We start from the raw sequence: 72,089 nt of genomic DNA on the forward strand, positions 1-72,089 counted from the left end.
TGTCAGTGACAGCCAGCTAGCACATTTCTCTCAGTGCGAGGATAACGATTGTTGCTTGCTACCATTGACTACTACCAAAATGGCATCTCATGCTCCTGTTTTTTTGTAGGGGGTATTACAAACTATTTACATGGATGCCATACAACTGTGTCATGGTGGCACCAGTTGTCACATAACAGTGACAAAAGGAAATCTTCAAGTGGAGAAAGAAAGTAGTGGAGAATTTTGTGTTTGCGGTAACGCTTCCATCTATATGTTCTCACGTTGTTATGATAGAATGTTAGAGAAACAGTTAATATTTTCAGAGGCAGATTTATTAATAAAAGTGTAACACACAAACCAGTCAGTTGATATAATGCTGTATCTTTATAATGGGGGTCGCTATCTTGGAACACACATATTGCTGCAGCCTGTGATTGAAGCACTTTCACAGATCAGTGATGTTACTGGCTTTTTGGCAGCTGTACACTGCACTTTAGGATTAGTTTGCACAACAGAAAAGAGGAGTTACATTTTTGCAGGCTTTTTTGTTTTTTAAAGGGACATTATACACTAATTTTTTCTTTGCATAAATGTTTTGTAGATGATCTATTTATAAAGCCCATACAGGTTTTTTTTTTTTAAAAATGTATAGTTTTGCTTATTTTTAAGTAACATTGCTCTGATTTTCAGACTCCTAACCAAGCCCCAAAGTTTTACGTGAATACCGTCAGCTACCTTCTCCAGCTTGCTCCTGTTTGTGTAAAGGGTCTTTTCATATGCAAAAGAAGGGGGAGGGGGGGGGAGTATCTTATTTGCCACTTGCAGTGGGCTTTCCAGCTACCTTTTCAACAGAGCTAAACATAGAACTTCTAAGTAAGTTTTTAAACAGTTTTATACTGGATTTTTATATCAGTATCTGTGCATCTTATTCTTTATAGTAGTGTCTATTACATGCAGTTATATGAAAATGAGTGTATACTGTCCCTTTAACCACAGTTCAAAAAAAGTTACATAAATTTAAAAATGCCCTCAGAAATAATAATGTAAAAATGTACACCTCTCGCTCTGTATTGTGCATGATATAGCTAGTCAAGAAGACAATATCACTAATCTATGAACTCTTCCTTCACAGGATAACAAAATACTTAAATTCCAATATGGTGGCATACATTGAATTTAACCCCTTAATGACCACAGCACTTTTCCATTTTCTGTCCGTTTGGGACCAAGGCTATTTTTACATTTTTGAGGTGTTTGTGTTTAGCTGTAATTGTTCTCTTACTCATTTACTGTACCCACACATATTATATACCGTTTTTCTCGCCATTAAATGGACTTTCTAAAGATACCATTATTTTCATCATATCTTATAATTTACTATAAAAAAAATATAAAATATGAGGAAAAAATGGAAAAAAACACACTTTTTCTAACTTTGACCCCCAAAATCTGTTACACATCTACAACCACCAAAAAACACCCATGCTAAATAGTTTCTAAATTTTGTCCTGAGTTTAGAAATACCCAATGTTTACATGTTCTTTGCTTTTTTTGTAAACTATAGGGCCATAAATACAAGTAGCACTTTGCTATTTCCAAACCATTTCTTTTCAAAATTAGCGATAGTTACATTAGAGCACTGATATCTTTCAGGAATCTCTGAATATCCATTGACATGTATATATTTTTTTTTAGTAGACAACCCAAAGTATTGATCTAGGCCCATTTTGGTATATTTCATGCCACCATTTCACCGCCAAATGCAATCAAATAGAAAAAATCGTTCACTTTTCACAAATTTTTTCACAAACTTTTGGTTTCTAACTTAAATTATTTACAAACAGCTTGTGCAATTATGGCATAAATGGTTGTAAATTCTTCTCTGGGATCCCCTTTGTTCAGAAATAGCAGACATATATGACTTTGGTGTTGCTTTTTGGTAATTAGAAGGCCGCTAAATGCCACTGCGCACCACACGTGTATTATGCCCAGCAGTGAAGGGGTTAATTAGGGAGCATGTAGGGAGCTTTTTGGGGTAGTTTTAGCTTTAGTGTAGTGTAGTAGACAACCCAAAGTATTGATCTAGGCCCATTTTGGTATATTTCATGCCACCATTTCACCGCCAAATGCAATCAAATAGAAAAAATCGTTCACTTTTCACAAATTTTTTCTCAATTTTAGGTTTCTCACTGAAATTATTTACAAACAGCTTCTGCAATTATGGCACAAATGGTTGTAAATGCTTCTCTGGGATCCCCTTTGTTCAGAAATAGCAGACATATATGGCTTTGGCATTGCTTTTTGGTAATTAGAAGGCCTCTAAATGCCGCTGCGCATCACACGTGTATTATGGCTAGCAGTGAAGGGCTTAATTATGTAGCTTGTAGGGAGCTTGCAGGGTTAATTTTAGCTTTAGTGTAGAGCTCAGCCTCCCACCTGAAACATCAGACCCCCTGATCCCTCCCAAACAGCTCTCTTCCCTCCCCCACCCCACAATTGTCCCCGCCATCTTAAGTACTGGCAGAAACTCTGCCAGTACTAAAATAAAAGGTATTTGGCCCTTTTTAAAAAAAAAAAAAAAAAAAAAAGCATATTTACATATGCTGATGTGTAGGATCCCCCCTTAGACCCCAACCTCACTGATCGCCCACCAAACTGCTCTCTAACCCTTCCCCTCTGCAATAATGGGCGCCATCTTGGGTACTGGCAGCTGTCTGCCAGTACCCAGTTTTGTAACAAAATGTGCCTTTTTTTTTTTAAATTCCCTTTTCTGTAGTGTAGCTTCCCCCCCCCCCCACCGAGACCAACCCCCAACCCCTTCCAGGACCCTTAGATTGCATTTTAGTGTTTCTTTTTTCAACTTTTCAACTTTTTTTTTCTGTAGTGTAGCGGTTCCCACCCGCTCCCGCCCCGTGCACGCGCCCGCCCACCCCCCCCCAGTGCACGCGCCCGCCCACCCCCCCCCAGTGCACGTGCGCGCCCCCGGAGCTCCCGCCCCCGATCCCGCCCCCCTCCACTCCACATAGAGCACCGATGGCCGCCCACCCGCCTCCCACGTAAACTCCCACCCACCAACGATACCGGCCATCGATGTCCGGTGCAGAGAGGGCCACATAGTGGCTCTCTCTGCATCGGATGGCCAAGGGGGGTTATTGCAGGATGCCTCCATATCGAGGCATCACTGCAATAACCGGAAAGCAGCTGGAAGCGAGCAGGATCGCTTCCAGCTGCTTTCCAGACCAAGGACGTACGCCACACGTCCTCGGTCATTAACTGCATTTTTTTTGAGGACGTGTGGCGTACGTCCTTGGTCGTTAAGGGGTTAAAGGGACACTGAACCCAATTTTTTTTCTTTCGTGATTCAGATAGAACATGAAATTTTAAGCAACTTTCTAATTTACTCCTATTATCAATTTTTTTTCATTCTCTTGGTATCTTTATTTGAAATGCAAGAATGTAAGTTTAGATGCCGGCCTATTTTTTTGGTGAACAACCTGGGTTGTTCTTGCTGATTGGTGGATAAATTCATCCAAAAATAAAAAAAAGTGCTGTCCAGAGTACTGAACCAAAAAAAAAAGCTTAGATGCCTTCTTTTTCAAATAAAGATAGCAAGAGAACGAAGAAAAATTGATAATAGGAGTAAATTATAAAGTTGCTTAACCCCTTAATGACCGGACCATTTTTCAATTTTCTTACCCTTAATGACAATGGCTATTTTTACATTTCTGCAGTGTTTGTGTTTAGCTGTAATTTTCCTCTTACTCATTTACTGTACCAACACATATTATATACCGTTTTTCTCGCCATTAAATGGACTTTCTAAAGATCCCATTATTTTCATCATATCTTTTAATTTACTATAAAAAAAATACAAAACATGAGGAAAAAATGGAAAAAAAACACTTTTCCTAACTTTGACCCCCAAAATCTGTTACACATCTACAACCACCAAAAAACACCCATTCTAAATAGTTTCTAAATTTTGTCCTGAGTTTAGAAATGCCAAATGTTTACATGTTCTTTGCTTTTTTTGCAAGTTATAGGGCAAAAAATACAAGTAGCACTTTGCTATTTCCAAACCACTTTTTTTTCAAAATTAGCGCTAGTTACATTGGAACACTGATATCTTTCAGGAATCCCTGAATATCCCTTGACATGTATATATTTTTATTTAGAAGACATCCCAAAGTATTGATCTAGGCCCATTTTTGTATATTTCATGCCACCATTTCACCGCCAAATGCGATCAAATAAAAAAAAAATGTTGACTTTTTCACAAATTTTTTCACAAACTTTAGGTTTCTCGCTGAATTTATTTACAAACAACTTGTGCAATTATGGCATAAATGGTTGTAAATGCTTCTCTGGGATCCCCTTTGTTCAGAAATAGCAGACATATATGGCTTTGGTGTTGCTTTTTGGTAATTAGAAGGCCGCTAAATGCAGCTGAACACCACACGTGTATTATGCCCAGCAGTGATGGGGTTAACTAGGGAGCTTGTAGGTTTAATTTTAGCTTTAGTGTACTGTAGTAGACAACCCAAATTATTGATCTAGGCCCATTTTGGTATATTTCATGCCACCATTTCACCGCCAAATAAAAAAAAAAAACTTAAATTTTTCACAATTTTAGGTTTCTCACTGAAATTATTTACAAACATCTTGTACAATTATGGCACAAATGGTTGTAAATGCTTCTCTGGGATCCCCTTTGTTCAGAAATAGACATATATGGCTTTGGGGTTGCTTTTTGGTAATAATAAGGCCGTTAAATGCTGCTGCGCACCACACTTGTAATATGCCCAGCAGTTAAGGGGTTAATTAGGTAGCTTGTAGGGTTAATTTTTAGCTTTAGTGTAGAGATCAGCCTCCCACCTGACACATCCCACCCCCTGACCTCCCTCAAACAGCTCTCTTCCCTCCCCCACCTCACAATTGTCACTGCCATCTTAAGTACTGGCAGAAAGTCTGCCATTACTGAAATAAAAATCATTTATTATTTTTTTTTTCATACAGTCTGCATCCCCCCTTACCCCACAACCTCCCTGATCCCCCCCCCCATACATCTCTCTAACCCTCCCCCTCTACCTATTTGCCGCCATCTTGGGTACTGGCAGCTGTCTGCCAGTACCCAATTTGCCCCCAAAAAGTTTTTTTTTTTACTTTTTTATATGAAAATTTTGTTTTCTGTAGTGTAGCTGGCCCCCCTAAATAATCTACATACCTCCCCCTCCCAGATCCCTTACTAAACAAAGTAGATCCCCCTGCATGATCGCTTCCAGCGCTTCTAACAACAGAGGACGTACCAGGTACGTCAATTGTCATTAAGGGGAGTTTTTTCAATGCCTTACCAGGTACGTCCTCTGTCATTAAGGGATTAAAATTGCATGCTCTATCTGAATCACAAAGAAAAAAAATTGGGTTCAGTGTCCCTTTAAAGCAATAGCATTGTGAGCTGTATCCATACTACTGTAGCTGTGCCCAGCAGTTTCATGTCCCTTTAAACACTAACTACACTTCATGTACCTCCCTCTAATTATGGGTGCCATCATTAAGGAACCTAGGTTTCACTGCAGGTATCTGAAAGAGTTGCTACACATGTGCAAACACACCAGCACTGGAACACAGAGAAAACAAAATGTATGCTTACCTGATAAATGTATTTTTTTTCCGGATATGGTGAGTCCACAACGTCCTCAATTACTAGTGGGAATATCACTCCTGGCCTGCAGGAGGAGGTAAAGAGCACCACATCCAAGCTAAGTGTCACTCCCCTACCCATAACCCCCAGTCATTCGACTGAAAGGAAATGGAACAAGGAATAACACAAAGGTGTAGAGGTGCCTGAGTTTTAGACAAAATAACTGTCGTAAAACAAAAAGGGTGAGGTTTGTGGACTCACCATATCCGGAAATAAATAAATGTATCAGGTAAGCATACATTTTGTTTTCTTTCCTAAGATATAGTGAGTCCACGACATCCTCAATTACTAGTGGGAACCAATACCCAAGCTAGAGGACACGGATGACAAGGGAGGGATAACAAGACAGGCAGGCCTAAACCGAGGGCACCACCATTTGAAGAACCTTTCTCCCAAAGGAAGCCTCAGCCGAGGCAAAAGTATAAATTTTGTCAAATTTAGAAAAAGTGTGCAGAGAGGACCAAGTTGCAGCCTTGCAAATCTGTTCCACAGAAGCTTCATTTTTAAAAAGCCCACGAAGAGGAGATAGCCCTGGTGGAATGAGCTGTAATTCTCTCAGAAGGCTGCTGACCAGCAGTCTCATAAGCCAAACGAATTATACTTCTCAACCAGAAAGAAAGAGAAGTAGCAGTAGCTTTCTGACCTTTGCCCTGTTTGTTTCCCTGGAAAACTGGCAAAAATCCTTAGTCGCTTGCAGATAGAATTTAAGAGCACGCACAACATCCAAGTTGTGCAACAAACGTTCCATATGAGAAGAAGGATTAGGACATAGAGAAGAAACAACAATTTCTGAATTAATATTTTTATCCAAAACAACTTTAGGAAGGAAACCTAACTTCGTACGAAGAACCGCCTTATCGGCATGAAAGATAAGATAAGGCAAATAAAACTGCAAAGCTGAGAATTCTGAGACTCTCCGAGTAGAAGATATAGCAAGAAGAAACAAAACCTTCCAAGATAACAACTTAATGTCTATGGAATGCATAGGCTCAAACAGAGCCTGCTGTAGAACTTTAAGAACAAGGTTAAGGCTCCAAGGAGGAGCAACAGACTTAAACACTGGCCAGATTCAAACCAGGGCCTGACCAAAAAACAAACCTCTGGCACATCTGCCAAGCACTTATGCAACAAAATAGATAGTGCAGAAATCTGACCATTCAGAGTACTGACTGACAAACCCTTCTCCAGACCTTCCTGGAGAAAAGCCAAAATTCTAGGAATCCTGATCCTACTCCAAGAGTATCCCTTGGATTCACATCAATAAAGGTATTTACGATAAACAAGTTCAGGGTTGAAACTCCTTAATGAGGTGCGCTCAGGGAAGAAAACAAAAATCCAAAATATCCGATGTGAAGGCAGCTCTTCCGAAATGTAGAAGGACGATGGAAAGATCTATAGCGGGAGACAAGAAGGCGCCAATAGGGTGATTATCGCCACAAACAATTGTATGTGCTGAGGTGAGAGCAATACTCACAAGCGGGGCGGCACTATGGCGTGCCTGGAAAAGCAGACCGGGACCTTAAAGTCGCCCGGAAGACCACAATGGCAGCAGCGAATCCCAGCCAAGAACGTACTTGGTGTGCCCAATCCAAATCTCCTAGTTGATTACACACCTTCCTCTCTGTACTCCAAAATTCTGAATACTTGCAAAAGGAAGTAAAGTGACAGTAGGCAAGGAAACACACCGCAGTCACTCAAATATGGCATAAATCAGTGTTTGAAAGAGGGGAGATCAAACTCCAGCAGAATAAACATAACACAAATTTATAAAAATGTTTTAAAATCGAGCAACGCGTTTCTCGGCTACACAGAGCCGTTTCATCAGGCTGCACATACAATTGTTTGTGGCGATATCACCCTATTGGCGCCTTCTTGTCTCCCGCTATAAATCTTTCCAAAGGTATTTACGCCATACCTTATGGTAAATCCTTCTAGTAACAGGCTTACGAGCCTGAATCAAGGTCTCAATCACAGACTCAGAAAAAACACGCTTAGACAAGACTAAGCGTTCAATCTCCAAGCAGTCAGATTCAAAGAAACAAGATTTGGATGAAGGAATGGACCCTGAGTTAGAAGATGCTTCCTCAGAGGCAACCTCCAAGGTGAAAGAGATGACATCTCCACTAGGTCTGCAAACCAGATTCTGTGAGGCCACCCAGGAGCTATAAGAATCACTGATGCTCTCTCCTGCTTGATACGAGCAATTACTTGTGGAAGGAGTGCAAACGGATGAAACAGGTATACAAGATTGAAATCTCAAGGAACCACCAGAGCATCTATCAGGGCGGCCTGTGGATCCCTCAACCTCGAAGCTTGGCATTTGAGGGTTAACCTGGAGAACACCTCCGGATGGAGAGCCCACTCCCCTGGATGAAACGTCTGTCTGTTCAGGAAGTCTGCTTCCCAGTTGTCCACTCCTGGAATGTGGATGGCAGATAAGACAGCAATTGTGAACTTCTGCCCACTGAACAATCCGAGTCACCTCCTTCATGGCTAAGGAACTCCGAGTTCCTTCTTGAAGGTTGACGTAAGCTACTGAGGTGATATTGTCCGACTGGAACCTGATAAACCGGGCTAAGGACAACTGAGGACAAGCCATCAGAGCATTGTAAATCGCTCTCAACTCCAAGATGATTATGGGGAGCGCCGACTCCTCCCGAGTCCATAGTCCTTGCGCCTTTAACAAATGCCTGACTGCTCCCCAGCCTAGCAGGCTGGCGTCCATGGTCACAATCACCCAGGAAGGTCTCCGGAAGCATGTACCCTAAGACAGATGTTCCTGAGAAAGCCACCACGGGAGTCTTTTTGACTGATCTAGATCTATCCTCAGAGAGATCCGAATGGTCTCCGTTCCATTGCCTGAGCATGCATAACTGCAGAGCTCTCAAATGGAATTGAGCAAAGGGAATGATGTCCATGGAAGTGACCATCAGACCAATTACCTCCATACATTGAGTCACAGATGGCCGAACAGACTGCAGAGACAGGCAAGAATCTTCGATTTTCTGACCACCGTCAGAAAAATCTTCATAGCTAGGGAATCTATTACGGTCCCTAAGAAAACCACCCTTGTAGCTGGAACAAGGGAACTCTTTTCCAGATTCACTTTCCAACTGTGGGAACGTAGAAAAGATGGCGCCTGAACCAATATATCATCCAGGTATGGCGCCACAGCAATTCCCCGAGAACCGATTACTGCCAAAAGAGCCCCCAGAACCTTTGAGAAAATTATGGGAGCTGTGGCAAGGCCAAAGGGAAGAGCCACAACCTGAAAATGTTTGTCTAGAAAAGCGAATCTCAGGAATTGTGATGATCCCTGTGAATGGGAACCTGAGAAATTTGTTTAGACACTTCAAGTCCAGAATAGGTCGGAAAGTTCCCTCTTTTTTGGGAACTACGAATAAATTGGAATAGAAACCTAGGCCCTGTTCCTGCACAGGAACTGGAACCATCACTCCCAGGGAAGAAAGATCCTGAACACATTTCAAGAACGCTTCTCTTTTTATCTGGTCTGCCGATAATCTTGAGAGGTGAAACCTGCCCCTGGGAGGAAAGTCTTTAACTCCAATTTGTAACCCTGAGAAACTATGTCCAAAGCCCAAGGATCTTGGACATCTCAAATCCAAGTCCGAGAAAACCAAGAAAGTCTGCCCCCACATGATCCGATCCCGGATTGGGGGTAAACCCTTCATGTTGATTTAGATTCAACTGCAGGTTTCCTCTATTGCTTCCCCTTGCTCCAAGACTGATTGGGCCTCCAAGAGGGCTTGGACTGTTCCTGCTTGGAAGATGACTAGGAGAATTTTCCTTTGAAATTACGAAAGTAACGAAAATTACTCTGATGACCCTTAGGTCTATTCTTCTTGTCTTGTGGTAGAAAAGACCATTTTCCACCCGTTATAGCAGAAATAATATCTGCCAGACCAGGACCAAACAAGGTCTTACCGTTGTAAGGAATCGCCAGAAGCTTGGACTTAGAAGAAACATCTGCTGACTAAGATTTCAGCCACAACGCCCTGCGGGCTAGAACAGCGAAGCCAGATATCGTGGCTCCCAGTCTAATAACCTGCATGGAAGCATCGGTAATAAAGGAATTGGCTAGCTTCAGAGCCTTAATCATGTCTTGTGTCTCTTCTAAAGGAGTCTCTACCTGAAGAGAATCAGACAAGGTCTCGAACCAGTAGGATGCCACACTTGTCACAGTGCCAATACACACTGCAGGTTGCCATTGGAGGCCATGATTAACATACATCTTCTTTAAATAAGCCTCCAATTTTTGTCCATTGGATCCTTAAAAGAGCAGCTATCCTCAATAGGAATAGTAGTTCTCTTAACCAGAGTAGAAATGGCCCCTTCTACCTAAGGCACCGATTGCCATGACTCTTTAATGAAGTCAGCGACCGGAAACATTCTCTTAATGATAGGAGACAGGGGAAAAGGTACCCCTGGTTTCTCCCATTTCTGTGCTATAATCTCGGTAGCACAGTCTGGACCACAGGAAACACCTCCACAGAGGAAGGAAAATAAAAAAATATTTACTAGATTTTTTAGTATTGACAACAACAGGAGTGCCCGAGTCCTCCAACGTAGCCAAAACCTCCTTTAACGTTATATGGAGGTCTTCCAGCTTAAATCTGAAGGTTGCAACTTCAGCGTCAGATGAAGGAATTATACTATCCGAAACCGAGTTTCCACCCTCAGAGGCTACCTTAGTATCGTCTTCATCAGACTTATGAGGAAGAGCAACTCCGGTGATAGCAGCAGGAGCAGAAACTTTACTATCTGAATCTCTAATTTTCCTCTTGCGGTTTCCCTTTAGCATAGGAAAAGCAGCTAATGCCGCAGATACCGCTCTAGATACCTGGGCAGCAATTTCTGCTTGCAAATAAACCCCTCCAGGAGTTTGAGAGGAACTGCAAGGCACTGTATGTGACGCCATAGAGGCTAGGGACGTTTGAGGAGAAAGCTGTAGCATCAACCTGAGAGACATTAGGCTCAGTAGAAAATTTATCTTTGCATTTTAATGTCCTCAACACATGAGGAACAAAATTGCATAGGGGAGACAATCTGGACCTCTGTGCACAAAATACACATTCATGAAAGCAGCCTCCTGCTCTGTGTCAGACATTTTCCAGAAATCCAATACAACTGAAAACAGTAATCCTGTCTTGGCACTTTAAGAAAAAAAACATGTCCCAACAAAAAGACAGAGTGGCTCTCTAGCTAAAACGTACCTCACCTGATAACCTCTACACCTCAGCTAAACTGAGGTGCTTAACTACCCCCTCCGCTTCCAAGGAGTTTAAGCTGACATGTGAATGCTGCCGCACAAAAGTCGACACACTAGAGCCGAAACTGCTCCGATCATTAGGAGCGAAAGGAAGACGATCATTTGACCCACAGGAAAAACTAATTGCGTAACACACAGATCTGAAAGCGTGCGGAAAAAAACAGCCCACTCAGATTAAGCCTGCCCTCCGGCTGCTGGAGGATCTCCAAGTAAAAATACTCACAGTGCAATCATACTCCTTACTAACTGCCCGGCAGGCAAACTATACTAACGGAGTCTGTATACAGAAACTGACACACAGTTCCTGAATAAAAAATAATTTAACCCCTTACATAACGATTCTCCACAGAAAAAAAGTGAGCCAACTAAAAAGAGGATAATACCTTCATAACTATAAGAAGGTTTAACTCATACAGTCTCATCACATACAATAACAGTGCCTGCATTCTACCACAATCAATCCTACTCAGGATCCGTTTGTCCCCTTAAAACTGCAGGGAATCTTAAAAGTGCTAGTCTCCTACTCAGAAGACAGAAAAGCACTTACCTACATCTAGCTGTCCGTCAGGAGGACAGCTCACCCGGTACGAGAGGACACATACTCCTCACAGAGACCTGTGGAAAAAAGAAAGGACAAAGTAAACCTACTCTGGCTTTCTATACCATGGGCAGCAAATATGTTAGGGAAAACACAGCAAGGCCCACCTTACAAGTTCCTAACTGCTTTATAGCCACCACTGCACTACTGAAGAGACTAACGTGGAGTACGGCTAGACCCAAAATTCTAGCTTGCAGTTAAAATATTCCAGTTTTCTTCAGACACCAATACTTCACCTCCTCCATTGACAGAGGCAAAGAGAATGACTGGGGTTTATGGGTAGGGGAGTGACACTTAGCAGCTTGGCTGTGATGCTCTTTGCCGCCTCCTGCTGGCCAGGAGCGATATTCCCACTAGTAATTGAGTAATAAAGGGATTGGCTTCAAATTACTTGACTAAGACCTAACAATTGTTTTAATCTTGAGAGAAAATAAGGCATAATTTTTGTGCCCTCCCCAAAAACATGTGGTGAATCTAAAAATTAAGAATATCTAATCATCTTTAGGTATAAAGATTTCCTATCAAGCTATAAAACTACTGTAACCAAGTCAAGACATGGTAAAAGTAATAATGAAAACCATTATAATTCTAAAAACGTGCTCTACACTATTTGCATTCATTTATTATTTTCTATAGCACCTACTAATTCCAGAATGTTAGGGCATTCTTACCTCAAAGTCTAAGCTCTGGTATATTTATTTTGAAACCAAGACTAAAACCAATAGAAGGCATGAGGCTGGAATACTAAATAGGGTAAATCAATGAATTTCTTTATGGTTTCTGAATTATTTATTATTTTTCAATATGATTCCAGTTTTGCTTGCTTACAAAAATGGTAACATTTATACACATTAGTGAATGTCTGTCAAGAAATAGATATATACACAGATAATTTTATTCTTCCTTTTATTGAATTTGGAGGAAAAAAATATATTAAAAAAAAAAAAAAGTTTCCACAAATATCAGTCTCTATAAAAGCAGCATTGTAATCTATGTTACAAAATTGTTTCTTCCCACCAAACTCTGGCTTTTTCTTCAATTTCAGCCCCACTGCAGGTCTTTAAAATCATTCCATTCTGAAGCAGTAGGTGGGTGAAGTGATGGCGGCAGCTCACTAAGAGGAGGCCAACCAGGAGGGAGCTGGTAGATAGGAGGTTCGGCCATGTTAGAACTGGAGAAGACAAGATGGGGCTAGTTAAAATAGTCGGTATCTTAGGCAATGAACATACACACAAGATGGGCAAGACTAAAATAGCTCTCTACAAAGTAAAAAAAAAAAAAAACATGTGCCTATCTTCAATAATGCCCCCCCCCCCCCCATATGTATCAGAAATGATCCACTGCATTGAAAGATCTGAAAACATAATACATTTTCTATTAAACATTTTAAATGTTTAGAAGTTCTGGGACACAACCCTTGAAAAGCCTTGAGTTTATTTCTAGTGCAAGTGGAAAACTACAATTTTTATATTTAAAAGGGACGCACAAACAACTGTATGAAACAGCATCTAAACATTGAAATGTTTTGCCTGAAAAAGTGGATTGCTTTAATGCCAATGACAAGAAGCATATGTGCAGCCACCAATCACCAGTTAGCTCCAAGTAATGCATTGCTGCTCGAACATACCTAGGTATAATTTTCAACAAAAGGATACCAAGAAAATAAAAGTATATTTAAAAGTGAATTGAAAAGTATCTTAGAACATGAAATTGTATCATTACAATGAAACTATATTGTGTTTTATGACCCTTTATCAGCAATACCCCAATGTAAGTAAAGCAATAATGCAAAAAATAGGAATTAATCTATTTGTAACATAAATCCCTGCTAGGAATTTAACCCCCAGCAGCCTAGACCATTTGCATGTTTGGGGTCTCTCTCTTTATTCGGGTGTACAAAGAAAAAAAGAAAAAATTAAAAAAAAAATTGCTAATGCAGGGTATTTTTTTTTGCAAATGCATATAAAATGTACAAGCAAAGGGAAAAAATTAAAGGAGTGGACTTTGGTAGTTCAGCTTGCAGAGTAATATATAGCATAGCAGAACCAGTACATAACGTGATTAAAGGGATAGAAAGGCCAAAAATTAAATGTGCATGAGTGGATTTCAATTTGAAATAAGCATTTTTGCAATATACTTTCATCAGCACAAATGCTTCTAGTAAGAGTTATTACGTTTTTTTTCTGCGGCATACGCACATATCCTGTGAGGGCCCATGCACCAGTATTCAAACACCACATCTTTTTAGAAAGCTGGCAGAGGAGTGTATTGCATCTAAAGACATAATGTGTGTCACAGAAGTCACAGCTGACTCTCTGAGAAGGTCTGGTGTTTGACTACTGGTTACAGGATGTGTGTGTATGCAGTAATAACCTTTACTAGAAGCGTTCAAATTGAAGTGCACCCATGCACATTTCACGTTTTACCTTTGTATCCCTTTAAGAGCTTGGTGTTCCTCAATGCATCACTTTAAATAAAAAAAAAACACTTTAAGCATACACAAGCCGCTTTTCATGGGGAGAGTGCTAAATATAAATTACAAAACATAAGGAAATTGTGCTTGTTCCACTTTTCCTCCGTATTGAATCTGGAGCTCAGAATCTATACACTGTGCAAGCACTGCTGCCATCTAGTGTTCAAATGCATTCCTGCAAAAAACATTTACAGTAGTTCACCAGACACATGCATGCTACTTATAATTCTATTATCAGATTTACTTCATTCTCCTAGTATTATTTGTTGAAAGAAATATTATATAAGTAAATGCTCCTTATTATGGTATGCTCTATTTGAATCACAAAAGGAACATTAAACACTAAGTAAATTTTATAAGCATTGTTTTGAGGATATGTCCCACCACCCTCTTCTCATGGGTGCCACCAGGTTGAAATTTGCACTTAATAGCATCCCAATGCTGACGTGTTTGCACTTCAGTTACCTTCAGTATAACCAAAGTTCCAAAATAACAGCACCCAAGATTAGAGGGAGTTGCATTAGTATTTAATGTAATTTGAAAGAACAAAAATTGGATTTCATGTCCCTTTCAGTATGCTGCAAACTGCCTGAGTCATCTAAATATTCTACACAATGACTGCTTAAAGCAGTGGACACACTCTTTAACAGTTCTAATTTTCTGCAACCAAGGGAGGTAAGAGACAAAGCTGGTTCAGGTTATTTGCAGCAAAACTAGGCAGCAGGTTAAAGTCTTTTTTTTTTTTAAAAAGTGGGACTTTAAAGAGCATATAGATATAAGTTGTACTTATTACTGGTGCTTAACTTTTGGTACAAATTAACATAAACTATGGATAATCTTGAAAAAGGATTTGAAGCTGGAATTGGATATTAAATCATTTCTCATCTACAAACATAATAAACTTATCCATAGGGGTCTGAGAATCCAGCAGTTTACATCATTTAGAGTTACAGAAGTGGACTTTATTAATAAATGGAATGCCATATTGGATACTGCTAATTTGCACTCATTGATTTATTAATTGAATTCAAACAAAAACATGATCCTCTACAAGAGATCAAGGAGATCCAAAAAAAAAACTAAGAACAGCACAGAAAGATCCTGAATTTAAGAAATAGGACAAGCAATTTGAACAGAACATGATCACCTTTAGACAAGAGCTTTGGGAATTCAAGTCCAAGAAAATCTCACGTGATAAATATGATTATGATCACAACTCAGTCTATAGATGGGACAACCAAGAAAACCCTAACTGTGGAGGATACAAAAATAAAAGATGGCAGAAGAACAAAGTGAAACAATCAAATAATGTTACTTTCTCCGACACGGAATATAAGATTGAATCTTCAGATTACGAAGCTGAAATAGAAGAACCAATACCAGCTGTCTTACAGACCAATCCTCAAAAACACAGTAAAAAAAACGGACATGTAGAGACTCTACCAAGTGCAAGAAAAAAAAACATGTAGAGGAAAAAGGGGAAGAGGATTATCCACACCATCAGAACAAAGCTCAAGGTTACCAACAACAGAAGGAAAAGAAAATGATCCAGAAGAGAACATACGTGACGAGATCAAGGGGACATCAGAAGAAATATGCTTAAATGAAAACAGAAATGTTCTGAATTTATCATGTGTGGAATTGTCAGATGTAGAGATCTCTGTCCTTTCTAGGGGACTTTGTTTTGTTCCATCTCAGCATTTTAACACTATTTTAGACGTTAATAGATTTGTAAGAAAATTGGTGTTGCGCAAACACTTTATTCATGCTGAGATGGAGCAAGACCTTGTGAAACTGGATAATGACAAAAAATGGATAATGACAAAAGTGGCATAAAGGAACCACTGCCATTTACTGATGTATGTTCCATTATTGACTTGCAGGATTTGCAAATAGAGAGTAATGATACAAGGGATGATTTAATTAATGAGTCTCACATTGATTTCAGTAATTGCAGGAAAAAGAGTAATTTCTATCCTGTACATTCCAGATCTAAAGCTTTACAAATTTTTCAAAAGGTAGTGGAAGAAAAGTTAAAGGGACAGTATACTGTAAAATTGTTTTTCCCTTAATGTGTTTACAATTGCTTTTTTTTTACCAACTGCAGAGTAAAAAATGTATGAAAATTAGCTTTTTAAGGCTTATTTGTGCATATTGAAGCTCTGATTTTGTGTTTTGAAGCCACAACCTAATAAAATTGGTTGAGCTTGTAGGTATAATCAGATCTCATTACTGTATCACATTGTGCAATTATACCTGCTTCTTTATCTTATATCTTTCCTTTAAACAATCACCAGTACTTTGAGAGAACAATGGAAAATCAACATTTTATTACCTTATATCTCTGCTATATCGCACTGGGAGTGTAATTTCTTCTGCTGGCTGTGTTTACAAAGCTTATCTATAGCTGGTACGCGCGGCCACAAACTTTCAGAATAGGTGGGGATACCACATGCTAAATCAACAATTTTAAATGCCAATATAAGGGTAAAGGAGCTACTTGTAAACAATTTAATACACTCCAGCAGGTAAAGTGGATCATTGGGAACAAATTAAAGGGGAGAAAATGTTTGAGTAAACTGTCCCTTTAAGGAAACTCAATTGCATAATTAATAACGCCACTAATTTTAAAAAAACAAACATGACAAGAAAAGGAAGCACTGACAAAGCTTAAACAGGATAGGAGAATAGTGACTAGACCATCGGATAAGAGTGGGAACGTAGTGGTACTGGACAGAGTAGCATATATGCATATATTAGCGAAGCACAAAGATAACTCAATGACAAGGAAGTATACTCAAGACTGAGGGAGAACCCCACTGATCAATATAGAAATATACTTAAAAATAGTCAAAGCTGCAAGATATAACAACATCATTACACAAGCGGTAGAAGATAATCCTATTCCTGAATATCCAATAACACCGATATACCACTACTTTCCAAAAGTCCACAAAGACCTTATGAAACCCCCAGGTCGTCCAATAATTGCAGGAATTGAATCATTGAATGAACCATTATCAGAACTTATGGATAATTTCCTTCAACCTTTGGTAAAAAAAACTTCCCAGTTATATACAGGACACAACATCTTTGCTATTAGAACTTAAACAAAATTAAATGGAAACAAACCTATATGTTTTTTGTAGCTGATGTTTCGTCACTCTACACTTCCATTCAACATGCCAAAGGGCTGGAAGCTATTGAGTACTTTCTAGAAAGATATAGTAGTTATGAAAACAACACAAAACAATTCATATTAAGATCTATTGATTATCTTTTAAACACACAACTTCTTTATATTTGATTGGGGCTTCTATCTCCAGAGGTGTGGGACTGCTATGGGGGCAAAATTCGCCCCCTGTTATGCCAACCTTTTTATGGGTTGGTGAGAGCAGTCTCACGTCTATGGAGATGGGAATCCCTATCGTGAGTACATTATCCTATATACACATTATATAGATGATTTGTTTTTTTGTTTTGGACTGTAGTGAAACAAAAACGGAAGAATTCTGCACCTAGGAGAACAAAATCAGGTAAATTTTTTAGATATTGTAATATCAGCCAACATAGAACATATCATTGAGACCAATCTTTTTCGAAAACCCACAGCAGGGAATACCATCTTAGAATTCAGTTCTAGTCACCCTCGACATACACTCCAGGGTATTCACAATGGACAATTTATACGTGCAAAACGAAATTGTTCCAATCAAGCCAATTATGTAAAACAGGTTAACAGTATGACAACGTTTAAAGGAAAGAGGATATAGTGATAATATTCTCAATCAAGCTAAAATGGAAGCTGATCAAATCCCCAGAGAACAACTTTTAAGTCACAAGACAAGAAATAATAGGGGAACTAAACAAAAAACAAAATTCATTACGGCATATAGCACACAATTTGGGGAGATATGTAATATAATCAGAGAGAGCGTATCCCCATTCTAGGTGCAGATCCTATAATAAAGAAAATATTACAGGATGGTTGTGAGTTTATCTCAAGAAAGGGTAAAACAATAGGCAATCTTGTATCTCCCTCGGATCTTCCGAGGGAGATCAAGACTTGCTGGTTAAGACAACAAAAAGGTTTTTTCAAGTGTAGAAAAAATATTTGTAAAACGTGTGATCATGTAGTGGAAGGCAAAAGATGTAGTTCTATTATTCTATTACTACAAAACGCACACAAGATAAAATTTGATATAAACTGTAACACAACTCATGTAATATACCTCCTCACATGTGGAGAGTGCACAAAACAATATGTAGGGAGAACCAAGAGGTCCTTAAAAGGACAGGGTGCTACAGCACCTTATATCTATTGAGGAAAAAGACTCAACCACACCGATAGCCAAACATTTCAGGGAATTTCAGAACTCCAACTCTAATCTCTTGAAAGTTCAGGGAATAGATCATGTCCCCTGTTGGAGAAGAGGGGGTGATAGGGATAATAAATTGAACTTCAGAGAGGTGTTCTGGAAATTTACTCTCAATACATCCATCCCAGATGGACTAAACTTTAGGAGGGACATCGACCTATATGTATAAGGGTATATGAACTCACACAAGTTGTGAGCTAGTTTCTGAGGTGGCTTTAAATCATTTGAGGGTAACATTAATATACTTAGCATTTGAGCTAGATCTTAATTTATATCTTTAAACTAAGGGTGAAAACATTATCTTACAGGAACAATAAATTTACTTAAATCATCTTGCTAGATTAACCTCTTTATATAGTTTCCATTGAATTTTAACATTGCAGCCTTGATCATATATGGTAACACAGAGGGTATATAGAATTAACATGTACTGTATCTTTAAGAATTCTAGTGTATAAAAGGCCGGAAAGATCCAGTGCTCCTCTATGCAGTGAACAAGTGCAGTGTGCACGAAACATGTCTGCTGAGGAGCACGGCTATACACTGTATACCCTATACAACGCTATATGTTTTTAACATTGTTTGAAAAAAGGATTTTCTACACTTTTACCACTTGTGCCTGAAGATTAGTGCTTTGGATCTTATTGTGTGTATATATATATATATATATATATATATATATATATATATATATATATATATATATATATATATATATATATATATATATATATATATATATATATATATATATATATATATACACACACACACACATACATATACACACACACACAGTATACATACTTTATTTCGTCCTGTTTTCCTAATTTCATTTTAAAATTGTGAGCTTTTCAGTTACTGTTAGAAATGAAAGTGCAGAGCATATTTAAACAGCTAATGAAACTTTAAGAAGAAAAAAAATATATATCTACATGTTCTTCTCAGACTAATCTTTTCTTTGAATGCACCATTCTATCAAGCATTTATTTATTTAGTGTTTAATGTCCCTTTAAATCAGGAAATAATTACATCTATTAATATGTTAGCTGAGCATATGCAAAAACATTAGCATTGGGGGAAAAAACAAAACATGCAAGAGTTGTTGTGCAATAGAAGTCAAAATGGGCTCATGGATTCCGAAACTGAAGTACAAAAGTCCTTTGAAAAGTATCTCAAAAAGTATTTTCTGCTGGATTGAAATATACCACTGTCAAACTGGAAGAGTTATGTCACAAATGGCATTGAAAACACTAGTGATAAAAGGAGTTAACTTGTTTTTGTTTCTATAATTAACAAATGTACAAGTACCCCTTATAAAATTAAAATAACTTTTTATTGTCCACATATTGCAGGTAACTGTGTAGGTCTGCGTTACTAAAGAGACAACACATTGATGATCAAAGACTCTCCTGCTTGGAAAGAAATTGAAGTGCAGACTTCACAGGAGCAGAACTCACTGAATGCTTAAAGTGAAGGTCAATTTTGATGAATTAGTGCCCAGTTTTTAAAGGGCACTTTAATTCATCAAAATTGACATTTCACTCGTTTTCTTCAAAAACTTACCTTTTAATCCTGACAGCCGCTGCAGCGCTTCCTCCGTTGCCTCAGGCCATGATTGGAGGAAGCCAGATTAGTCATTTCTGACATAAGAAGAGGCTTCCAAAGGCTGGGGGAAATCGCCGGACCAAATGTCAGGATTAAGGTAAGTTTGAGAAGAAAACGAGTGAAATGTCAATTTTGATGAATTAAAGTGCCCTTGTTTTTAATAGGATTATTAAAAACCGTGCACTAATTCATCAAAATTTACCTTCACTTTAAAGAAAAAGTGCAGAACTCTTCAGCACAGAGATCTCTCATTTCTTGATCTGAAGTAGAGACAAGCCCAGTGCAATATAGCACTGCATGATGAGAGTTTTGTTACACTTTCTGCATTGTATTTTATTATATTACTTTATATTTCAAATTGGGTCCTTTCAGTATTATTATATTTAAGCTTTGAACTATTTTACATTTTAATACATTTAGATCCAGAAGTGATTTTACAAATCTGATTATGTTTTGAAAGTGTGAGTTACTTTAACAAATTAGGATCATGCTTTGTTATATTTCTGTGTATCTTTTACAACTTACATTGCACTTTGTATTTTCTATGTTGTAAAATAAAATAGGGGAGTTCCCAGGATATGTCTGAAGCTCTCACAATTCTTGTGAAATGCCGTAAGCATTTTAAAGAAGCTGGTCTCACCGATTTTTCGCCAGCTGTATGCAGGTGAAGTTTGCTCAAAATTCACAATACACTTAACAGAAAAGTAATATATACTAAAATGTAGACAAAAGCAAGTTAAATTATAGTGAAAACATTTCGGTTTTATTTGTAAATGATGCAAACTAAGCCTTTATATCAGCCCCAGCTGTTCTCCAGTTACCTTCTCTTTCCCCTTTGAAATACTACATCCGAGAGAGCTTCATAACTTTCTATGGAAGGCATCTCATCTCTCTGGGACTTCCAGGTTTCACCCCATTTCTTACAAAATTCAGTGAGCTCAACACCTGTGAAATCTGCACTATAATTTATCTCCAGGCTAGAGGATCTTTGTTTATCAGGCCCACAGAAAGTAATGAAGCTGTATGGGAAACTGAAGCGGTTATTTGTTCAGTTTTATTTTAAATACAAGATATACAAAGTGCAATGTAATTTGTAAAAGGTACACATAAATATAACAAAGCATGTTCCTTATTTGTTAAATGTTACATAGAAACTGTAAACGTATTAATCACAATTTGTAAAATCACAATACTAAAACTTCTGTATAAAAAACAAAATAGAAAGTGCAAAGTTTAAATGTAATAAAAAAAACGTAATTTGAAGTGTAAAGGGATATCAAATACAAAGCACAAAATGTAAATGCAGCAGAACTGTCATGTCATGCAATGCTATATTGCACTGGGCTTGTCTCTCCTTCACATACAGAAATGCAGGGAGTGCACCTTAGAGAAGTATAGCAAACAGATCTCGCAGTGCTGGAGGATTATTTTAAATAATCTCATCTGAGTGGAGAGCTTTAGATCATCAGGCCCATAGTCTTAGCTCAATGTGACCGTTACACACACCCAGCACATAGATTTATTGGAGTGAGATATGGTCTCTAGCGGAGGTTCCCTGTACATCCATTATTTTATGGGGGGGGGGGATTTCAAAACAGATATAAACCACTTTAGAGGAACCCAGAGAAAAGCATCTGAATTAAAATTCTGATGGACTGGGATGGGGACAATTGGAAACCGTGAAACCAATAAATTGACAAATTAGTATATTCACTTCTGGTTGCAGTGTGTCCTCAGTGTAACTGACGTCAATCATGATCACTATCTATTGAGATTTTTCAGAGTTGACAGGGATTTTACATCTGCTTACAGGACACAAATGCATGTCCTTGGTTTGGAAAATAAAAGGATAAATGATTGGATGGAAAAGAGAAGAAAAAGGCTGTAAGTGGGTATTCCTTTCATGTAAAAAAGATAGGATACTGAATCATCGCTCATGTTCACTGAGGGTCCAGGGAAACCGTAAAACAATATGAATACTGGAATAATAATAAGGCAGAACATCACTGGATGCCAATATATTATAACTCATGACCCAGATTTTTCTACCAACACTTCTCTTACCTTTTTACCTGCTATGCAGCTTGAAAACTTTAAAATCCATCACATGAATTAACATGAACTAAAGCAAAAGGCTATATAAGACTGTGTTCACATTTTATTTTTCATATAAGGACTATTGATCTAGAAATGTCTGAATAAATATTGTCTGAAAACTGATTTATTAGCACTTACTGCAATGTAACATAGAAACATAGATATTGACGGCAGATAAGAGCCATAGGCCCAGCAAGTCTGCCCGACCTTACCTAACAGTATAAACTTATCTAGTTCGTAGGATAGCCCTATGCTTGTCCCATGCATTTTTAAAGTCCCCCACAGTGTTTGTTGCTACTACCTCTTGAGGAAGTTTATTCCATAAATCAATCACTCTTTCTGTAAAGAAATGCTTCCTCAAATTACTCCTGAATCTACTACCCTTTAGCTTGAGCTCATGACCCCTTGTTCTTGAATTTTCCATTTTATGTAAAATACCCACAGCCTCAGTTTTACTAAACCCTTTAATGTACTTGAAAGTTGCTATCATATCACCTCTTTCCCTTCTCTCCTCTAAGCTATACATATTTAGGTCATTGAGCCTATCCTGGCAAGTTTTATTTTTTAGACCATGTACCATTTTGGTAGCCCTCCTTTGCACAGATTCAAGTTTGTTAATATCCTTCTGAAGATATGGTCTCCATAACTGCACACAATACTCAAGATGAGGCCTAACTAATGATCTATAAAGTGGCATAAGAACCTTACTATTTCTGCTGCAAATACCTCTACCAATACATCCAAGCATTCTGCTAGCCTTACTCGCTGCATTACTACATTGTTTACTAAGTTTTAAATCATCTGAAATAATAATTCCCAAGTCCTGTTCCTCGTCTGTAACAGTCAGTAAAGTGTCATTGAGTCTGTAATCAACATTTGGATTTTTCTTCCCTAAATGCATTATTTTACACTTTGCTGTGTTAAACTTTAGATCCCAGTAGTTTGTCCAATCCTCCAATTGTTGTATATCACTTCTCATTTTGTCTACCCCCCCTGGAACATCCACTCTGTTGCAAATTTTTGTATCATCTGCAAAGAGACATACTTTCCCCTGTAGCCCTTTGCTGATATCGCAGATAAATATGTTAAACAAAACAGGCCCCAGAACTGACCCCTGAGGAACACCACTAGTAACAGCCCCCTCTGCTGAATGAACTCCATTTACTAAGACACTTTGTTTTCTGTCCTTAAGCCAGCATTCCACCCATTTCACAATTTTTGAATCTAGACCAAGGAGATATAGTTTGTGAATAAGTTTATTGTGTGGGACGGAGTCAAATGCTTTGCTGAAATCTAGATATGCTACATCAACTGCTCCTCCCTTGTCTAATACTTTTGTTACATAATCAAAGAAGTCAATTAGATTAGTCTGACATGATCTCCCTGAAGTAAAACCATGCTGATTTTGGTCCTCTAAATTGTTTGTCTTTATGTAAGTCATAATTCTTTCTTTTAAGAGGCTTTCCATTAATTTCCCTACTACTGAAGTTAAACTAACTGGCCTGTAGTTGCCAGATTCTTCTCTACTGCCCTTTTTATGAAGGGGTATTACATTTGCTATTCTCCAATCATCTGGGACAGCTCCTGTTAATAGTGACTGATTAAACAGATCAGTTAATGGGACAGTTAGCACTGATCGAAGTTCTTTTAAAACCCTTGGATGAATATTATCAGGACCCACTGCCTTTGTAACATTTATTTTTGATAATGCTAACAAAACCTCATCCTCTGTAAAAAGATTACTGTTAAGCTTGTTTCTATTTTGCGTAGCATCCCTTAATGTAGACATTGTATCTTCACAATCTTTAGTGAAAACAGAACAGAAGTAATCATTGAGACAGTCTGCAATCTGCTTATCTCCTTCTATTATTCTACCATCAACTGATTTCAATTTTACTATTCCTACCTTATTTTTTCTTCTTTCACTGATATATCTAAAGAATGTTTTGTCCCCATGTTTTACTAACCTCTTCACACAAAGAGCTCCATGTGCAATGCTCTAAATTCAATTAATTTAAATATCATCTGAACATCTCTATGTAAAAAAGAAAGCTATTTTACCTCAAAAGTTTCTCAGTAGAGACATCCCATTGTAAAGGACTTCTAAGCAACAAATCAGTATGTCTGTTCCGGGACAGCGGAAGGAGCGAGCTTTGTGCACTCATCTTCTTATTTCCCTATTCAGTGTAAGGAAGTTTACAATAAAATCTCCTGAGAGTTAAGTGAAATCTCATGAGATCACAGTAAAAGAGTTCATGACCTCAGCACTGTTGATGCTGATTGGCTGCAGTTCATTTTTTTTTACCTGCAGCTGGGCAGCAGCCGAGTATAATTTTTTACACAGAACTTACTCTGCAGAGCGGAGGAAATTGTGAGGTAAAATATCTTCCTTTTTTACATAGAGATGCTCAGGTGATATTTTCCGGTCAGCTTTTTAAAGTTATACTGCATCAGTTTCAAGTGATTTAGCATACGAGTATTATGTCCTTTTAAGATCTAAGAGCCAACTTTCAAGCTACATCTGTCTCACTAGCTCCTCCTGCAGTATCAACCTCTCACTACATCTGTCTCACTAACTCCTCCTGCAGTATCAACCTCTCACTACATCTCACTAGCTCCTCCTGCAGTACCAACCTCTCACTACATCTGTCTCACTAGCTCCTTGTGCAGTACCAACCTCTCACTACATCTGTCTCACTAGCTCCTCGTGCAGTACCAACCTCTCACTACATCTGTCTCACTAGCTCCTCCTGCAGTACTAACCTCTCACTACATCTGTCTCACTAGCTCCTCCTGAAGTACCAACCTCTCACTACATCTGTCTCACTAGCTCCTCGTGCAGTACCAACCTCTCACTACATCTGTCTCACTAGCTCCTCCTGCAGTACCAACCTCTCACTACATCTGTCTCACTAGCTCCTCCTGCAGTACCAACCTCTCACTACATCTGTCTCACTAGCTCCTCCTGCAGTACCAACCTCTCACTACATCTGTCTCACTAGTGCCTCGTGCAGTACTAACCTCTCACTACATCTGTCTCACTAGCTCCTCCTGCAGTACCAACCTCTCACTACATCTGTCTCACTAGTGCCTCGTGCAGTACCAACCTCTCACTACATCTGTCTCACTAGTGCCTCCTGCAATACCAACCTCTCACTACATCTGTCTCACTAGTGCCTAGTGCAGTACTAACCTCTCACTACATCCGTCTCACTAGTGCCTCCTGCAATACCAACCTCTCACTACATCTGTCTCACTAGTGCCTCCTGCAGTACTAACCTCTCACTACGAGCATTTTTCTTCTTTGTTATCTCCTCCAGCCACCTTTCTATTCTGCAGGGGGGAACCTGCCGGCTCTGCTCATCTCTTATTCTTCTCTCTGCTGTAAGAGGAGTTACAAAATTTTATGAAAACAATAAACAGGAGCTCTGCATTTTAGAATTATAAAACATATCCAAAATGTACCTTAACTAATAATAGGCCTGCATAACAAATGGATTTAAGATCCACCCTATTTAAACTAAAGAGTAGCAGTATATGTGACACTTATTATAAGAGAGTATTGAACAAATTGTCTCACCTTCTACTTGAGTCTTCAGAGCTTCCAGATCCTCTAATGACATGTGTGAAAAGCGACAGCTAGGGCCAAAGTCACATTCACCTGGAAGAAATCGATTAGGTCACAATAAAGATGGCAAAAATCATAAGCGTAGAGTGGAGGGGTGACTACTTATTGATACAAGTGTTCCGTTACTGGGTGCGGTTATTTCTTCATCTTCCCCCCTCTCTACTTCTAGTTAGTATCATTGTATTGTATAGTTCTAAACCCTTTCTTCCTTTCTCTTTCTGCCTTAGCCTGTTACTCCACTGCATACTTGCGCACAACCTTACAAGTTCTAGATGGGTTCTCAGGGATCCCAGGGACCTTGTGACAATCTTTTAATTGTATAGCAATGCACTAGATACTGTACTTATGCCCTTTGGTATTTTACTCTATGTTAACCTTACAAAAATTCAATACAATTTAAAATAAAAAAATAACATTCTCTTGTAAAATGATCAAGCTACATAAAAAGACTCATAAATACATAATATATATTGATATAAAGTCTTTTGAGGAGACTTGGACAAACAAGTACAGGTGTACCTCTGAGATATTGCAGGTTTGGTACATGGCCACCTCAAAGCAAATAAAGCAATAAAGACACACTCATTTTTTTGTTTCCCAGTGCATATAAAAGTTATATTAACACTATAATATATTATATTTACATGCTACAATCTTTTACAGTTTATCTGACCCTACAGTATGTTACACAGTGATTAGATCAATGCAACAATTAATTTTCAATGGCCCCAAATTGGTCACAGCAAAGGAAATGTCATAGCATCACTGGTAGTAAAACCCTGCAACAGTTACTAACAAAAAGGATCATTTTAAAAGGACAGTAAATTCAAAATTAAACTTATGTGATTCAGATGCAGTGTATAATTTTAAACAACTTTCCAGTTTACTTCTATTATCAAATTTGAGTTGTTTTTGTTGAGTCCTTTGTTGAAAAGCATACCTATTTAGACTCAGAAACTGGGAGATAACTGAAGATTGGTGACTGCAATGTCATTGAATGAAGCAAATTTTGTAATAGAAATATCAAAATGTATGCTTACCAGATACATACCTTTCTTTCCTGGCAGGGTGAGTCCACGACTTCATTCCTTACTATTGGGAAATACAACACCTGGCCACCAGGAGGAGGCAAAGACACCTCAGCCAAAGGGTTAAATATCCCTCCCACTTCCCTTGGCCGAATGACTGGGTGGATGGGGGGGGGGGAGGAAAAGTAGGACAAACATCAGGGTATGCCAGGAAAAAACAAAAAGGGAGCCGCCCAAAAATTCTTACAGGCGGGGTTGTGGACTCTCCCTGCCAGGAAAGAAAGGTATTGATCTGGTAAGCATACATTGCATTTTCTTTCCAAAGGCAGTGTTGGGAAACAATAACAAAGCTCCAGAGGTCACTGAATAAATAACGGGAGGGAACGAAATAAAAAGGGCTGACGCTAATCTTAGGACACCACAGCCTGCCTGGAGAGGTTCTCCCAAAAGCTGCTTCAGCCTAATCAAACACATTTTAATTTGTAAAATGTTTTAAAAAGTCCAGGTCGCCGCCTTACAAATCTGATCCATAGAGGCTTCGTTCTTAAAAGCCCAGGAAGAAGCAGCTGCTCTAGTTGAATGAGCTGTTATCCTCTCAGAGGGCTGCTGTCCTGCTTTCTCATAGGCCAAGCAGATGACACTCCTCAACCAGAAAGACAAGGAAGACGCAGTGGCCTTCTGGCCCTTACGTCTAAACGACAAACAAACATGAAGATTGTCTGAACTCCTTAGTAGCTTGAAGGTAAAACTTCAAAGCACAACCCACATCCAGATTGTGAAGCAAACGTTCCTTAGCTGAAGAAGGATTGGGACACAAGGGAGAAACAACAATATCTTAATTAATGTTACGATCTTATACCACCTTAGGAAGGAAACCTAACCTAGTACATAAAACTGCCTTATCGGCATGAAAAACAAGGCGGGGTCACACTGTAAAGCCAAAATCTCAGACTCTGAGAGCAGAGGCAATGGCTAATAGAAACAAAAAACTTTCCAAGATACCAGTTTAAAGGGACATAAAACAAGTTGGGATAGAGACAAAATAATATAATATGTACTTTAATTACTTTGCCTGCAAATGTATACTGCAGTGCCTCGCCATTAACCCTTTCTTTTTAGTTTCTGAATTGTAAAGCTCTAACTCCCCCTACACAATTCCTTTTATGGCTGTATCTATGTTTATTGTTCTTTTGATAAAATGCAAAAGTGCATAGGGATTATCTGCTGGAGCATGCCTAGAAGCTGTGAACTCAGTTGAAATACTTTGCCTGTTTCTAAACACTGATAAGAGAGGTGAAGTTAGCTGATCCAGGCAGTTTAGCTATGTAATTCATTTTGCTTATTTTTGAAAATTATTTTAAAATATTTGCCAGCAATTTTTAAACAATTTTTTGTTGCAAACTATTTTAAATTAATTAGCCCCTTTAATGATATGCACAGATCTGAACCTGTTTTATGGCACTTTAATGTCAACAACATGTATGGGCTCAAATGGAGCCTGCTGCAGAACACAGCGGAGCCACAGGTCTAAACACAGGTCTGATCCTAGTCAGAGCCTTAAAGGACTGCACATCCGGAAGCTCAGCCAATCTCCTGTGCAGTAAAACCGATAGGGCCGATATCTGTCCCTTCAGAGAGCTGGCAGATAGACCCTTCTCCAATCCATCTTGGAGAAAAGATAACATTCTGGCAACATGTACCTTATGAAAAAGCATGCTTCTCACACCAGTGCAGGTAAGTCCGTCACACCTTATGGTAGATGCGCAGAGTAACCGGCTTACAAGCTTGAATCAAAGTGTCTGTTACACTATCAGAGAATCCTCTCTTGGCTAAGACAAAAAGTTCAATCTGCACAAAGTCAGCCTCAGAGAATCAAGATTTTGATGTAGGAAGGGACCCTATATCAGCAGGTCCCTGCAATAAGGTAACCTCCACCAAGGAGATGAGGACATTCTCACCAGATCTGCAAATCATGTCCTTCAAGGCCAGAATCACTGATGCCTGCTCCTGCTTGATGCGGGCCACTACACAAGGAAGAAGAGGCAATGCAGGAAAGAGATATAAGAGTCTAAGCCTCCATGGAACCGCTAGAGCGTCTATTAACTCTGCTTGAGGATCCCTTGATCTTGACCCGTATCTGGGTAGTGTGGTATTGAGACGAGAGGCCATGAGATCAATCTCCGGCATCAACCACATGCTGCAAATCTCTGAAAACACCTCGGAGTGGAGGAACCATTCCCCTGGGTGAAAGGATTGTCTGCGGAGGAAGTCTGCTTCCCAGTTCTCCACATCCAGGATGTGGATCGCTGACAGAATGCAGTTGTAGGCTTCCGCCCATTCTACGATTTAAGACACCTCCCTCATCCCTAAGGAGCTTCTCATTCCTCCCTGATGATTGATGTAGGCAACCAAAGTTATATTGTCTGATTGGAATCTGATATACTGTGTCTAACTCAGATGGGGCCAAGCCATCAGCTCATTGAAGATTGGCCAGAGTTCCAAGATATTGATCGGAAGGGTGGACTCCTCCAGAGTACACAACCCCTGTGCCTTCCTGGTACCCCAAACGGCTCCACATCAAGAAAGACTGGCGTCCATAGTCACAATCTCCCAGGACAGTCTCAAGAAGCATGTGCCTAGAGAAAGGTGATCTTGACAGAGCCACCAAGAAAGCGAGTCTCTCGACAGGCTGTCCATAACGATCCATTGGGACAGGTCTGAATGGTCACCGTTCCATTGTCTCAGCATGCATAGTTGTAAAGATCTGAGATGGAATCTGGCAAAAGGAATAATGTCCATACAAGACACCATGAGTCCAATTACCTCCATGCACTGGGTCACCGAAGGTCTTAAGGAGGCCTGGAGGGCAAGACCCACTGTAGCCAACTCTTTTCCAAGTTTATCTTCCATCTATGTGACTGAAGAAGACTCAGAAGAAATTCAGTGTTCCCTTGCCAGACAAAAAGATGGTGCCTGTACCAAGATATCGTCAAGGAAGGTGCTGCTGCAATACCCTGAGTTCCGGCCACAGCTAGAAGAGCACCCAGAATCTTTGTAAATATCCTGGGTGCAGTAGCTAAGCCAAACAGAAGTGTTATGAACTGGAAGTGCTGATCTAGAAAGGCAAACCCCAGGAACTGAAAATGATCCTTGTGGATCTGAACATGAAGGTATGCATCCTTCAGATCGATGGTAGTCATGAATTGTCCTTCCTGAACCAGGGGAAGGATCGATCTGATAGTCACCATCTTGAAGGAAGAGACACTTAGAAATTTGTTTAGGCACTTCAAGTCCAGAATTGGACGAAAAGTTCCTTCCTTTTTAGGAACCACAAAGAGGTTTCAATAGAACCCTAGACCTCTTTCTGATGCAGGTACCGGGATGATTACTCCTAATGAGACTAGGTTCCGTACGCAATCTAAAAAAGCTGTCCTCTTCTCTGGTCTTGAAGACAGTCTGGAGAGGAGGAATCTGCCCCTGGGTGGATGAGATTTGAATCCTATCCTGTATCCTTGAGATACAACCTCTAGCGCCCAAGGATCCTGAACATCCTGAAACCAGGAGTCTGAGAAAAACGATCCCCTACTCAATCCGATCCCGGATCAGGGGCCACCTCTTCATGCAGATTTTTTTTTATCTGAGGGCTTCTTATGCTGTTTGGACTTGTTCCAGGAACTCTTGGGCTGCTCGGGCTTGGAGGATGATTGGGTTCTCTGGGACTTGCCCGAACGAAAGAAATGAAAATTAGGTCTGTTGTTCTTATCCAGTGGAAGGAAAAGCACCTTGCCCCCAGTAACAGTAGAAATTATAGAGTTCAGACCTGGACCAAATAGAACCTTCCACTTGAATGGTTATGAAAGGAGTCTGGATTTAGAAACCATATTCGCGGACCAAGATTTCAACAAGAGCCCTGCGAGCCAGGACCGCAAAGCCTTTGCGTACAGACGGACAATCTGCATATTTGCATCACAGATAAAGGAGTTAGTTATCCTCAAAGCCTTAATCCTTTCCTGAATATCCTCGAGGGGAGATTCCACCTCGATAAGTTATGACCGAGTATGACACCAGTAGGTGGCTGCCGCTGCAGCCGGCTGGAATAAAAACCCTGTGTGTTGGAACATTCTTCTCGGGTAACTTTCCAACTTCTTGTCCATAGGTTCCCTAAAGGAAGAGCTATCCTCCAAAGGGATAGTGGTACGCTTAGCTAGCGTTGAAATAGCTCTATCCACCTTAGGGATGGAACCCCACAGCTCTAGCTGAGAGTCAGGAACCAGGAATAACGTCTTAAAAGTTGAAGGGGAAAAGGGAGTTCCAATCCTTTTCCAAATCGCTACCGTTAATGTTCGCCATGCAAACTGGAACAGGGAAAGTCTGCGGGGCCTTCTCGTCTTTGTAGACCATGTCTAACTTAGGAAATTTAGGTTCCTCAGGAAGTTTTGATTCGGAACCTCTAGCGCAGACAAAACCTCCTTTAGTAAAAAATGCAGGTGTTCAATCTTAAATCTGAAGGAGGGCTCCTCAGAAGGAGGCGGTTTAGTAATTGAAGTCTCCAACTCCGAAAGTTCACCCTCTGACGCTACAGAGGTTAACTCATCCTTTGACAGTTGAGATATAGTGGCTAAATCTGATTGGAAATTAGATGTATCCAGCTCAGTAGAACTATGTTTAACCTTTCTCTTGCGTTTCCCAGAGATCGGTAAGGCACTCAGGGCCATGGACACAGCAGATTGTAACTGTGTGGTAAAGTCTGCAGAAAAAAAAGCCCCCTCCAGCCGGAGCAATAGTCGTGCCGCAGGGGAACTGCATGTGAAGCGGTTTGAGGGGATAGGGTAGGCATCTCCCGGACCAAGGAGTCCTGAGAGGTTGACGGCTCAAAGGAATAATTATGCTAGAGGGGTTAACAGATTTAGCTCCCTTCTTAGACTTTAGAACGGTACCCAGGCAAGTGGAACAAAATTGAATAGGTGGACCAACCACAGCCTCCTCACAATATAAACATGTATTATCAATTAATATAGAAGGTACAGCACCCTCTAAAGAGTTAATCACAGAGTCCTCCATTGCTGGAGATGCAATCCCACAGTAAATAAACAGTCAAACAAAAACGGTTTTAATAATAAAGAGGCACCTTTATAACCCCAGTGGCTGGGGCACTCACCACCTCCTAGACCCAGACAAACTAAGAAAACGCTCTTCGTAGAACTGCCAGAGTTCCTTCAGCAGGATCGTAATGGAAACTAAGTTAGCCACACCCGATCACATGGTGCGCAAGTAAGGACCTCCCCTGCTATGAGGAAAGCGTGCAAAGCTATTAGAAGCTGCACAACGTCACAAAAATTAAAGTGAAACCTGTGTGAGAAAGTTCCATTGCCGAAAGTACCCCGTCTAATTGAGCCCAAACCTTCACAAGTGTTCCTTAGGGAACAAAGCAGTACATAAATTCCCCAAACTGTTCCAAAATAATCTAACTAATGAGATATTACCCCTGATCCTATAGAGGTTATGAGGAGTCACACTGTGACCCTTAATAATAGACGTCCCTGCTAAATCAAAATAAAGCGGACTTACCCTCCAGGATTTATGCTGTGGAACAGATACAGCCTCTCAAGTGTGAAAGCCTTGCCGCGGTGTTCCGATAGGGACCTGAGTGTAAAAGGCAAGCAGTGTAACTCGTTAACACTTATTACCCAGGAGCTGTTAGATAGTCTGGATCGATTCGCAGAAAAACCTTCGCTGCATCTCCAGACTCTAAGGTTCATCAATACTCTTACTGGGGTGTCTTTGCCTCCTCCTGGTGGCCAGGTGTTGTATTTCCAAACAGTAAAGAATGAAGTTGTGGACTCTCCCTGACTTTGGAAAGAAAAATGATCTAACATTGCATGCGCAATCTCAATCATGAATGCTTACACAAAAACAATCTTTATGGAGATCTTTTGCTATGCGGTGCTTAAAAGGGATATTAAAGTCCAAATTAAACTTTTATGATTCAGATAGGGCATGTCATTTTAAACAACTTTCTAATTTACTTTTATCAACATGTTCTTTGTTCTCTTGGTATTCTTAGTTGAAAACGAAATCTAGGTTGGCTCATATGCTAATTTTAAGACATTGAAGGCTGCCTCTTATCTGAAAGCATTTGACAGTTTTTCACAGCTAGAGGGCATTAGTTTGTGTGTTTCATAGAAATAAAATTGTGCTCACAGACATAGAGTTATTTAAGAGTTAGCACTAATTGCATGCAAGTATGTCAAAAGATCTGTGATACGGAGGTAGTCTGCAGAAGCTTAGATACAAGGTAATTGCAGAGGTAAAAAGTATATATTTCTATAAGTGTTGGTTATTCAAAACTGGAGAATGGTAAATAAAGGGATTAACTATCTTTTTAAACAATAGCATATTTGTGTTTACTATCTCTAATTACTAAAATATACATAGCAGAAACCAAAAATTAATTTAATGTGCCAATAATGAATGGAAATTCTCACCAGACTGCTGGAAGCGCCTGCACAGCTTTTTGGTTTGTTCTTCTTCCAATATCTCAGAGGCATCTTAAGAATGAAAAACATGGTTACAGTTGAACAGTGATCAGTTTCTCCCAAAACTACCAAAAGTAACTTGACTACTTTAGTCGAAATAGAGCAGTGGTTTTTTTCTAACTCCATTTCTCAGGGCACACCAACGAGCCAAAATGTTCATGGTATCTGAAACAGAGCACATATGAAATAATCAGCTTGTCAGTGACCATAGTTACTAACCTGCTTTCATCCACCGGCTAACTATTTCACCTGTGCTCTAGTTCAGATATCCTGAAAATCTGGTCCATTTCTGTGCCCTGATGACTGGAATTGAAAAACGCTGAAAAAGACATCTATGTCCTCTGGGACTGCTTAAAACATTGGTTTCTTTTATAGAAAGACAAAACAGACACCCATGGGTGCTCACCTCTAAATATGTCAAACCAGGCCTTTTTGCTCCTCTGGTGTTGAACTCCATTCAGATGTTTTTTACGGTTGTGAAGGTTGTCCTGGAAGGATCGGTCACAGTAGTCACAAAAATACCTCCTCCCCATGATCTCTGCTCAAGACACCATTTCTAGATTTAAAACACCTCTAGCTCGCAATTACCTAAGGTAGTGGAAAAAAAAATCTCAGTATATAAATGCCAGAATTGGGATTCTCTCTACAATAATTGTAGTTAAAGGTGTACTTGACAGTACATGTTAAAACAGAACAGGCTCTAGATACAGTCTTAAGGACTTTCATATTTTCCAAATGTCAAAAATAATAAAATAAGCGCACCTCCTGAGAAAGCCACAATCCAAATTCACATAAAAAGCAAAACATAAAGTATGCACATGCCACTAAACACTTCAATTTCCATACTATATCATGTAAATCACTGTCCAATAACTGCAAAAAACCCTTAAATAACAAAAGACTACACAATATTATACTACGTGGTCCTTCCCCTGTGCAAAGTATGTTAACCAGTCATGTTTGGTACAAATAGTGGATATGTGTCCAGATGCTGGCGATTTCTGTAAAAATAATGATTACTTGCAACAGTTAACTGCTTATTTACCTGAGGAGGAGGGAGTTTAAAAGGGATATTAAACACTATGAGGTTGGAATATAAAATGTTTAATTATCTGTAGTTAAAGAACTTTGCAATATACTTTCATTACTTAGTTTGTCCCCTGTTCCTGTAGTTTAACTATAAAAATTGTTGTTTTTCTAAATTCCAGTGAGTTTCTACAAAGTAATGGGCGCCTTCATCTTTGAACTTATGTTTTCCCCTAACCTAACTTTTCCTGCTGTTGACAATTACTGACAGGCAAAAAAAAAAAAAAAGTCTGTCCAAACAAGGTTTTGTGTGTAACATAGTATTATATAAAAAGGTTTCCACAGTTTGTTTGCACGAACAGAGATAAACAGAAAACTATTTCAAACATGGTGGCACCCATTACTTTATAAAAGCTTAGTAAAAGAAAATCCTAGCGTTTTACAAACGCTAGGATTTACTATTGAAACAAATAAAGGGGACTTTCATTCATGAAGTATAAGATACTTCATATAGAAAGCTCCTTTATTTGATTCAATCGATCGCCGTTTTTACCTTGTACAGCAGCCCACAACAAAAAAAAATAATTTGGATAAGAGGTGACGTTTTCACCTCTTAGCCAATAGCCGTGAGGTAAATCCGGCTTGGCAACCATGGGAGCCGGATTTACTGCACAGCTTTCTCCCCATAAACTACCGACAGGCATGAGACCCCATTTTGGAAGGAGGAGAGTACCATTCTCCAACATGGTGTCTCATTCTCTTCGCATTAATAGGCTACTGCTAATATATATATATATATATATATATATATATATATATATATATATATATATATATATATATATATATATATATATATATATATATATATATAACGTCCACAAAATGCAGGCACTCACTGGTCTTAGTAAAATATAACAATTTATTTAGAAATCATTAAAAAGACATAACGTTTCGGCACCAATATGTGCCTTTGTCAAATGTCAGCATGTAACCAAACGAATATGCAGCACACTTAAAATCAATATGACACACATTTAAAATCATACCCCTTTTAAAGATGTGAGCAAACTAATTACCGCCATGCCTCCACTCGCGTCTTCCCATCCATGGCAATGACGTCACGTACGCACGCTGCGTGCCTAGCGTGATGACGCATGGCACGGCGTTGCCATAGCGACGTCGGATAGCCACACGCGTCAGAGTAGGGAGTGACTTAATCACGCATACAGATTACTATCAGGGACGTCTGTGTGTACTTGTTGCTAATAGCAACCAAAACAATCCACAATATGTATAGCGTGTTTAATATTTTGACATAGCGGTTTACAGACATAACATTAATGATGTTAGAAACGTATTATTAAATGGCATATTAGAACATAGTCTGTTAGATGATAGATCCAAATGTGTAATTTCTATATGCGGAAAAACTGTCAAGCTCAGAAAAAGAAGGAGGCCAATCTGACGTTGTGGATTATTTACAGCAGAGCACCGTGGCATTTAAACAAGTGGTGAGATTGTGCTTTCCCCTCAAGGAACTGTGCATTGACTTTTGGCATTAGGGATCAAGCACTCCCATTATCTATACACTGTATCCAGTGGACTTTGCTTTGGTATCACACGCTTACTATCCTGTTGATGCTCTTGGAGTAATCATTTTGTTTTTACATTTACCCCTATACTGATGATGGCTGAGGCTGCTGGCATACCTGAATACTCTCAGCTGGATGATGATTTCAACACGGATCCTCTAGCATTTACAGATGAAGACGCGGACAGAATTCTTATTCCTGAGGACCTGAGTGAGCTGGGTGGTGAGACACCAATTAATGTCTATCATAGAATGCTTAATTTGCGTAGAAAAGAAATAGATTACCATTTACACGCTGTTTTTCTTTCTAGTTACTTTAGGAAAAAATTAATTCCCAGGGGTTTTCGTGTTAAAAATATACCGACCCTGGGTAGGCAGAATGTGGAGTTCTGTAAAAGGTGGTGTTCAATATTAAATAAATGCTCTTATGACTTGATCCTTTTAGTGATCGAGGAAGTCACCAGATTAGGGGCAAAAATCAAGGCGGAATTGGACACCATCAAAGAGCAGAGCATCCACATTCTGACTAATGACACTAGCCAGGAGTGGGTCACCAAACTTGATGGCCTTGTAAATAAGTATCGTACTGATTTGATTAATTTCAAAAATAAGAAACTCAATAATGTTGAGAATGATTATAGAGAAAGGAGGGTATATAGATGGCTATATGGTAAAGAGGATGGCACATATAGACGGCGTAGAAATCTTAGATCTAGAAATACACTAAGTATTGTAGACAGCAGTGGGGGTGATTCTTCTGGTACTGAGGTCAGTACTAGTAATGATCACACCCCTGCACAAGTCAATCAATCTGAACATTTTCTAGGGGTGAGTACTCGCTCTACTGCGAAACCCCCACCAATGCCCCAAGACAAAAGAGGGCAAAAAAATGTAAAACCAGGCGGGGGGGGGGGGGGGGGATGCACAAATCAAAATCTAAAACAGATTCGCAAGAAATAGATGTTATATTCAATCTTAGTAGTAGACCACTCAGTAATGCTGAACGGTCTCTGCTTAATCATGGATTGTCGTTTATTCCTACCCCAAAATCAGATAAATTTGAACAACTAGTTGATATTCACAGATTTCAGCGCCAACTTAAGCTAAAGGATCATTTCAGAGAACAGACCCCACAGAGTGAAGGCTTTAAGAAAAAAAAATCTACGTTTGAGCCTCCTAACACACACACTTCAATTAGGAGCTATACGAGGGTACTGACCAGTAATTTGACAGAAAACACTCCCACACGCTTATATTCTAATTTAACGCTAGCTGAGCAAAAGGCTCTCACTGAATTAGGTAATGACACCTCAATGATTATCCGCCCTGCGGATAAGGGGGGGTCTATAGTTATTCTTGATTACACTGATTACCGACAGGAGGCTCTTAGACAACTGGCCGATGTAAATACTTATGTCAAATTAAAAAGTAACCCTACATCTACCTACAAGTCTATCATCGATTCCTTCCTCCAAAATGGCCTTATGGCTGGCCATCTGAGTGAAAAGGAATATGCATTTCTTACCACTGACTATCCGGTTGTGCCTGCATTATACCTTCTTCCAAAAGGTCCATAAGACCTTGGTGAACCCACCGGGCAGGCCTATTGTATCTGCCCGGGGGTCTGTACTTACCAATATAGCCATCTACATAGACTCACATCTTCAGAGTGTGGTTAAGAATACAGATGCTTATTTGCAGGACTCACCGAGTCTTCTGAAAATCCTGAAAGATTACTCTGATCTTCAACAGGATGACATCCTGGTCACCATGGATGTTGACAGCCTCTACACGGTGATTCCCCATGCGGATGGGGTGGAGGCTGTCAGGTCCATGGTGACAGGTAATGTTAATTACCTTGGACCATCCATTGAATTCCTTTGCACACTGTTATCATTTTGTCTGGATAAAAATTACTTTAAGTTCGAGGAAAGTTATTATTTACAAATTTCAGGGACTGCCATGGGTTCGAACGTGGCACCCACTTACGCTAATATTTTTATGGCATGGTATGAGCATGAGCTCATGAAGCCCTTTGAGAACCCCAAGGTGAAATATTATACACGCTATATTGATGACGTGTTCCTCATCTGGAGGGGTAGTGAAGCATCTTTGCGTGAGTGGGTGACACGTTTGAACCTCATGGAGTCCCAGAGGCAGACCTTTTTTACACTTTCTGCAATGAGATTTTTTTAATGGAAACATTTTCTGCATGTTATTTTAAAATAAAATTCATTTTAAATTAGGCAGTAACACTAAAGCACCAATTCAGTTGCAATGTGTTGATTAACTGGAGAATAAAGCAATTGTAAAAGTTTTATAATATATTGCAGCAGTTGAAAATCGGATTGCAAATTAGCCGCAGACAAAAAAATAATAATTGTAAAATGTCTCTTGAATAAATGTGTTTCCTTTTCTTTTGATCTAGCATAGAAATGTAGTAATAAAAAAGGTGCATTGCTCATAAGAATGTCATTCAGAAAACACACCTTTGCAGACTGGGAAAAGTTAGGGGGCTGAGAGCCAGTCAACACTGCAGAGCCATTCAATACTGCATATTTGACTTCACTTTAAACAGCACTTTGCTGTGGATGCGCTGTGTTAAGGAAAAACTTACACAGTGCTGCCAGAGCAAAGCTCTTTTTGAAGAGAACAGCCTGATGTGGAGCAGTGCTGCAAAGTTTAAGCAGTAATAATTCCTGCATGTGCCCTGTTCTTTCTGCAGACATACTGCATTTTCTGCGATGACATCTCAGATCACTGCATGTTCTGCCTTGGGGCATGGAGTCTCCTATACGTTTTAAGCTTGAATATGATTTAAGTTGTGTACATTTTCTTGATTTGAATGTGTTCAAGGTGGATGAATCAGGCAAATTGCGGTTTGGTACATCCTTGTACACTAAACCCACGGACCGCAACTCTTTATTAGATGCCAGAAGCTTCCACCCTGCACACCAAAAACAAGGTGTCATCACTTCCCAGCTCACCAGAGTCCTGAGAAACAATAGTGAGCTATCACTACGTACCACTCAGTTGGAGGAGATGGGCAAAAAATTGAGTAACAGAGGGTATGCCAGGGCTGAAATTATTAAAACACAAGAGAGGCTATGTATGGATGGCCCCAAAGAACAGAGCAAAGCTAAACACGAACAGCTCAACCTGGTTACCACCTATACACCTGGTAATGAAAAGTTGACAGGAGCAGTGCGTAAACACTGGCCGGTCGTGGAGACTGATCCAACGCTACCTTTTCGGAACATGCCACCTCCGAGATTGGTCTATCGCAGAGCCAAAAACCTCAGGGACCATTTAGTAAAATCGGATCCTATTAAACACTATCATAAGGAATCATGGCTTAAAACCTCTAAAATGGGGTGTTTTCCCTGTGGTAATTGCACTACATGTAATAGCATGACTCGGGGTAATTCGTTCCAGCACCCACATTCAAGAAGAGGTACAAGATAAACCATCGTCTGAGTTGCATGAGTAACTATGTAATATACATACTGATTTGCCCTTGTTCCAGTGTATATGTGGGTAAGACTATTACCCCCTTCCGTGATAGGATGGCGAACCATCGGTGTGCAATTCGTGCTGCATTGAAATCTGGCGAATCAGATCAGCCAGTGGCACGCCACTGTGTGGCATTGAAACACTCTGTGTCAAGTATTAGGTCCATGTTAATTGACCACGTCCCCCCCATGCCAAGAGGGGGTGATAGGGCTAATAGACTGCTCCAACTTGAAAGCAGATGGATCCACAGGTTGGACACATTGGTCCCTAAAGGCCTCAACACCTCACTGGACTTTAGTCCATTCTATTAATACCACACTGAAGAGTTATTGCCCTGGACATATCTAAATGATAGCTCACTACTCACTAAAAAGTTTCTATCTGTACCCCAGGGTGGCATGATGCTACAATGTATTTAGATAATTATGTTGCTTAATACATCTACTAATGACCTGCACCAGGGGTTACAAATGTAATAATGATACAGTTAATAGTGACAGTTTTCGCTTATTTTCATCTGTAATATGTATCATGTATTGCATTGACAAGGTGCTATGTTTCTTTTATGCTCTTGCCTTTACTGTCTAGTCTGGCATTTCGTGCCCATTCTTTAAGGATGGCCCTCAGATTGGCCTCCTTTTTCTGAGCTTGACAGTTTTTCCGCATATAGAAATTACACATTTGGATCTATCATCTAACAGACTATGTTCTAATATGCCATTTAATAATACGTTTCTAACATCATTAATGTTATGTCTGTAAACCGCTATGTCAAAATATTAAACACGCTATACATATTGTGGATTGTTTTGGTTGCTATTAGCAACAAGTACACACAGACGTCCCTGATAGTAATCTGTATGCGTGATTAAGTCACTCCCTACTCTGACGCGTGTGGCTATCCGACGTCGCTATGGCAACGCCGTGCCATGCGTCATCACGCTAGGCACGCAGCGTGCGTACGTGACGTCATTGCCATGGATGGGAAGACGCGAGTGGAGGCATGGCGGTAATTAGTTTGCTCACATCTTTAAAAGGGGTATGATTTTAAATGTGTGTCATATTGATTTTAAGTGTGCTGCATATTCGTTTGGTTACATGCTGACATTTGACAAAGGCACATATTGGTGCCGAAACGTTATGTCTTTTTAACGATTTCTAAATAAATTGTTATATTTTACTAAGACCAGTGAGTGCCTGCATTTTGTGGAAGTTGTGGATTATTTACAGCAGAGCACCGTGGCATTTAAACAAGTGGTGAGATTGTGCTTTCCCCTCAAGGAACTATATATATATATATATATATATATATATATATATATATATATATATATAAAAATACACATATACACACACACTCAGCCCTGGGTGCTCAGTGGCACTCAAAAGAAGCTGTGCTGTCACCTGAGCCACATGCAGTTAACCCCAGACAGGGATGTGTACCTGGTCTCGTCCGACTGGCTACACGCGGGAGGGGTTGCACGCGAGCGCAAAGGACCGTACACATGCAATGTTAAATTCTGGCAGCGGCTTGCTGCCTGCCAGAGGAGAACTCGGGCGGTTAAAGTGAAGGTAAACTTACTCTCTCTTCTATGTTATAATCGATATAGTATTAAATTTTAATATGATGTTCATTCATGGTTTTTTCGAATTTTATTTAGTACCTTAGTTTTCTTGTATAATTTGCTGCTATTTCGCTTGTCAAAAAACAACCCGTCTATATATATTTTTTTTTATAAACAACGATCACGTTGTTTATATAGCCAATTGATTTTCTGGCCGTTAGGCGGCCGTCAATTGACGTCACAAGCTGATGCGCAAGTGATTCTATCTCCTCCTTCAAAGCGAGCGCGTCCTCGTTTTGCGTATGCGCATTAGGAGTTTCATTTGTTTTTCAAACACCCACCGCATCGCATACTGTAACAAGTAATTAACGCATGCGCTTTTGAGAGCAAAAATTTTTGTGCGCATGCGCGGTTAACAGAGGATAGATGTGCACAAGTGTAGTTCTGACGTATAGAGCGGGTGGGACCGCTCTATACGTCTATGTATTGAAAACACGGAACTGCTGGATGGGAGGGGATTACGATTGTAAGGCACATTAAAATAAAAGTTAGTAAATATGGTTAAATAAACGTTTTTTAAAAAAAATAAACCTAGCGACTACCTTGTAATTTAGAAAAGGAAAATAAAGAGACATTTCTATTAGAATAACTTTACCTTCACTTTAAGGGTGAATATGTACACCCCTGTCCGCAATGGATTGATAAATTGAGCTTTTATAGTCAACAAACTGAAACCCAGATTGGCTCCTCCAAATAAGGCAAATTGTGGGTGGAGTTTGGCTATTGACAAACAATTGCAGTGAAAGGGTGTTATTTTGTTTAAAAACGTTTAGACTTGGCTGATATGCTATTTCTATAGCAGAAAACAGAAATGTCTCATAATTACAAGGTGTTTACTGTCACTTTAACAGAACACTACAACTAAATCATAGAATGATACTGTGCAGCCTGAGCATCAATGCAACCACATACCTCGACACAATCACATCTTCACTTACAGAATGTCTTGTTAGCAGGTAACCAGAGGCCCAGCTGAACATATTTCTTGACGCATACAAAATAAACATCAACACATCCAGAAATAAAAATAATATCTGTGAAATAACGCCACACGCTACCTGTAAGTAATAACATCAATACGCCCAGTATAAACACAGATCCCACACAGTTGAATACACTCAAAATTAATGTAACTCACAGCATTACGTGCGGCCAATCACTCAACCCAAACAAGCTATTATGACCACTGAGCTCACCACATACGCTACAGATCCATGTGTACGTCGATCTCACCTACTTCCCGTTGCTGTACAGTGACGTCACGATTTCCACACATGCGCGGTATAAAATGTATGACTAGTCATGTGATTCGGCATTTTATTCTTTAGAATTGCATCAAGCTAAATGATTGAACACATATTCAGTGCGTAATGATACAGTATTGTAATGTGTTTTCTAAATTAGCGAGGGCTAATTCAAATTTTTACTACGCAATTTGAACATTCAAACACATCTAGTTCTATCGCCCGACCAGCGAGCTAACATTAAAAAAGCTAGTTCTTGCATTATGATAAAAGAATATAGACTATTTATTTGTACGTATTATGTATACTGAATAATTAAAAAAAAAATAGATCCAAATTCGGCACAACAAAGTTAAAAATTCTGCAGAGTTTTGGGATTTGAGAGGTTAATGCAGATCACGTGACGCAGCATTGACAGTCCCTCACCCTGTCACGTGACAGAGCAGATATAAGAGGTGGGATTGCCCACTTGTCTCTGCCAAAACGAGATCAGGATGGCGTTCGGTAGCACATTGTATCAGGCGCTTTTTCGCCGTACCTCTACCTTCGCTTTGACCGTAGTGTTCGGTGCTCTGTTGTTCGAGCGGGCGTTTGACCAAGGCGCTGATGCTTTATTCGATCACCTCAACCGAGGGGTAAGAAAAGAGATCAGTTCAAGGGCATTAGTGGGTCAAGGGACATAGGCCAATGATGAAGCCCTGTGGCATGAACGTGACCTTCTGGTGGATGGAACGTAAAATAATTTAATGGCCAGGCCATCTAAACAAGCTAAGTGTTGTTTTTTTAACCAATTTAAGTAATACATAACATTGTGCTGTTAGGCCTGCATACATTAGGCTGGTGTATGGGGAGGCAAAGTGACAGAGGTCTAATGTATTCTCGAGATTGGAGGAAATAAGTATATAGGCAAAATTTATCAAAGTGAGAATAAGAAAATTCAAACATTTGTCTGGGGGGGGAATAAGTTGTCTGGCAATGCTCAATTCTTGTATTGATCTCTATTGGCATTTTAAGTGCCTGTATATATTCACAGTTCTCATATTTATGACAAGTGGTGGAAGTAATCGCCTTTTAATCAACCAATTTGTAGGTTGTGAGGTAGTGGAAGCGAGGGCGATATTGTTTGGAGGGATAATGGAAACCTTTTCTTTTTCTTGCTTTAATGGCTGTATTTAGGGTTAGAAATCGATCACAACAAGGTGCAGAACTTGAAGAATAATTAAATGACGAAAGTATCTATATAGTTTTATAAAAAAAAAAAAGTAAATTAAAGTGCAATTTAAATGTGTACTCAAAAGAACAAAGATAAAGGAACACTAAACACTTGCTTTAAATCCTTAAAGGGACATGAAATCCCAAAAAAAAAAATTCTATGATTTAGGTAGGACATACAATTTTAAACAGCTTTCCAGTTTACTTCTATTTTCAAATTAGTTTCATTCTCTTTGTATGCTTTGTTGAAGGAGCAGCAATGCACTACTGGTTTCTAACTGAACACATGGGTGAGCCAATGACAATCAGTATTTATATGCAACCACCAATCAGCAGCTAGAACTTAGGGTCTTTGCTGCTCCTGAGCCTTCCTAGATAAACCTTTCAGCAAATCTTAAAAAAAGAAGGAAGACAAATAATTGACGTAAATTTGAAAGTTGTTGAAAATTTTATGTTCTACCTAAAACATGAAAGAAAAACTTTAGGTTTCATGTCCCTTTAAATCTTGCTCCTGCTAATCAATCAAAATCAATTTAGCATGAATGTCTATGCCAACTTGTCAGCTTAACCCAAATTGTTCAGAGTGTTTTCAATAACAATGGTTTACCTGTGCTCTATGCGTGTATGCATGCCGCCATATTGTGACGTACGTTACACACAGGTACACCAGTCACATGACACGTATACATATAGTTCTATTATGTATTTGCTGCTTAGAGGAATTAAATCTGCAGCACACGCTCACTGTGCTGCAGTGTTTGCGGCAATATTTTTTCAAATGTGACTAATAGTAATAAGTATTTTCAACATAATACATAAGTTAGTAAATGCACGGCTTCAGGAACAAGAATTGAAAGTAGCAAGCTCTGGGGAGGGGGAGATCAGTCCGGAAACAAAGGATAAGCCTTGCATAGGAAAATTCAAGCTCCAGTTATATCAAATGGTTGCCGAGCACTCCTGACCCTGCCGTGCATAATACTGCACTGGGAGATCCTTACCCTTCCAGCCCAAAAGTTAGATTACTCCTTTGGCCCAAAGCGTGACTCCTACTGCCGGCTAACAAAAGGCAGCCCAGTCTGTCACTGCCAGGGAGTGTTTGCCAACTCCACAACTGCAGCCTGTTACTACCATCTGGCAATGCTACGTACTGAAGGGCATGTTCAAACTAATGTCAATCACTTAGCCGGCAGCAGGAGTCACTCTTTGAGCCCAAGGAGTAATCTAACTTTCGGGCTGGAAGGGTAAGGATCTTCCAGTGTAGTATTATGCACTGCAGGGTCAGGAGTGCTCTGCAAGAATCACATGTGCTGCTGCATGCATCACAGTGAGCGTGTGCTGTAGATGTGATTCCTCTAAGCAGCAAATACATAATAGAACAATGTGCGTATCATGTGACTGGTGTACTTGTGTGTAACGTACGTCACAATATGGCGGAATGCATACACGCATAGAGCACAGGTAAACCATTGTTATTGAAAACACTTATTTTGAACAGTTTGGGGTAAGCTGACAAGTTGGCATAGACATTCATGCAAACTTGATTTTGATTGATTAGAAGGAGCTAGATTTAAGGATTTTAGCAGGCAGGTGTTAAGTGTCCCTTAAAGGGACAGTCAACACCAGAATTTGTGTTTTTTTTTTTTTTATTATTTAAGATAGATAACCCCTTAATTACCAATTCACCAGTTTTGCATAACCAACTCTGTTATAATTATACACGTTTTACCTTGTATCTAAGCCTCAGCAGACTGCCCCCTTATTTCAGTACTTTTGACAGACTTGCATTTTAACCAATCAGAGCTGTAGCCATGGTAAATTCATGTGCATGAGCTGTTATCTATATGAAACACATGAACTAATGCCCTCTAGTGGTGAAAAACTATCAAAATGCATTTAGATTAGAGACGGTCTTCAAGGTCTAAGAAATTAGCATATGAACCTCCTAGGTTTAGCTTTCAACTAAGAATACCAAGAGAACAAAGCAAAATTGATGATAAAAGTAAATTGAAAAGTTGTTTAACATTACATACCCTATTTAAATCATGAAAGTTTTTTTGGACTTGAATGTCCTTTAAAGGGCCATAATACCCAAATGTTGAAACACTTGAAAGTGATGCAGCACAGCTGTAAAAAGCTGACTAGAAAATATCACCTGAACATCTATGTAAAAAAGAGAGATATTTTACCTCAAAAATTCCTCAGTAGCCACATCCCATTGTAAAGGACTTCTAAGCTCCAAATTAGTATGTCTGTCCCGGGGCAGCGGAAGGGGCGAGCTTACGTGCACTCATCTTATTTCCCTATTCATCTTAAGGAAGTTTTCAATGAAATCTCATGAGATGACGGTAAAAGAGTTCATGACCTCAGCACTGTTGATGCTGATTGGCTGCTGTTCATTTCTTCATTTTTTTTTTTTTTTTACCTGCAGCTTAGTAACTTTTTACATAGAATTTACTCTGCTGAGCTGAGGAAATTGTGAGGTAAAAGCTTCCTTTTTTACATAGAGATTCTCAGGTGATATTTTTGGCTTTTTAGAGTTATACTGCATCAGTTTCAAGTGATTTAACATATGAGTATTATGTCCCTTTAAAGGACCAGTAAACACAGTACATTTGCATAATCAACAAATGCAAGATAACAAGACAATACAATAGCATTCACTCGGAATTTCATATGCGTAGTAGATTTTTTTTTTTTCTAACAAATTTTAGTTATGTATATTTCCACTCCCCCCTGTACCATGTGATGGCAATCAGCCAATCACAAATGCATATACGTATAGTCTGTCTCAGTAAATCGGAAAGTTGTTTAAAATTACATGCTGTATCTGAATCATGAAAATTTAATTTGACCCGAGTGACGCTTTTTTAGCTACTATAAACGGCAGCCTTCTTCAATGAAAGATTGCAAAAAAAGGGGCAAAATAAAAATAACTAATATATAAGAAATAACGTTCTTACAATCACGTGATTAATTTATTCTATTATAATAGGATAAAATCATTTACCGGTGGAAAAAGCTAAGATTAATAAAGTGAAAAACAATATTTTTGCAAAAAAACGAAATCAGCCTTTCGCTTGACATTGCAAAAAACTTTTGCCTGAAAAATTTGATAAATACTGGCAACATTTTTGACTTAACACATTGCAAACTGCTGCAGAAATAATCACGACTCTAGGCACATTTTTCTCTTTAGGCAAATTTTGCCCTATACGTTGCTTGCAAGGTGAATAGTGAGATCTCAGTCAAATTTTGATATACAAATTTGGGCACAAGATAAAACCTGAATAATGGACATTTTAATAAATAAGCCACACTTAAAATGTTATGTTTGAGGTGTTGATTGAAAGGGATACTTAACCCAATTTTTTTTTATTTTTTATGATTTGGCTAGAGCATGCAATTTTAAGCAACTTTCTAATTTACTCCTATTAATTTTTTCTTCGTTCTTTTGGTATCTTTATTTGAGAAAGCAGGAGTGAACGTTTAGCAGCTGGGCCATTTTTGGTTTAGCATCCTGGATAGCCCTTGTTGATTGGTGGCTACATTTAGCCACCAATCGGCAAGCAGTACCCAGGTGCTGAACCTAAAAAGGGCTGGTTCCTAAGCTTTCATTCCTGCTTTTAGATACCAATAGAACAAAGAAAAAATAATAGGAGTAAATTAGAAAGTTGCTTAAAATTGCATGCTCTATCCGAATCGTAAAAGAGAAAATTTGGGTTTAGTGTCCCTTTAATCACTTGATTGCATGGTTTTAGTATCTATGGCTTTGCAGACTGCTGCTAGAACTTTGACTCCCTGATTTTCATTTTTGATTATTTCAGATTGTTTAAAATCAAGAGCATGTCCAGAAATTTTGATGTCCTAAAATTTTAGGCACACATGAGATAGCAGTGTACAGTTTTTAATAGGTTAAATCACTCCATTATTCACAGTGACAACTTGATCCTTGCTTGTCCAGAACCCGCATTGGTAGTCCAATGGCTTTTTTTTTTTTTAACAACAAGAGACAGACCTGATGCGTTGTACACTGTCTTCAGAATACTAACCTCTTCAACAAAATCTTTTCATAGGACAACACATCTTTATTTCTTTCATGTAATTGGCAAGAGTCCATGAGCTAGTGACGAATGGGATATACAATCCTACCAGGAGGGGCAAAGTTTCCAAAACCACAAAATGCCTATAAATACACCCCTCATCACACCCACAATTCAGTTTTACAAACTCTTCCTCCTATGGAGGTGGTGAAGTAAGTTTGTGCTAAGATTTCTACGTTGACATGCGCTTCTCAGCATTTTGAAGCCCGATTCCTCTGAGTACAGTGAATGTCAGGGATGTGAAGGGAGTATAACCTATTGAATGCAATGGTTTTCCTCAAGGGAGGTCTATTTCATAGGTTCTCTGTTATCGGTCTTAGAGATTCATCTCCTACCTCCCTTATTCAGATCAACGATATACTCTTATTCCATTACCTCTACTGTTAAAGCAGAACATAGTGCAGTCTGTGATATTATCGCAGAAAGTGGAGCCTGCCTGCAGAAAGAACGGCCAGGTCTGTTAAGCAGAGAATATTCTTTAACAGGATTATTTTTTTTTTATTTTTTTTTCTGGCCAGTGCAGTGCTTTCAAATGGACAACTGGCACATTTTTAGTGCAGTATATGCAGTACTTTGAAATTATTGGCTAAGGGCTGCTCTGCTCCTGAAATTGATACTTTTTTAGATGCAATATCATTATTGTTACATTTAGCCGCCAGAACGGCTTCTGCGACTGAGGTAAGTGCAGGGATGCGCGTTTCCTATATCCCGACACACAGGACATGCAGTTCTGGGCGCAGGGCATGTGGTTTTAGTGTGAGAACTTAAGAGGGCTGAGTGAGAGCAGGAAAAGAAGCTAGCGCACAAATGTTTACAGCCTGGGCACGGGCTTCAGTAGAGAGGGGGGCCGCCTCAGTTTTAAGCACTGCATCAATTATTTGCTGCCTGAGCCATAAGACTGGAGAAAGACATGGAGAGGATGCAGATGTGCAATCATTTAGTCTCTCAGTATGGAAATCAAGCTCGTTTGCAAGCACCGGCTAAAGGCTTTATAGCTCAGGCAGCAAAGTCAACAAGCAGCCGGGAGAGTGACCCAGAGCTACTTGAGGGATACACTTATACACAGCCTCATAGCACACACATCCCAGTGAATGGAAGGCTGCAGCTTTGCACTCTTTTCCAGCTAGCTGAATTTAAGCTGCCAAAATAGACCCTCGTTTTGTGAAGTCACACCCACAGGGTTGCTTCTAAGTAGAAAATAAAAAAAATTCTACCCCTGAATTTCCGGTCAGTACAGATTAAGCAGATTTTTGTTTGTACTATAGCACTTACTGGGAGGAAATCGTTAAATTAATTTACTCCTTCCATGTCCCTAGCCAAAGCTGCTCTGGGGCCACAATTCAATTCTCCAGTCATTTTTATCTGATAATAAAGTATTTCTCCAGTTCAGTGTAACCAAAACTCCTCTCCTTTACAAATGTTTCATTCCTGTCCCCTCACCCTCAGTGTTAATATAATCTATACATTTGTGTGTCTATGTATCTTACTTTAAAAGTTAATTTATTTTTTAAAGTTTGTTCACTGACTGAGTGTAAAGGCTACATTTCCAGTACATTTCAGGTTCTTTTGGCATTACTGCAATAAGCTTTTTTTTTTTTTATAAATGCTTCTCTGAAAAGAAGAAAAAAACTGATGCCAATACATGTTCTAAACTCGCCCTAAGACACTGTTAGTGTTAGGTTGGCAGTATTTTGGTTATTGTGGTGGTCGGTTTGTCAGAAGGGGATAAATGGTATGCACATTCCTCTTACAACCAAGGGGTTATGCTAGCAAATTTAGATCAGCGACACATCAGTTATTTAATATCACCTTCCCTCACTAAATATTGGAACGAGATTTTAACAATGAACAGCCAAAGCCATTTTATTTGCAAATTGTAAATAGCAATAATACTAATATAATTAGTAGTAGTAGTATTTTATGTATATGTGCGCAGCCACCATTAAACGGCTAGAACCTAGGTTTTTTGCTGCTCCTGAGCTTGCATAGATGAACCTTTTAGCAAAGGATAACAAGAAAAGGAAGTAAATGAAATAGAAGTAAATTGGAAAGTTGTTTAAAATTGTATTCTCTATCTGAATCATGAGAGAAAATATTTGGGTTTCATGTCCCTTTAAGGCCTAGTATATCAAGATTGTTACCTCTTTAAATGTTGCCCCCTTTTCCACTGGTATGTATACAATGTGTATATCTACCCGTAAATCAGAGAACAAGGAGAAGCCCTACGCTTATAGGGACACTAAACCCAAATTGTTTCCATCATGATTCAGATAGAGCATGCAATTTTAAGAAACTTTCTAATTTACTCCTATTAATTTTTCTTCGTTCTCTTGCTATCTTTATTTAAAAAGCAGGAATGTGATGCATAGGACCCGGCCCATTTTTTGTTGAACCTGGGTTATGCTTGCTTATTGGTGGGTAAATGTAAGCCTCCATTAAGCAAGCGCTATCCATGGTGCTGAACCTAAAATGGGCTGGCTGCTAAGATTTACATTCCTAAAAGATGAAGATAGCAAGATAACGAAGAAAAATTGATAATAGGAATAAATGTCATGCTCTAGCTGACTCGTGAAAGAAAAAAAATTAGATTCAGTGTCCCTTTAAACCCTGCCCAGCAGCTGTGAAGCATTTTGGGGGTTCCTTGTACTGTATGTGTGGTCATAGAATTGAGCAGCTTGGGCTGTGTACACCCACTCTCCAATCCTTTTTGTTTAAAAAGCATTTTAAGCACCTCCGATCAATACTGTAGCTTCTGTTTAAACAGAATAATGCAATGCACTCGCCAAGCTGCTGTAGTAGTCGTAAGTATGGAAGTTGTTTCCTGGGCATTATTTCTAGTCCTTGTGGTGACCTGGTGTCAGAATATATCTCCCCCTTTCTTCGGCTCCTACATTTTTTAATTTGATATCTCTTTTAGTAATTGTGTAGAAATTGCATGGATGACGCACATTTTTTGTGTGGCTCCTTAATTTTTAGTAAATTTATCAACCCCTGCTTGCATATTTTTTTCTTTAAATTTACTGATTCACAAAGTATGTAATTGATATTGCAATGTCATATTTTTTTTTTTATTTTTTTTTAGAAACTATGGAAACACATCAAGCACCAGTATGAGGTGAAAGAAGATTAAAACATCCGGAGTTGAACATTCAGACAACTGTGGCTGGCAGCATACAATGACATATACAGACTGGACAATTCTTTCTGAGAAATGGGACTTGTATTTATGATGGCTTAATGGTTATCTATGTCTAATAAAAGTCCATCTGTTTTTGATTACAACAGTGTTTAAATTTGCTGTCATATACAAGTGATTGTGATCTTTCCTGATTTTGTTGACTGGAAATGTGTGTGTATATATTGTGTGTGAGATTTATAAGAGAATAATTAAAACACTGGGGTTGTTGATGGTCTTTATGCTTCATAATAGCTTCAAAATCCCACTGAAATGTTTTATTAATGGGATATTGTAAATCAATAGAAACATAGAATTTTGCAGTAGATAAGAACCAAAAGGCCCATCAAGTCTTCCTATATTGCATGTTACTGTTTTCTTAGGATAGCCTTATGCATTTCTCATGGGTTTTTTCGTTTTTGTTTTTTTGTCCCTGTGTTTAAAGTGATGGTAAACTCTCCCCTTTTTAAAATCAGATCTGGAATGTAAGCGCTTTTTTAGATGGAGTTTAATTCATTAGCTGTAATGAAGATGCAGTATAACATGCTTTTTAATATAGATATGAAATTCAAATACTGCATGCTCCTCCGCCCACTTCAAAAGTAAAATTTTCTGTGAGCTAACAGATTGAATTGTTGTCCAATCAGCGCTCTCCCCATATGGCACTTTTGTTGTAGCTAGAGCATTGATTGGAGAGTAATTCAATAATTTAGCTGACAGGAAAATTGACTTTTGAAGTGGGTGGTGTAACGTGGGGTATTTGAATTTCATATCTATATTAATAACTGTTATAGCGCATCTTCATTACACATGATTAATAAAACCCCATCTAAAATAGCGATTACATTCCAGATCTGATTTTAAAAAGGGGAGAGTTTACCATCACTTTAACACTTATATTGAAAGTTTAGTCCATGAATCTACCACAATTTCTCTAAAAAAAAAAAAAAAAAAAGCAACTTCTGAATCTTCTACCCTCTAATTTAGGATTCACACCTTTTTTGTCAAATGCTTTTAGCTTCTGCTTTGTCACTTCATATATTTGAAGGTTTCTATGTCACCTCTTTCCCTTCTCTAAACTATACATATTTATATCAGAGTAACTAAAGACTTGATGAGTCCACGGATTTCATCCTTGTGGGATTACGCCTCCTCCCTTCCCTCCCAAAGAGTGCTACTTTGTGCTAAGGTGTAGCCTAGACCAGATCAGTCTCTACAGTAGTGCATTTGGTGGCTTTAAAGCAATGGGAACTTGTGGGACATAATTCTCACTGTGCCTCCCATATACTGTTGCTGCCCTATTCGGGGAAAAATCTGAGAGATCTTACTCAGTGTGTTCCTTGTTATCCTCAGGTCCATGTGAGCAGTAGGATTTAAAACGAGCCTGAAAGGATAGAAGCAAAAGCCCCAAGTAAAACTTAAACTTTTATTGTTAAAATTTAAAATCCAGGAGGCTAAAGGCACAAGGTAGAATGCAGTATACGCGTTTCGGCTACACGCCGTAATCACTACTGATCAGTAGGACTTCACACGCCTGGGAGCTGCCTTTGCTGTCGGCAGATGGTGAGGTAAGTGCTATCTATCGGGTACTTATAGAGCACAAACTAATCACCCGTGAGGGTCTCAAGGCACTAAGGGAAAGCAGATAGGAGGGTATGGGCGTTCAGTCGAAGAGCCAGGTTTTGAGGTCCTTTCTGAGCTTTGTAAGGGAGGTGGATTGTTTGAGGTGCAGCGGGAGGCTGTTCCATGTCTTTGCTGCTATGTGGGAGAAGGATCTTCTGCCCACTGTGGATTTGCTGATGCAAGGAATGACTGCGAGTGCTTGGTCGGCCGTTCGTAGTTGTCTGGCGGGGGTGTAGAAATTTACACAGTGGTTTATGTATTCGGGTCCGATGTTGTGTAGGGCCTTGAACGCGTGGCCATTTTCTTCTTCCTGGGCTTAGAAGATAGAAAAGGGCTCAGAAGAAATTGGCAACTCAAATTGTTAATAACAGCTCTTAGAGAAAGAGAAGGGGCTCTTTATTCAGGTATGTTTTTCTCCTTTCATGGGAGACGATTCTAGACAGCTCATGTACTTCTCAACTTACTTGGGTTTCCCCTTGTCAATATCTCCCGGTGGTTACATAAAAGAGCAATGCCGACCGGGAGATGACTGAGCATTAGAAAACACTCTTTCGTGACTTCAGGTGGGCGGGGCACCTAGCTGGAAGCAATTCACAGGAGCTCCGTAACATCGTCTCCACAATTGCTTTTCCTAGCCACTTTTCAGCTTGCCGCCGTGCCTAAATCTTGCTTGGCAGGCGGCCTGACACCCCGCTACTGCTCCCAGGCTGATTTTTACCCCTGCACGAAGGACTCTTAACAGCAGTCCTAGCCCTCGGAGGCAATAAGGAAAATGCGCGAATGGCGCCATATTGGAAATCGGCACCTCGGACCTTCTTGCAGCCCGGATCCCTTCCGTCACGTCTGCTACTCAATTTGCACAGCAAAAGGTTATCTCAAAAGGCTGCACCTATGTACATGTACACTGACATTGTAGCGTAACTTGGAGCCATCCAGGGATAAAGCCTCTGCTCTTAGCCGATATCGGCCACGCTGGTCTGGGTGTGCTGTTTGATACTGATTTACTCTTTATATATGTGTACGAGAAGCACGGCTCCATTACGTTGCTCCTTATAACCTTGCTATATATATCCACTGGGGAGGACAAGCTCTGTTGCTTCAGGAATCTGAGGTGTTCTAGCATTTAGTGAAAAACTTTCACACGCTGATTTGAGTATTAGGGGAAAGTTTAAGCATACATCAACACTGCTGCCCACACTGTTGTTTTACAAACCCTGCGGTGTGTCTGCCCTAGTACCCTTTGGATACAACTCCCAATGCTTTGCTACAGGGGGTCTCTGTGAGAGAAGAAGAGAAAGGGTTTATTACAGTTTGCATCTTGGGGTGTTTTGGTTTCAATTCCATTGTTTCTACTGCTGTCCATATGATTGTTTTATTACACAGAACATCAGCACCACCTAGTGGACTATATTCATCACTTCAGTCTTATCAATCCCCTCCTATTTCTCCAACATTGGTGTGTCCGGTCCACGGCGTCATCCATTACTTGTGGGATATTCTCCTCCCCTACAGGGAAAGGCAAGGAGAGCACACAGCAGAGCTGTCCATATAGCTCCCCCTCTAGCTCCGCCCGCCAGTCATTCTCCTTGCCGCTCTGAACAAGTAGCATCTCCTCGGGGATGGTGAGGAGTTTGTGGTGTTAGTTGTAGTTTTTTATATCTTCTATCAAGAGTTTGTTATTTTAAAATAGTGCTGGCTTGTACTATTTGCTCTATAACAGAAAAGTGATGAAGATTTCTGTTAAGAGGAATATGATTTTAGCACAAGTAACTAGAATCCATTGCTGTTACCACGCAGGACTGTTGAAACCAGAGAACTTCAGTTGAGGGTAACAGTTTGCAGACTCATCTGCTTCAGGTATGACTAGTCTCCTAACAACACAGGCTAATGCTAGATGACAGTCATTTTTCCCCTCAGGGAAAATGGTAAGCCATTTTTCTTTCACCTCAGCAAAAAAGATAACAGGCTTCCCCTTTTTGATTTTTATGCTGGTAGACACTGTTAGGGGCAAAATCGATTGGTTTTTATTACAATATCATGGCATTTGAACTGTTTTATAAGCTCATATACACTTGAACGTTTTTTATTGATCTGGCATGTTTTAGACACCTAAATCTAGTCAGGAAGGCCCCTTCACTCTAGTGTGCTGAGGGAGGAAGCCTCATTTTGGTGCTTCAGCTGTGCAGTTGATTTCAAGGCAGTGCATGCAGTTTTCATGTGAGAGGGTCCTGTGACTCAGAAAGTGACTCCAGAAGGCTTATTTCTGTGGATGATTGACCCCTAAGGAAGGTAAAATGCTGCAGCAATACTGTAGCAGGGATTGTAGTGTATAAAAACGGTTAAATCCAACAATTCGCTCTGGTTTGCTTGTTTTAAGAGCTAGAGTCTCCATATTTGCTGTGCAATACTTTCTAAGCATTAAGACACTGGGGTCCAAATTTCATAAAAATCGGATATTGCCTTAATAGTTTTTTCAACATTCAGAAATATAGTGTATAATTTTATTATTTAAAGAGACAGTAACGTTTTTGTTTAAAATCGTTTTTATTGCATTGTTTGCCTGCCTATATCTGTTTAACATGTCTATGCCATCAGATAACCTATGTTCTGTGTGTGTAGAGACAAATGTGTTCCCCCTTTGAGTGTTTGTGATAATTGTGCCATAGCGTCCAAACAAAATAAGGACAGCTCTGTTACATTTCATAATGTTGCCCAAGATAATTTATCTAATGAAGGTAGTGAGGATAATTCTACATCCTCTCCTTCTGTGTCTACACCAGCTTTGCCCGCGCAGGCGACACCTAGCGCGCCAGTGCTTATTTCTATGCAACAATTAACAGCAGTAGTGGATAATTCTATAGCAAATCTTTTATCCAAACTGCCAGCATTTCAGAGAAAGCGTGATTGTTCAGTTTTAAATACAGATAAAAAAAAGGATGAACAATCAGACGCTGACGATGCCTTATCTATTTTACCCTCACATCAATCGGAATTGGCTGTGAGGGAAGGGCTGTCTGAGGGTGAAATTTCAGACTCAGGAAAAATTTCTCAACAGGCAGAACCTGATATAGTAGCATTTAAATTTAAGCTAGAACATCTCTGCACTTTGCTTAAGGAGGTATTAGCTACTCTGGATGACTGTGATTCTGTAGTAGTACCAGAGAAGTTGTGCAAATTGGACAAATTTTTAGAGGTCCCAGTGCACGAAGACGCTTTTCCAATACCCAAGAGGGTAGCGAGCATAGTGGATAAGGAGTGGGAGAAGCCAGGTGTACCCTTTGCCCCACCTCCTATATTTAAGAAAATGTTTCACATAGTAGACCCTAGAAGGGACGCATGGCAGACGGTCCCGAAGGTTGAGGGAGCTGTTTCAACACTAGCGAAGTGCACAACTATTCCTATAGAGGACAGCTGCGCTTTCAAAGATCCTATGGATAAAAATTGGAAGGATTGCTTAAAAAGATTTTTGTTCAACAAGGGTTCATCCTTCAACCAGCTACGTGTGTTATTACTGTCACTTCAGCGGCGTCGTTTTGGTTCGAGGAACTAGAAAGGTCGCTCCAGAAAGAGACTTCCTATGAAGAAGTCATGGACAGAATTCACGCATTAAAGTTAGCTAATTCCTTTATATTGGATGCCGCTTTTCAAATAACGAAATTGGCGGCGAAAAACTCAGGTTTTGCTATAGTAGCGCGGAGGGCGCTTTGGCTAAAATCCTGGTCGGCAGATGTGTCGTCCAAGACTAAGTTACTTAATATTCCTTTCAAGGGTAAGACCCTTTTTGGGCCGGAATTGAAGGAAATTATTTCAGACATCACTGGGGGTAAGGGCCATGCCCTCCCACAGGATAGGCCTTTTAAGGCTAAGAACAAGTCTAATTTTCGTTCCTTTCACAATTTCAGGAACGGACCGGCTAATAACTCCACTGCCGCTAGACAAGAAGGTAACGCGGCCCAGCCCAAACCCGCTTGGAAGCCCATGCAAAGCTGGAACAAGGGTAAACAGACCAAGAAACCTGCTGCTGCTACCAAGACAGCATGAAGGGGTAGCCCCCGATCCGGGACCGGATCTGGTAGGGGGCAGACTATCTCTCTTCGCTCAGGCTTGGGCAAGAGATGTTCCGGATCCCTGGGTACTAGAAATAGTCTCCAAGGGATACCTGCTAGAGTTCAAGGGACTTCCTCCAAAGGGAAGATTCCACCTGTCTCACTTATCTTCAGACCAGATAAAGAAACAGGCATTCTTACATTGTGTAAGAGACCTATCAAAGATGGGAGTGATAAAACCAGTCCCCTCCGGGGAACAAGGTCTAGGTTTTTACTCAAACCTGTTTGTGGTTCCCAAAAAAGAGGGAACTTTCAGGCCAATCCTGGATTTAAAGATATTAAACAATTTCCTCAGAGTTCCATCCTTCACATGGCTCTTCCATTCGGTTTAGCCACCGCTCCCAGAATTTTCTCAAAGGTGCTAGGGTCCCTTCTAGCGGTCCTAAGGCCGAGGGGCATCGCTGTAGCACCTTATCTAGACGACATCCTAATCCAAGCGTCGTCTCTTTCCAAAGCGAGGGCCCACACAGACATTGTGTTGGCTTTTCTCAGATCTCACGGGTGGAAGGTGAACATAGAAAAGAGTTCACTGTCACCGTCCACAAGGGTTCCGTTTCTGGGAACAATAATAGATTCTATGGAAATGAAGATCTTCCTGACAGAAGTCAGAAAGTTAAAGCTTCTAAACGCTTGTCGAGTTCTTCATTCTATTCCTCAACCCTCCATAGCTCGGTGCATGGAAGTAATAGGACTAATGGTCGCAGCAATGGACGTGGTTCCTTTTGCTCGAATTCATCTAAGACCATTACAGCTGTGCATGCTCAATCAGTGGAATGGGGACTATACAGACTTGTCTCCCCAAATTCAAGTAGACCAGGTAACCAGGTACTCACTTCTCTGGTGGTTGACCCAGGATCACCTGTCTCAGGGAATGAGTTTCCGCAGACCGGAGTGGGTCATTGTCACGACCGACGCCAGCCTCTTGGGGTGGGGCACGGTCTGGGACTCCCTGAAAGCTCAGGGCCTATGGTCTCGGGAAGAGTCGCTTCTCCCGATAAACATTTTGGAACTAAGAGCAATATTCAATGCGCTCCTGGCTTGACCTCAGCTAGCGAAAGCCAGGTTCATAAGATTTCAGTCGGACAACATAACGACTGTTGCGTACATCAATCATCAGGGGGGAACAAAGAGTTCCCTAGCGATGAAGGAAGTAACCAAGATCATCCAATGGGCAGAGAATCACTCCTGCCATCTATCTGCTATTCACATCCCAGGAGTAGACAACTGGGAGGCGGACTATTTGAGTCGTCAGACTTTCCATCCGGGGGAGTGGGAACTCCACCCGGAGGTCTTTGCTCAGTTAACCCAATTATGGGGCATTCCAGACATGGATCTAATGGCGTCCCGTCAGAACTTCAAGATTCCTTGTTACGGGTCCAGATCCAGGGATCCCAAGGCGATTCTAGTGGATGCATTAGTGGTGCCTTGGTCTTTCAACCTAGCGTATGTGTTTCCACCGTTTCCTCTCCTTCCCAGGCTCATAGCCAGGATCAAACAGGAAAAGGCCTCGGTGATTCTGATAGCTCCTGCGTGGCCACGCAGGACTTGGTATGCAGACCTGGTGAATATGTCATCGACTCCACCATGGAAGCTACCTTTGAGACAGGATCTTCTAGTACAAGGTCCATTAGAACATCCAAATCTAGTTTCTCTGCAGCTGACTGCTTGGAAATTGAACGCTTGATTTTATCCAAACGTGGGTTTTCGAATTCTGTGATAGATACTCTGGTCCAAGCCAGAAAACCTGTGACTAGAAAGATTTACCATAAAATATGGCGTAAATATATCTGTTGGTGTGAATCCAAGGGATTCTCCTGGAGTAAAATAAAAATTCCAAGGATTCTCTCCTTTCTCCAAGAAGGTTTGGATAAAGGGTTGTCCGCTAGTTCTCTAAAGGGACAGATTTCTGCTTTATCTGTCTTGTTACACAAACGACTGGCAGCTGTGCCAGATGTACAAGCTTTTGTTCAGGCTTTGGTTAGAATCAAGCCTGTTTACAGAACCATGACTCCTCCTTGGAGTCTAAATTTAGTTCTTTCAGTTCTTCAAGGGGTTCCGTTTGAACCTTTACATTCCATAAATATTAAGTTATTATCTTGGAAAGTACTGTTTTTGGGTGCTATTTCTTCTGCTAGAAGAGTTTCTGAATTATCTGCTTTGCAGTGTAATCCACCCTATCTGGTTTTCCATTCAGATAAGGTTGTTTTGCGTACTAAGCCTGGTTTTCTTCCAAAAGTTGTTTCCAACAAGAATATTAACCAGGAAATAGTTGTTCCTTCTCTGTGTCCGAAACCAGTTTCAAAGAAGGAACGTTTATTACACAATTTAGATGTTGTTCGTGCTTTAAAGTTCTATTTAGAAGCAACAAAAGATTTTAGACAAACCTCATCTTTGTTTGTCGTTTACTCTGGTAAGAGGAGAGATCAAAAAGCTACTGCTACCTCTCTCTCTTTCTGGCTAAAAAGCATTATCCGATTGGCCTATGAGACTGCCGGACGACAGCCTCCTGACCGAATCACAGCTCACTCTACTAGGGCTGTGGCTTCCACATGGGCCTACAAGAACGAGGCTTCTGTTGATCAGATATGTAAGGCAGCGACTTGGTATTCTCTGCACACTTTTGCCAAATTCTACAAATTTGATACTTATGCTTCTTCGGAGGCTATTTTTGGGAGAAAGGTTTTGCAAGCCGTGGTGCCTTCCATTTAGGTAACCTGATTTGCTCCCTCCCTTCATCCGTGTCCTAAAGCTTTGGTATTGGTTCCCACAAGTAATGGATGACGCCGTGGACCGGACACACCAATGTTGGAGAAAACAGAATTTATGCTTACCTGATAAATTACTTTCTCCAACGGTGTGTCCGGTCCACGGCCCGCCCTGGTTTTCCTAATCAGGTTGAAATTTTTTTTGTCTTTATACACTACAGTCACCACGGCACCCTATAGTTTCTCCTTTTTCTCCTAACCGTCGGTCGAATGACTAGGGGGCGGAGCTAGAGGGGGAGCTATATGGACAGCTCTGCTGTGTGCTCTTGCCTTTCCCTGTAGGGGAGGAGAATATCCCACAAGTAATGGATGACGCCGTGGACCGGACACACCGTTGGAGAAAGTAATTTATCAGGTAAGCATAAATTCTGTTTTTGTTCTATGAAAGTTGACAACTATTTCCACAGGCTACCTCCGCCTACAAAAAGCACCATGAGTCACAGATAAAAAATCAAGACAAAAGGCAAAGGAACACCATGGAAGCTCAGGCAAACCTCACTTACAGATGTTGAGGGTAATTCCTCAGGAGATCACACTCTACTCTTGCAGGAGCTCAAAGCATTTTTCTTGCTAAGGATGGACACTCTACAGGCTGGAGTAGAGACATTCACAAGTGAAGTGCGACTGTTCTCTACACTCATGTCTGCTGCAGAGCAAAGAATTTCTGGTGTTGAAGATAGGCAACAGGAATCAGAAATATCTTTAAACACCTGCTGAAGCAGAACCAACAGTTACAAGACAAATAGCCTACGTATTGTGGGTGTTCCTGAGTCCATTAAAGACAAAGATCTACTGGAATTTGCCGCTTCCACCCTTCCAAAGCTTTTGGGTCTGTCTCAGGACTGTTTACTATTAGATATCGAGAGATCACATTGCATAGGCCCTAACAGATACCTGGAAAATTCTAGGGAGAAACCACGTCAAGTAATCTTTAAATGCCTGAATTTTCAGGATAAATGAGCTATCCTAAGAACCTACAGGGCCGCCAAAGAAATCACTTATGAAGATCACTGTCTCTTGGTATTCCAAGACTTCTCGGTGGAGGTTACTAAGAGGCGTAAGGACTTTGCTTCAATTTGCTCCAATCTTCATGAACAGGGGCGTAAGTTTGCCCTTATGTTTCTAGCTACTCTGAAAGTCCAGACCCCTTCAGGATCAAAAACTTTCCACACGCCTGCTGCAGCGCAGGCCTACCTGGCAACAGAGCGAAGTCACGACAATGGTTGATGGATCTCTACTAAGTATTAATGTCTATAGTTTAGCATATAATGTATCTTAAAATGTATGCTGTTCTTCTTTTGCAGGGGTTATTGGTTTGGTTGTTCATCCCCTTTCTAGACCTGTGTTTCTGGGGCTGGGAGTTGGGACACTGCGGTGCTGAGGTGCTTCTTGGCCTTAAGGTTTGGCCCTTGCATGATCGTGCTTGCAGACGCTGCGGTGCCCCCCCTCCGACCTGTATGAGTGATTCAGGTTATAAAAATACATAATCCTACAGTTATTTTGTTTAATTGGTTTTTATATTGTGTTTATTGGTTCATGTTTATCTATGCATAATTTGCCTAATACTGTGCCACAATGTCAATGGTTTCTGATCCTTCTTACAGGAGTTAATGACTTTAATAAGATTCTAACTTGTCTATGGTCCCCTTTTTGTTCCCTCATCTGCCTGGTTCCTGACTTACTGTCCATAAGATCCTATAGAGACCTTTTGTTACCTCTGTACCCTTTATTTTGTATTGTTGGTTTTTCTTCCAGATTTGTCCTTATTATGGGGTGTCCATTGTAAGCACCTGATACATGAATGTTCACCCCAACCCACTTCTAGCCATTATATATATTTATTCCTTTGACTCTATCCTATGATGGAACCCTTGAGGCAATTTTATACCCTAAGGCTGGACTGGATGCTCCTCTGCCTTATTTGGCTTTGTTTTGCCGCAACTTCCCTCCCCTCAGTAGATTTGTAGACCCAGGTTACTGTGCTCCCCCTTTTGCAAGGAGAGGTTTCTATTTACTCAATTGTATCATAGACATGTTGCCCTACTGTTTTTATTCCAGGCTACAGATGCCGATGTGTTTTGTAGTCTATTGTTTTATATAATTCATCCTTTTGTTTCTGTTTCCTTTTTAGCAACTGTCAAGCCAGTGCCCGGACGCCTCTGGTTTCCCCCCCCCCCTCCTCTGCGCCGTGTGTCCTTGGGGATCCACTTGTTCTTTCATATAGTTGTAAATCAAAACACACCTCCCACACCTTATACACTACGGGTTGAAACAGGCTGGGTCTGTTCCCCTGGTCTTATGCTTTATATCCTTATGAGCTTTGTACATGGCCCTTCCTTTTAGGATTGTTTCATGGAATGTAGGGGGCATAACGTCTCCTGCAACGGGAAGTATAATTCTTCAACATCTAAACTCTTTACGTACTGACATAGCTTTGCTTCAGGAGACTAAACTGACAGTGGAGGAACATGAGAAGTTGAAAACCCGCTGGGAAGGTCACATTTTATGCTCTCCTACAGAAGGTAGGAAGATGGGGGTTGCCATTTTAGTACGAAAGGGCCTTGCAGCTACTTTCTCCCAGGTAGAGATAGATCAGAAGGGTAGATTTTATTGTTGCACTTCTCCATGTTGATACTTTTACTTACACTCTTTGTAATGTATATGGCCTTAACGTATATGACTCTGCCTTTTGGACTAACTTGTTAGCAATGCTAGCCACATATAATGCTCCTATAATCATGGGGGGCGACTTTAATTTGCCCCACGCTCTCCCGTTGGATAGGTTTAAAGACCCCACTGTCTCAAGGACCTTGAAAAAGCATACAGTTAGATATAAACGGGAGGTGACCCTGATTGGCTCCTTTAACGGGACACTGTATCAATTTTTTTTATTATTTTGTGATTCAGATAGAGCAGGCGATTTTAAGCAACTTTCTAATTTACTCCTATTATCAATTTTTCTTTGTTCTCTTGCTATCTTTATTTGAAATAAAAGCCATCTAAGCTTTTTTGGGTTAAGAACTCTGGACAGCACTTTAATTGGTGGATGAATTTTTTCCACCAATCAGCAAGGACAACCCAGGTTGTTCACCAAAAATGGGCCAGCATCTAAACTTAGATTCTTGCATTTCAAATAAAGATACCAAGATAATAAAGAAAATTTGATAATAGGAGTAAATTAGAAAGTTGCTTAAAATTGCATGCTCTATCTGAATCTCGAAAGAAAAAATTTGGGTTCAGTGTCCCTTTAAGGAGACTCTGGATCTGTTGGATGTGTGGAGAGCGAGAAACCCAGATATGAGGGATTTCACATGCCTTTCAAAAACTCACCACACCATGTCACGTATCGATTACTTTCTGACTTCCCCAGTTATTACACTGCAGATCCACTCCACAGACATAGGACAAATTACTATTTACAATCATGCCCCAATTATTATATATGGTAGGGCAAAAAACACAGAATAGGCAAAACTCACTTGTCAATGCCTTTGGGTGGGGGTGGACTTCGTCTTCCAAATGTCATGTGGTATAATTGGGCTGCCCTGTCCAGATTTGTGTTGGGTTGGATGGTGGGAAAAAACTGTTACACTATCCCTGATGTAGAGTCTAACTTCATTAAGCCATTGCATCTGGCCTTTTTGCCCCATGCAGACCTCAAATCTCTGTCCCCATTTATCAAAGATCATATATTGTTTAGGGATCTCCTGAGAGCCTGGGCCAAGATTTGTAGACTTTGGGGAATGTAGCAGTCGGCGAGTAAATATTTCCCAATCCAGGGTAACCTCAACTTCCTCCCTGGGTACACAACAAAGACATTTCAGATATGGTAGCAATTACAACTTACGAGACTTCACCAACTTCTTCACCCTTTGACTTTTGACATAGTGTCTTTTCATGATTTGCAAACTTGCTATGATCTCCCACCCACTCGCAAGTTTGCATATTTTCAATGCAGACATTACATTTTTAAACTGTTTTCGGTGGGATTGTTATCCAAGGGACCATCTAATTTAGACAAACTCTGTACCTTGGCAAAATTGGGATCTTATAGACTCTCACACACATAATCTACTGCTTCATTATTTTGAGGATTCCGCCTTACGTGGGATTGTATCGAAATGGTCGCATCTTGGGGACCTAGAGGTAGACACTGCGTTAATTACTGCAAGCTTTGAGAGGGTGAATCAAAGCACCATTTTTGCGAAATTGAGAAAGTCACATATGAAATTCTTACACCAAGCATATATCACTCCTGGCATGCGGGCTAAGTGGGTTCAGGGGGCTAAAAATATTTTTAATAAATGCAGCCGTGACTCTCCTAATTGGATTTATTTACTGTGGGAGTGCCATAAGGTGCAGAGGTTTTGGCAAAAAATGTCATACTGGCTAACCAAATTAACTAAACAAAAGGTACTTCTCACAGCACACCATGTGATTTTCTTGACACCTAGAGACATGACATTCACATATGACCTCTTCATAACTACAGTCTTCATGCTAGCTAAACAGATAATTTTAAGGGAATGGGTGGGTGTTCGATCCCTGCCCTTTCAGCAGTTACTCAGGACAGTGCATACTCAGATGTTAATTGAACAGGCAGATACAAGGGGAGACCCTGAGAAAAGTGTGAAGCGATTCCTCCTTAAGTGGGAGATCTATTTGTTGCATTTACCAGAGGTGGTGAGAGACAGAGTTATGCCATTTAAAAATAGCCAGTATGTCTTAAACGAAAATCTTAGGGGCAATTGGTGCTTGTCCTCTGATCAGGTCCATTAATGGTCCTCCCTATGCATATGACTAAGATTATAAATACAGCTTAGAATCCTTTTTTTGCACTACTTTCTTGATTCTTTTGATTCCTTCATTAAGTTCTTGCTGTGCTGGCTTAATGGGGGGGATCCGGAGGCGTTCTGGGTATGTATGATTTTTGTTTTAGTTGATATGTTTTAGTTAACATGTTTCTTTTTGTTTGTAAAAAAAAAATGGTTTTGAAAAAACTGGACCAAGTACATACACGCAAATTTCATTAATGCATCGTACTTTGCAACACAGTCTTTATAATCCCAATTTTATATATATGTTCATAACGATACATTTGTACTACTGTGACTGTTCTTACCGTGTATGTCCTGGATTTTTCCATAAATAAAGTTTTATGTAAGTAACTAAAGGGGTTATTGAGGTTACACAGTTCGTTTCTGGGGCACTTTGTTACATCTCCCTGCGACTGGGAGATGACTGTATGATTGATGGCTGTTAAGAGTCTGTCTGCATACGCCCACGAAGGGCGGTCCTTGGGGATGCCCTTTACATTTGCGCGCCTTTTTTTTATCTTGCCTTTTGTGGCAATGCCCACGAAGGGTGGTATTTTGTATTACAATATTTATGTATGGCGAATCCTCTTTATCTCCTGGCGGTTCAATAAGTCTAACTAACATGCCGCCCGGGAGATGTCTATTGTGTCACTGCCCAAGATGGGCGGTCCTTGGGGGGATGCCATTTGCATGGTGTGCTCATTATTTCTCCTGGCGGTTCAATAGCTCTACATGCCGACCAGGAGATAAGTTAAGTACATCCATGAGAGTGTCCTGTTTTCCCATCTCTATAAAAAAATGGAAGGGTCCAAAGACACATGTTTTACATATTGTAGGCTTAATTGACGACAGACAGTCGGATTGTAACCTAATTTCTTCTACAAGATACGACGAGTCCACGGATTCATCCTTTACTTGTGGGATATTATCCTCCTGCTAACAGGAAGTGGCAAAGAGCACCACAGCAGAGCTGTCTATATAGCTCCTCCCTTGACTCCACCCCCAGTCATTCTCTTTGCCTATACTAAGTAATAGGAAGGGTAAAGTGAAAGAGGTGATAAAATGTTAGTTTTTATTTTCTTCAAGCAAGACTTTTTTATTTTAAATGGTACCGGTGAGTGCTATTTTTTCCCAGGCAGCAGATGGATGAAGATTTCTGCCTGGAGACTGATGATCTTAGCAGTTGTTACTAAGATCCAGAGTAGTTCCCACAGAATGGCTGAGGAGTACTTAAGAAACTTCAGTGTGAGGAACGTTTTTCATGCTACAAGCATTGAGGTATGTTCAGTCATGTTTTTCTGGAGAGACTGTTATTTCAGAATCTGCTCCCCAAGTTTCACAACCTTTAACGCCCGCCCAAGCGACGCCAAGTACTTCTAGTGCGTCTACTTCTTTCACCCTGCAAGATATGGCTGCAGTTATGTCTACTACCCTTACAGAGGTATTATCTAAACTGCCAGGTTTACAGGGTAAGCGCAGCAGGTCAGGTACTAGAGTAAATACTGAGCCCTCTGATGCTTTATTGGCCATCTCCGATGTACCCTCACAGTGTTCTGATTTGGGGGTGGGGGAATTGCTGTCTGAGGGAGTTTTCTGATTTAGGAAAGATGTTCCCTCAAACACTCAGATGTGACGGCCTTTAAGTTTAAGCTTGAACACCTCCGCTTGTTACTCAGGGAGGTCTTAGCGACTCTGGATGATTGTGACCCTATTGTCATCCCACCAGAGAAACTGTGTTAAATGGATAAATATCTAGAGGTCCCTACTTACACTAATGTTTTTCCAGTCCCTAGAAGAATTTCGAACATTGTTACTAAGGAATGGGATAGACCAGGCATTCTGTTCTCTCCCCCTCCTACTTTTAAGAAAATGTTTCCCATATCTGACAGCATTCGGGATTCGTGGCAGATGGTCCCTAAGGTGGAGGGAGCTATTTCTACCCTGGCTAGGCGTACAACTATACCTACTGAGGACAGTTCTGCTTTCAAATATCCTATGGATAAAAAATTAGAGGGGCTTCTAAAGAAGTTGTTTATTCATCAGGGTTTTCTTCTACAACCTATAGCGTGGATTGTTCCAGTAACTACTGCAGCAGCTTTTTGGTTCGGGGCTCTAGAGGAGTCTCTTAAGGTTGAGACCCCATTAGATGATATTTTGGATAGAATTAAGGCTCTCAAGCTAGCAAATTCTTTTATTACAGATGCTGCTTTCCAAATGGCTAAATTTGCGGCAAAGAATGCAGGCTTTGCCATTTTATCGCGTAGAGCAATATGGCTTAAGTCGTGGTCTGCTGATGTGTCATCTAAATCCAAGCTTTTAGCTATTCCCTTTAAGGGTAAGACCCTATTCGGGCCTGAACTAAAGGAGATCATTACTGGAGGTAAAGGTCATGTCCTTCCTCAGGACAAGACGGTTAAAATGAGGACCAAACAGAATAATTTTCGTACCTTTCGAAACTTTAAAGGCGGTCCCTCTACTTCCTCTTCCGCCTCTAAGCAGGAGGGAAACTTTTGCTCAATCCAAGTCAGTCTGGAGACCTAACCAGACCTGGAATAAAGGTAAACAGGCTAAGAAGCCTGCTGCTGCTACCAAGACTGCATGAAGGGGCAGCCCCCGATCCGGGACCGGATCTAGTAGGGGGCAGACTTTCTCTCTTCGCTCAGGCTTGGGCAAGAGACGTTCAGGATTCCTGGGCATTAGAAATTGTGACCCAGGGGTATCGTCTAGAATTCAAGGATTCTCTCCCAAGGGGGAGATTTCATCTTTCACGTTTGTCTGTAGACCAGACAAAAAGAGAGGCGTTCTTACGCTGTGTAGAAGACCTATATACCATGGGTGTAATCTGCCCAGTTCCAAAATTAGAACAAGGGCAGGGGTTTTACTCCAATCTGTTCGTGGTTCCCAAAAAAAGTGGGAACGTTCAGACCGATTTTAGATCTCAAAAGTCTAAACAAATTTCTCAGAGTCCCATCGTTCAAGATGGAGACCATACAAACAATTTTACCAATGATCCAGGAGGGTCAATATATGACCACCGTGGAATTGAAGGATGTGTATCTTCACATTCCTATCCACAAAGATCATCACCAGTTCCTCAGATTCGCCTTCCTGGACAAACATTACCAGTTTGTGGCCCTTCCTTTCGGGTTGGCCACAGCGCCCAGAATTTTCACAAAGGTGCTAGGGTCCCTTCTGGCGGTTCTAAGGCCGTGGGGTATAGCAGTGGCGCCCTATCTGGACGATATTTTGATTCAGGCGTCAACTTACCATCTAGCCAAATCTCACATGGACATCGTGTTGGCTTTTCTAAGAACTCACGGATGGAAGGTGAACATAAAAAAAGAGTTCACTTGTTCCTCTGACAAGAGTTCCATTCCTAGGTACTCTCCGTGGATAAATCTGGATCTAGAGACCAGAGACTCTCTTCATTGGTGGTTGTCACAGGATCATCTGTCCCAGGGAATGTGCTTCCGCAGGCCAGCATGGGTCATAGTGACGACGGACGCCAGCCTCTCGGGGTGGGGTGCAGTCTGGAATTCCCTGAAGGCTCAGGGTGTCTGGACTCAGGAGGAGTCCCTACTACCAATAAATATTCTGGAACTGAGAGCGATATTCAACGCGCTTCAAGCGTGGCTTCAGCTGGCTTCGGCCAAATTCATAAGATTCCAGTCGGACAATATCACGACTGTAGCATATATCAATCATCAAGGGGGAACAAAGAGTTCTTACTACACAAGCGTCTGGCAGATGTACCAGACGTTCAGTCGTTTCGTCAGGCTTTGGTTAGAATTAAGCCTGTGTTTAATCCTGTTGCTCCGCCATAGAGTTTAAATTTAGTTCTTAATGTTCTTCAAGGGGTTCCGTTTGAACCCATGCATTCCATAGATATTAAACTTCTATCTTGGAAAGTTCTGTTTTTAGTTGCTATCTCTTCTGCTCGAAGAGTTTCTGAGCTATCTGCGTTACATTGCGACTCGCTTTATCTTATATTCCATTCTGATAAGGTGGTTTTGCGCACTAAACCTGGATTCCTTCCTAAGGTTGTTTCAAATAAGAATATTAATCAGGAAATTGTTGTTCCTTCTCTGTGTCCTAACCCTTCTTCTAAGAAGGAGCGTCTGTTACATAACTTGGACGTGGTTCGTGCCTTGAAGTTTTACTTGCAAGCAACCAAGGATTTCCGTCAAACATCTTCTCTGTTGTCTATTCTGGAAAGCGTAGAGGTCAAAAAGCTACGGCTACCCCTTTCTTTTTTTTTTCTTTTTTTTTTATTAATTTTCCAATCATAAGTAGATAAGTACAAAAGGCATATTTCAAGAGTATAACATAAATACCATTATAATGACATTAGTTGTTCCTATGGGAGCAGGACCTCCCATTACCAATTCTGTAATAGTGTCTATGTTCAAAAGTTCTAAGGGTTAATTCCTGGTTAGGAAGTCCATCTGATGCCTCACCTCAGGGGAGATGCAATAAATTCTTGTGGATTGAAGGAATTAAGTTAAACATCATACTCATAACTGGAATGAACAATCTAACAAACTTGATAACTTTAATAACAATAACCACTGGAAATACATATATTTGCAATGTGATATACTTGAGCCTATATTCTATTTGCTATATTTGTGAAGTTAGTTTCGTCTTTCTGGTTCTAGGTAGTTGGCTTGTTTTAAAATGGAGGTGAATCTCTCTTTAGTCAACAGTATCCTTTTTTTCTATCTCAGGGCGGGCGATCTAGTGTGTTTGAAAGTGTCTCCCAATAAAATTTAACATCTAAAAATATATTTAATTGGTTTCGCTATAATACCCATATTGTTCCATAGGGATGGTTTCTGACACCTTTGTTAGCCATTGTTGAGTTGTTGGAACTATTGCAGACTTCCAATGCTGCGCAATCAATGATTTTGCACTATTTATACATATCCTTGTCAGTATGGTGCACAGTTTGCACTGGAGTACTGGGTTTTGGTTTAATACTATTTCAGGGGTGATGATGAAATTCCTTCCCATTATTGTTCGTAGTACCCTCTCTATTGATCTCCAAAATGTGGAGATTTTGGAGCACTGCCACCATATGTGGGCCATGGTTCCCATTTCTCCACATCCTCTCCAGCAATGCGCCGTTGAGGAAGGGTATATCTTATGCAATCTGTGTGGTGTTAAGTACCAACGCATAAGGACCTTGAAATTCATTTCAATAATTCTTGTGGAGGTGGATGATTTACGTGTATTATTATAGATTAGCTGCCAATCTTTCCCTTCTAATTGAATGTTTAAATCTCGTTGCCATTGTGTCGTGAATGATGGGGGGGTGGGTTGCTTTGCATTTTCAAGGGCATTTTTTGCTCGAGACAAAGTTCCCTTAAAGGGTATCTCCGACAGACATAGTTGCTCAAAGGGAGTGGGGGGGTCTCACTAGATCTTCTCTAAATTGGTTGCTGTGGATGAAATGGTATAGCTGGGAATGTTTCAGCCATGAGGTGAAAGTTCCTTTCAATATAGTTGATAAACTATCTCTTGGTTTAAGCGTACGGTTATCTATTAGTGTGATTATAGGTACCGAGTCAGGAAGTTTTCATGTGACCTTAGTGTTTCGTAAAGGTTCGTAACCACCTGTAAGTTCCATATTTGGGGAAATTGGAGTGAGAGGTGACTGTGGTGAGGACAGTTTCGGATATTTCTGTACTAATTGGTCCCAAGTTTCAAAAATATGCCTATAGATGGGTGATGTAGAGCATAGAGGAGGCCTCAAATTTTTAGGGATCCAACAAATTGAACCTGGTTTAGGAGATCTTAATATCTGAGAATCCATGGATACCCAGGCTTTGGCTGCACTATTAATGTGCCAGTCTAAAATGTGTTGGAGTGTCACTGAGTGATAGTATGTTCCTAATTGAGGAACTCCCAATCCTCCTCCCCTCAAGGAACGGTAAAGTGTGGTTGCATTTATACGTGGTTTTTGTTTTCCCCAAATGAATGAGTTGATACATCTCTGAAGCTGCTGGAGATAGAGTTTAGGAAGTGATATGGGCGTCGTTTCTAATATGTACAATATCTTAGGCAGGATCGACATTTTTATGGCCTGGATTCTACCCCACCACGATAGTGGTTTGTCTCGCCAAGTCTGTAGGGTATGATGTATTTGGGATTTCAAAGATTTATAATTATCATCAAACAGTTGTGATATCTTAGGTGTTAGTAGGACTCCCAAGTATTTTAATTGTGAGTTGTTTCCTTTATAGGGGCATAAATCTTTATTGGATTGAGTTTCCTTTCGTGGAAGGGAAATATTTAGGATCTCTGATTTCTGCCCATTGATCAAAAAGTTGGACAATCGACTAAAAGTTTCAAACTCTTTCATGAGGGCTGGGATGGAGCAGGTGGGGGATGTTAATGTAAGTAGGACGTCGCCTGCAAACATTGATAATTTGTAATGGTTATGGCCTATAGGTACTCCTGAAATGTTTGGGTTAGCTCTGATGTGTGATGCTAAAGCCTCCATGGTGAGTACAAATAAGATTGGGGAGAGTGGGCACCCTTGCCTCGTTCCATTCGCGATTTTAAAGTAATTAGATAATACTCCATTAACCCTAACTCTCGCTGAGGGGCCTGAGTAGAGTTGAAAGATTCTATTTATCATGCTGCGTCGGAAGCCAAAGTGTTGGAGAGCACTTATAAGGAAAGGCCAGGCAACCCTATTGAAGGCTTTCTCCGCGTCAGTGGAGACCAGGAACATAGGAATGTTGTGCGAGTTAGCGTAGTCTATTATATGTAGAGTTCTGATTGTGTTGTCCCTGGCCTCCCTGAGCGGAACAAAACCTGCTTGGTCTAAGTGGACTATATTTGGCAAAACAGAGTTAATCCTACCTGCTAGAATTTTTGCATATATTTTAATGTCTCCGTTTAATAGAGAAATCGGACGGTAGCTGCTAGGATGTGTCATGGGCTTACCCTCTTTATGAAGCACTGTGATATGTGCCTCTAGAAGTTGTTGTGATGAGTGTCCCTCTTCGTCTAAAGAGTTAAATAGTTTAGTTTAATGGGGTACTAGTATTTGTTGGAATTGTTTATAATAAACGTTTGTTAAGCCGTCTGGGCCAGGGCTTTTACGAGAAGGGAGGTTTTTAATGACTTCCTGTTCCTGATTGGTTCTTCCAGGGTCTTAGCCTGCGAGTCCGTTATGGTTGGCAACCGAGCCTCCCCCAAGTACTCCTCTATAAGTGTGGGTTGTTGTGCGGTATCTACTGAGGGAATATTGTACAAGGATCGGTAATAGTTACAGAATATATTGGCTATCTCTTTACAGTCATAATGTTCTTTGTTATCGCTGTCAAGCATTTTGTGTATGAAGTGGGATAGCTGTTTCTTTTTCAGAGCCTTGGCTAATAATGGGCCTGCCCTGTTTCCTTCTGTAAAGTATAGTTTCTTTAAATAGTAAGCCTTTCTATGTATTTCACTAGTTAGATGTCTGTTTAAATTGGTTCATGCTTTAGCAAGGGATGTGAGGGTATCTGGTGTAAGCATATGTGCACGCTCGGCCTCCCTAAGTTGACTTGTTAAGTGGTTGCATTCCATGTTGTATGCTTTTGTAAGATTAGCTTTATGCTTGATGAGCTCCCCTCTTACCACCGCTTTGTGTGCCTTCCAGACCATACCTGGGGAAGACTGAGGTGTTTTGTTGAATTGGAAACACTCAGTGTTTTAGTTACTTTATCTAGAATTTGGGGTTGAAGCAAAAGGGAATCAAGCCTCCAGCAGAAGTCTGTTATCGGCCTATCTGGCCAGTCAAAGGACATGGAGACGGATGAATGATCCGACCATGGTGTTGGTGCAATATCTGTGTCTCTGGTTAGTGTCATCCCTAGCTGGTCTTTACATATGTAATCTAGTCTAGAGTACGTTTTATTGGGGTTAGAAAAGAAGAAATAAGATTTTTGTGTCGGGTGTTGGATTCTCCATACATCTA

At 40.2% G+C, this 72,089-nt stretch overlaps 2 protein-coding genes across 2 annotated transcripts; one reads left to right on the forward strand and one right to left on the reverse strand.

Moving 5' to 3' along the window:
• Positions 1 to 12,460: 12,460 nt before the first annotated feature.
• Positions 12,461 to 42,351, reverse strand: ZMAT5 (zinc finger matrin-type 5). Its single transcript, XM_053702189.1, has 6 exons — positions 42,275 to 42,351; positions 33,727 to 33,908; positions 33,270 to 33,332; positions 25,709 to 25,789; positions 25,408 to 25,510; positions 12,461 to 12,742 (listed from the first exon to the last, which is right to left on the reverse strand). Exons 2-6 carry the CDS (start codon positions 33,851 to 33,853, stop codon positions 12,613 to 12,615), a joined length of 504 nt encoding a protein of 167 aa, XP_053558164.1. The 5' UTR covers positions 33,854 to 33,908; positions 42,275 to 42,351; the 3' UTR covers positions 12,461 to 12,612.
• A 431-nt stretch (positions 42,352 to 42,782) lies between these two features.
• On the forward strand, positions 42,783 to 50,916 carry LOC128649114 (cytochrome b-c1 complex subunit 9). Its single transcript, XM_053702190.1, has 2 exons — positions 42,783 to 42,957; positions 50,717 to 50,916. The coding sequence occupies exons 1-2, from the start codon at positions 42,817 to 42,819 to the stop codon at positions 50,762 to 50,764; spliced, it is 189 nt and encodes a 62-aa protein (XP_053558165.1). The 5' UTR covers positions 42,783 to 42,816; the 3' UTR covers positions 50,765 to 50,916.
• Positions 50,917 to 72,089: the final 21,173 nt, after the last annotated feature.

The sequence above is a fragment of the Bombina bombina genome, chromosome 2 (assembly GCF_027579735.1).
Source record: "Bombina bombina isolate aBomBom1 chromosome 2, aBomBom1.pri, whole genome shotgun sequence".
In the NCBI taxonomy this organism is placed as follows: Eukaryota; Metazoa; Chordata; class Amphibia; order Anura; family Bombinatoridae; genus Bombina; species Bombina bombina.

What these genes read in the sequence shown, in the direction of transcription:
- ZMAT5 (XM_053702189.1), bottom strand. Translation starts at nt 33,853, where the DNA reads ATGGGGAGGAGGTATTTTTGTGACTACTGTGACCGATCCTTCCAGGAC. An exon ending in CTGGTTTGACATATTTAGAG is followed by an intron (nt 33,333 to 33,726) that starts GTGAGCACCCAT and finishes TTCATTCTTAAG; the next exon opens with ATGCCTCTGAGATATTGGAA. An exon ending in CAGGCGCTTCCAGCAGTCTG is followed by an intron (nt 25,790 to 33,269) that starts GTGAGAATTTCC and finishes GATTTCTTCCAG; the next exon opens with GTGAATGTGACTTTGGCCCT.
- LOC128649114 (XM_053702190.1), top strand. Translation starts at nt 42,817, where the DNA reads ATGGCGTTCGGTAGCACATTGTATCAGGCGCTTTTTCGCCGTACCTCT. An exon ending in TCGATCACCTCAACCGAGGG is followed by an intron (nt 42,958 to 50,716) that starts GTAAGAAAAGAG and finishes ATTTTTTTTTAG; the next exon opens with AAACTATGGAAACACATCAA.